Here is a 72089-nt window from a genome sequence, read left to right as displayed (position 1 = left end):
ACCACTAGGGGGCACTGAAAAGTTTACAAGGGCTTTCAAAAAAATGCTGATGAAATAGGTGGCTCTGTGACAAATTATTCCATGCACCCTCAGTTCATGACATTTACAAGTTGTGAAACATTCACCTATTCATACACTGTCAGCCATGCGAGAGCCATCCAGCTCATCAGGAGCAGTTGGGGTTCTCAATGATACCTCAACACTTGGTCAGGTGGAGCTGGGGTTTGAACCACCAACCTTCCGATTTGCAGACAACCTACACTAACCACTGAACCACTGGAAATACGCACATTAATATGCAAAACTTTTGCAAAGATATAGCCTCAAATCCATTCCGGCGTGCTCGCCATAATATTTGTTGATGCGCTATACAATAACTGATTGGTCTATCAAAATCTTTTTATGACTTTTTGTCTAGAGTCTAGATTGTGTGTACCAAATCCAAGCCAATCAAATGAACGCTGTAGGAGGAGTTTAAAAAAGTTGGTATGCTTTGTAATTGAAAATGGCCATCCGAAAACATTTTGGTATCGTTTGACTCGGCATGCCTCAAGGAATCTAACAATAGCAATTTCATGATTTTAGACTCAATTTTGCAGCATAAAAACAAAAACAGTCACTTTTCAAATCTCGTGACCACTAGGTGGCCTTGTGACAAACCGCTCCATGCACCCTCTGTTCATGACTTTGATGACATATAACAGTTGGGGTTAGATGTCTCACTCATGGACACCTCAACACTTGGTCAGGTGGAGCTGGGGTTTGAACCACCAACCTTCCGATTTGTAGACAACCTTCACTAACCACTGAACCACTGGCAATGCACACATTAATGTGCAAAACTTTTGCGAAGATATAGCCACAAATCCATAATTTTAATATCAAGCTAGCATTACATATAAGCAAAAATAGCAATTTTTCAAATCTCGTGAACACTATGTGGCACTGTGACGAAACTGTGCACGCACCCTCATGTCATGACTGCCATCAAAACTACTTTGGCAAAGATACAGCCTCAAATCCGTTTGTTTGCGCTCTACGTAAAATGTTATGAAGCGGTATACGGAAACGGATCGGCGAATAGACACGAATTCCATAACTTTTTGCCATGAGTGTCTCTAGATGCTAAACACCCATTCTTTACGCAAATTGGACAAAAGCTCTAGGACGAGTTCGAAAAAGTAGGTTTTACAAACAATTCAAAATATCAAAATAATTAGCATAACGGAAATGACGTCATATGGTGCAATCGAATTGGCATGAGCCAAGGAATCAGATGAAACAAGAATTGCGTTTCTATGACGTATGGGTCAGCAGTTATAACCAAAAATGCAAGTGAAAATTTGGACTGTTGGTGGCGCTATAGGGTTTGACAAAGACACTCCAAATTTGGTGTGGGGACTATTTGGAATGTCCTCTTTGAGTGTGCCAAATTTCATAACTTTCCGACAAAAAAAGTTAAAAATCAAAATGGCCGACCCCCAAAATGGCCGACTGAAAACCATTTGGTATCGTTTGACTCGGCATGCCTCAAGGAATCTAACAATAGCACTTGTATAATTTTAGACTCAAGTTTGCAGTAGTTATAAGCAAAAATAGCCATTTTTCAAATCTCGTGAACACTAGGTGGCGCTGTGATGAAACTGGGCACGAACCCTCAGGTTATGACTGCCATCAAAACTACCAAGTTTCGTGTGAATACGTTTAACTTTGGCGAAGATACAGCCTCAAATCCGTTTTTACGCACTCTACGTAAAATTCGTTGACGCGGTATACGGAAACGGATTGGCGAATCGACACGAATTCCATAACTTTTTGCCATGAGTGTCTCTAGATGATACACACCCATTTTTTACGCAAATTGGACAAAAGCTCTAGGACGAGTTCGAAAAAGTAGGTTTTACAAACAATTCAAAATATCAAAATAAATAGCATAACCGAAATGACATCATATGGTGCAATCGAATCGGCATGAGCCAAGGAATCAGAAGAAACAAGAATTGCGTTTCTATGACGTACGGGTCAGCAGTTATAACCAAAAATGTAAGTGAAAATTTGGACTGTTGGTGGCGCTATTGGGTTTGACATAGACACTCCAAATTTGGTGTGTTGACTATTTGGAATGTCCTCTTTGAGTGTGCCAAATTTCATAACTTTCCTACGTACGGTTCTATGGGCTGCCATAGACGCAATGGCGGAAGAAGAAGAATAATAGATAATAAATATAGCTGCAAGCAGCAATACCGGGGTCAAGCCGAAAAGGGCACAGAAGGGTGTAAAGTTGAGTTTGGATAAGAATACTAAAGAACCTATGTAAACCTTATGATTTCAGATGAAAAAAACGCAAAAGTAATCAACAAAAATAATCTATGTTATTGACAATCATGGAACATTAGAGCACAGAAGGACATGTGAGTGATGTTTGCAGTGGCATAATATGGGTCACAACATGTTACAACACGTTGAATCAGTCAAAAGAGACCATCCCCATGTCTCTACAATGTTCTGATGCAGAGAAAAAGCTCTTTCAAAAACGGTTCATAAGGTTTTCTCATTGGTTGCTAGAGAGTAAATTCACATCCACCAGTGATTATAGTCCAAGCCATGAAATGAAGAATCCATGATGACTCATGGTTTTAGATGTGCTGTTGCAGTAGTTTTAGGCAAAAATTGCTATTTTCTATCTCCAAACCACTAGGTGGCGCTATGACAGAATCGTGCATGCAACCTCAGGTCATGACTGCGTTACATCTAGCTAGTTTCATGACTATACACTTTAGTTCGGCAAAGAAATAGTTGTATGACCATAGGGCTTGCTTGATGTGAAAGATTTTGTTCAATTATAGGGCCACCTAGTGGTTCAGGCATACCAATTTTTTTGTGTGGCCTCAGACTCTGCTCATACATCAGCGTATCAAATCTGGTGAAAAAATATCTTTTCGTTGCAAAGTTATAACCATTTATGTGCAAAAACCACAAAATCTAAAGGTAATTTTTTGTTTTTTGCAATTTTCGGCCATTTCTGATCAAAATTTTAATATAACGCCAATAGAACTTTTTGTTCAGAAGGTAATGCAATGTTCTTCCTATGGTGTTTTCGAGTCGATCGGAATAACGCTTGCGGAGATATTCGCGCGTGTTTTTTAAGTGCTATTTTGCTGCGCAGGGCTAACCGTGAGGCGAATTCTGGCATGTTTGGTATCGTTGGACTCGGCGACTACTCAGGACTCCTAAAAAGCAAGTCCCTTCAAAATACGTCAATCGGAGCCAAAGTTATAGGCGTGTAAAGCATAAGTCTGACCACTAGGTGGCGCTGTGACGAAACTCTTCATGCACTCGTAGTTCCTGACCGGCATCACAAGTACCAAGTATCGTGTCAATAGGCTTAAGTTTGCCGAAGTTACAGCCTCATATCCGTTTTTTTGCGCTCTACGTAAAATTCGTTGACGCGGTTTACGAAAACAGATTGACGAATTGACATGAATTCCATAACTTTTTGCCGTGAGGGTCTGTAGATGCTACATACCGATTTTTGTGGAAATCGGGCAAAAGCTCTAGGACGAGTTCGCAAAAGTAGGTTTTACGAATAATTCAAAATGGCGGAAAAATTTTCATGACGGAAAATGACGTCAGAGGGTCCAATCGAATCGTCTTGAGCCAAGGAATCAGATGAAGCAAGAATTTTGTTTCTAGGACTTACGGATCAGAAGTTTTAAGCAAAAACATAAGTGCAACTTTGGACTGTTGGTGGCGCTAGCGGGTTAGAGATAGAGACTCCAAATTTGCTATGGGGACACATTGGACTGTCCTTTATCAGTGTGCCAAATTTCATAACTTTCCTACGTACGGTTCTATGGGCTGCCATAGACCGCAATGGCGGAAGAAGAAGAATAACTAATAATAAATATAGCTGCAAGCAGCGATACCGGGGTCAAGCCAAACATGGCAAAAATGATTAATACGTGATGACGGTCATGATTCAAGATCTAAGTTTGCATTAGTTTTAGGGAAAAAATTGCAATTTTTTGTATCTTGAGACCACTAGGTGGCACTGTGCCGAAACAATAGATGGTGCCTCAGGCCATGACTGTGATGACACATACCAAATTTAGTGTAAATACGATAAAGCGATACTGAGATATAGCCTTAAATGACTTGACCACTAGGGGGCACTGACCAAAACAATAGATGGTGACTCAGGTCATGATTGTGATGACACCCACCAAATTTGGTGTAAATACGATAAAGAGATGCAGAGATATAGCTTCAAATCTCTTGACCACTAGGGGGCGCCAAAAAGTTTACAAGCCCTCTCAGAACATGTTGCTGATGAACCATACCAAGTTTCATAACAATACGCAATTGCGTTTCTGAAATGCTTGAACTTAAAAAAAACTCAAAATGGCCGACACACAAAATGGCCGACCAAAAACCATTTGGTATCGTTTGACTCGGCATGCCTCACGAAATCTAACAAGACTACTCTCATAATTTTACATTTAAGTTTGCAGTAGTTATAAGCAAAAATAGAAATTTTTATATCTCGTGACCACTAGGGGGCGCTGTGACGAAACGGTGCATGCACCCTTACGTCATCACTGTTATGACATATACCAGGTCTCATATCAATACGCAAAAGTTTTGCGAAGATACAGGCTCAAACACATTTTGGCGTGCTCGCCCTCGCATTCTTTGATGTGTTATACGACAACGAATAGGTCTACCGAAAAGCTTTTGATAACTTTTTGTCTAGAGTGTCTCTAGATGATGCGTACCAAAAATCAAGCCAATCAAACAAGCGCTCTAGGAGGAGTTCGAAAAAGTAGGTGTTCAATATAATTCAAAATGGCCGACAGGAAGTAGGTTTGACTCAGACATATTTGGTACCGTCGGACTTAGCACGAGCCAAGGAATCAATAGAGTGAAGTCTCATGTCAGTGTGGCAAATGAATCAAATGCTATAAAGATTTTAAACAATTTCTTTACATATCCTGACCACTAGGTGGCGCTGTCCTAAAGATTTATAGGTGCGCTCAGAACATGTCACTGATGAACCATGCCAAATTTCGTAGCGATACGCCATTTTGTTTGTGAAATACTGAACTTAATGAGAAAATTCAAAATGGCCGACACCCAAAATGGCCGACCGAAAACCGTTTGTTATCGTTTGACTCGGCATGCCTCAAGGAATCTAACAAAACCACCTTCATGATTTTAGACTCAAGTTTGAAGTAGTTATAAGCAAAAATAAGCATTTTTCGAATCTCGTGACCACTAGGTGGCGCTGAGACGAAACGTTGCAGGCACCCTCAGGTCATGACTGTAATGACATATACCAAGATTCGTGTCGATACACAAAAGTTTTGCGAAGATACGGCCTCACGTCCGTTTTGGCGTGCTCGCCGCCTTATATGTTGTCACTGTATACGAGAACGCATTGGTCTATCAAAAAGCTTTTGATAACTTTTTGTCTGGGGTGTCTCTAGATGCTACATACCAAATGACATGCAAATCGGACAAACGCTCTAGGAGGAGTTCGAAAAAGTAGGTTTTACGGAAAATTCAAAATGGCGGAAAGATGTGCATGACACAAATGACATCAATGTGTGCAATTGAATCATCATGAGCCAAGGATTCAGAGGAAACAAGAATTTATTGTCTAGGACTCACGGGTCAGAAGTTATGAGCATGAACATAAGTGGATTTTTGGACTGTTGGTGGCGCTAGAGGGTTTGAGTTAGACACACCAATGTTGCTATAGTAACTTCTAAGACTGTCCTCTACATGTGTGCCAAATTACACAACTTTCCTACGTACGGTTCTATGGGCTGCCATTGACTTCAATGGCGGAAGAACTAGGATGAATAATAATAAGAAAACTAACAATAACAATAGGTGTCTACGCCACTTCGTGGCTTGACCCCTAAATATAGCTGCAAGCAGCAATGCCGGGGTCAAGCCAAAAAGGGCACATAAGAAAGTAAAGTTGAATTCGGATGAGCAGTTTAAAGAACCTGGGAAAATCTCTTGATTTCAGACTAAATAATATAACAGTTATCAGCAAAAAAGCTGTGTTTTCATTCAGTGTCATCTCTCCCTCTCTTCTCGAGGAGCATTGACAACTAGAACACTGAAGAAAATGTGAGTGGTGCTTGCAGTGGCAATTCTCAGCTCACAAAATGTTACAGTGGTGTTAATGAGTCAAAAGAGACCACCCCCATGTCTCTACGATGTTCTGATGCAGAGATATAGCTCTTGTAAAAAGGGTTGATAAGGTATCCTAATTGGTTGCTAGGGAGTTAATTGGCATGCACCAATGATCTCCAAGCCATGAAAGAATAATACATGATGACCCAAGATTTTAGATGTACTGTTGGAGTAGTTTTAGGCAAAAATACCATATTTCTATCTCAAAACCAGTAGGTGGCGCAATGACAAAGTTGTGCATGCAACCTCAGTTCATAACTGTGTTACATCTAGCTAGTTTTATGACTATACACTTTAGTTTAGTGAAGAAATAGTTGTATGACCATAGGGTGGCTTGATTTCAAAGGTTTTGTTCAATTATAAGGCCAACTAGTGGTGCAACCATACAATTTTTTTTGTGTAGCCTCAGACTGTAGTCGTACATCAGCGTATCAAATATGGTGAAAAAATCTCTTTGCGTTACGAAGTTATAACCATTTATGTGTAAAAACACAAAATTTAAAGGTAATTTTTCGTTTTTTGCCATTTTCGGCCATTTCTGATGAAAATTTTAATATAGTGCCAATAGAACTTTTTGTTCAGAAGGTAATGCAATATTCTTCCTATGATGTTTTCGAGTCGATCAGAATTACGCTCGCGGAGATATTCGCGCGTGTTTTTTAAGTGCTGTTTTGCTGCTCAGGGCTAATCGTAAGGCGAAATCTGGCATGTTTGGTATCGTTGGACTCGGCGACTATTCAGGACTCCTAAAAATCAAGTCCCGTCAAAATACGTTGATCACAGCCAAAGTTATAGGTGTAAAAAACATCTGTCTGGCCACTAGGTGGCGCTGCGACGAAACTGTGCATGCACACTCAGTTCCTGACTGGCATCACAAGTACCAAGTGTCGTGTCAATAGGCCTAAGTTTGACGAAGATACAGCCTAAAATCTGTTTTTTTGCACTCTACGAAAATTTTGTTGACGCGCTATACGACAACGGATTGGTTTATCGAAATTCTTTTGATAACTTTTTGCCGTGAGGGTCTCTAGATGCTACATACCAATTTTCGCGGCAATCGGGTAAAAACTCTAGGACGAGTTCGCAAAAGTAGGTTTTACGAATAATTCAAAATGGCGGAAAAAATTTCATGACGGAAAATGACGTCATAGGGTCCAATCGAATCGGCTTGAGCCAAGGAATCAGAGGAAGCAAGAATTTTGTTTGTGGGACTTACGGATCAGAAGTTATAAGCAAAAACATAAGTGCAACTTTGGACTGTTGGTGGCGCTAGCGGGTTAGACATAGAGACTCCAAATTTGCTGTGGGGACACATTGGACTGTCCTTTATCAGTGTGCCAAATTTCATAACTTTCCTACGTACGGTTCTATGGGCTGCCATAGACCGCAATGGCGGAAGAAGAATAACTAATAATAAATATAGCTGCAAGCAGCGATACCGGGGTCAAGCCAAACATGGCAAAAAATGATTCATACGTGATGACTGCCATGATTTAACATCTAAGTTTGCATTAGTTTTATGAAAAAAGCAATTTATTCGTATCTTGAGACCACTAGGTGGCACTGTGCCGAAAGAATAGATGGTGCCTCAGGTCATGACTGTGATGACACAAACCAAATTTAGTGTAAATACAATAAAGCGATACGGAGATATAGCCTTAAATGACTTGACCACTAGGGGGCACTGACCAAAAAAAAAATTGTGACTCAGGTCTTGATTGTGATGACACCCACCAAATTTGGTGTGAATACTATAAAGAGATGCAGAGATATAGCCTTAAATGACTTGACCACTAGGGGGCACTGACCAAAAAATAAATTGTGACTCAGGTCTTGATTGTGATGACACCCACCAAATTTGGTGTAAATACGATAAAGAGATGCAGAGATATAGCTTCAAATCTCTTGACCACTAGGGGGCACCGAAAAGTTTACAAGTCCTCCCAGAACATGTTGCTGATGAACCATACCAAGTTTCATAACAATACGCAATTGCGTTTCTGAAATACTTAAACTTAAAGAAAAATTCAAAATGGCCGACACACAAAATGGCCGACCAAAAACCATTTGGTATCGTTTGACTCGGCATGCCTCATGAAATCTAGCAAGACCAGTCTCATAATTTTACATTCAAATTTGCAGTAGTTATAAGCAAAAATAGACATTTTTTTATATATCGTGACCAGTAGGGGGCAGTGTGGCGAAATGGTGCATGCACCCTCAGGTCATCACTGTTATGACATTTACCAAGTCTCATATTAATACGCATACGTTTTGCGAAGATACAGGCTCAAACACATTTTGGCGTGCTCGCTCTCGCATTCTTTGATGCGTTATACGACAACGGATAGGTCTACTGAAAATCTTTTGATAACTTTTTGTATAGAGTGTCTATAGACGATGCATACCAAAAATCAAGCCAATCACACGAGCGCTCTAGAAGGAGTTCGAAAAAGTAGCTGTTCAATATAATTCAAAATGGCCGACAGGAAGTAGGTTTGACTCAGACATATTTGGTACAGTCGGACTCAGCATGAGCCAAGGAATCAATAGAGTGAAGTCTTATGTCATAGTGGCAATTTAATCAAATGATATAAAGATTTTAAAAAATTGTTTTACATATCCTGACCACTAGGTGGCGCCGTCCTAAAGATTTATAGGTGCGCTCAGAACATGTCACTGATGAACCATGCCAAATTTCGTAGCGATACGCCATTCTGTTTGTGAAATACTGAACTTAATGAGAAAATTCAAAATGGCCGACACCCAAAATGGCCGACCGAAAACCGTTTGGTATCGTTTGACTCGGCATGCCTCAAGGAATCTAACAAGACCACCTTCATGATTTTAGACTCAAGTTTGAAGTAGTTATAAGCGAAAATAAGCATTTTTCGAATCTCGTAACCACTAGGTGGCGCTGTGACGAAACGTTGCAGGCACCCTCAGGTCATGACTGTTATGACATATACCAAGTTTCGTGTCGATACAATAAACTTTTGCGAAGATAAGGCCTCACGTCCGTTTTGGCGTGTTCGCCGCCATATATTTTGTCAATTTATATGAGAACGCATTGGTCTATCAAAAAGCTTTTGATAACTTTTTGTCTTGGGTGTCTCTAGATGCTACATACCAAAGGACATGCAAATCGGACAAACGGTCTAGGAGGAGTTCGAAAAAGTAGGTTTTTCAAAAAATTCAAAATGGCGGAAAGATGTGCATGACACAAATGACATCAATGTGTGCATTTGAATCATCATGAGCCAAGGATTCAGAGGAAACAAGAATTTAGTTTCTAGGACTCATGGGTCAGAAGTTATGAGCATGAACATAAGTGGATTTTTGGACTGTTGGTGGCGCTAGAGGGTTTGAGTCAGACACACCAATGTTGCTATAGTAACTTCTGAGACTGTCCTCTACATGTGTGCCAAAATTCATAACTTTCCTATGTACGGTTCTATGGGCTGCCATTGACTTTCGGCGGAAGAACGAGGAAGAAAAATAATAATAATAATAATAAGAAAACTAACAATAACAATAGGGTTCTACGCCCCTTCGGGGCTTGACCCCTAATAATAATAAGAAAACTAACAATAACAATAGGGTTCTACGCCCCTTCGGGGCTTGACCCCTAATAAATATAGCTGCAAGCAGCAATACCGGGGTCAAGCCGAAAAGGGCACAGAAGGGTGTAAAATTGAGTTTGGATAAGAATACTAAAGAACCTATGTAAACCTCATTATGTCAAATGAAAAAAACGCAAAAGTAATCAACAAAAATAATCTATGTTATTGTCTACTGCAATCATCCTTCTGTTATTGACAATCCTGGAACATTAGAGCACTGAAGGACATGTGAGTGATGTTTGCAGTGGCATAAAACACAACATGTTACAACAAGTTAAATCAGTCAAAAGAGACCATCCCCATGTCTCTATGATGTTCTGATGCAAAGAAAAAGCTCTTTCAAAAACGGTTGATAAGGTATTCTCATTGGTTGCTAGAGAGTAAATTCACATCCACCAGTGATTATAGTCCAAGCCATGAAATGAAGAATCCATGATGACTTATGATTTTAGATGTGTTGTTGCAGTAGTTTTAGGCAAATATAGCTATTTTTTATCTCCAAACCACTAGGTGGCACTATGACAGAATCGTGCATGCAACCTCAGGTCATGACTGCGTTACATCTAGCTAGTTTCATGAATATACACTTTAGTTCAGTAAAGAAATAGTTGTATGACCATAGGGCTTGCATGATATGAAAGATTATGTTCAATTATAGGGCCACCTAGTGGTTCAGGCATACCAATTTTTTTGTGTGGCCTCAGACTCTGCTCATACATCAGCGTATCAAATCTGGTGAAAAAATCTCTTTTCGTTGCGAAGTTATAACCATTTATGTGTAAAAACCACACATTTTAAAGGTAATTCTTCGTTTTTTGCAATTTTCGGCCATTTCTGATGAAAATTTTAATATAACGCCAATAGAACTTTTTGTTCAGAAGGTAATGCAATGTTCTTCCTATGGTGTTTTCGAGTCGATCGGAATAACGCTCGCGGAGTTATTCGCGCGTGTTTTTTAAGCGCTATTTTAATGCACAGGGCTAACCGTAAGACGAAATCTGGCATGTTTAGTATCGTTGGACTCGGCGTCTACTCAGGACTCCTAAAAATCAAGTCCCGTAAAAATACGTTGATCGCAGCCAAAGTTATAGGTGTATAAAACATCTGTCTGGCCACTAGGTGGCGCTGCGACGAAACTGTGCATGCACACTCAGTTCCTGACTGGCATCACAAGTACCAAGTGTCGTGTCAATAGGCCTAAGTTTGACAAAGATACAGCCTAAAATCTGTTTTTTTGTGCTCTACGTAACATTTGTTGACGCACTATACGACAACGGATTGGTTTATCAAAATTCTTTTAATAACTTTTTGCCGTGAGGGTCTCTAGATGGTACATACCAATTTTCGCGGCAATCGGGTAAAAACTCTAGGACGAGTTCGCAAAAGTAGGTTTTACGAATAATTCAAAATGGCGGAAAAATTTTCATGACGGAAAATGACGTCATAGGGTCCAATCGAATCGTCTTGAGCCAAGGAATCAGAGGAAACAAAAATTTTATTTCTGGGACTTATGGTTCAGAAGTTATAAGCAAAAACGTAAGTGCAACTTTGGACTGTTGGTGGCGCTAGCGGGTTTGAGATAGAGACTCCAAATTTGCTGTGGATAATATTTGGACTGTCCTTTATCAGTGTGCAAAATTTCATAACTTTCCTACGTACGGTTCTATGGGCTGCCATAGACCGCAATGGCGGAAGAAGAAAAATTTACTAACAGAAACAATTGCCAATATAGCTGCAAGCAGCGATACCGGGGTCAAGCCAAACATGGCAAAAAATGATTCATATGTGATGACTGTCATGGTTTAAGATCTAAGTTTGCATTATTTTTATGAAAAAAAGCATTTTTTTCGTATCTTGAGACCACTAGGTGGCACTGTGCCGAAAGAATAGATGGTGCCTCAGGTCATGACTGTGATGACACATACCAAATTTAGTGTAAATACAATAAAGCGATACGGAGATATAGCCTTAAATGACTTGACCACTAGGGGGCACTGACCAAAAAATAAATTGTGACTCAGGTCTTGATTGTGATGACACCCACCAAATTTGGTGTAAATACAATAAAGATATGGAGAGATATAGCCTTAAATGACTTGACCACTAGGGGGCACTGACCAAAAAATAAATTGTGACTCAGGTCTTGATTGTGATGACACCCACCAAATTTGGTGTAAATACGATAAAGAGATGCAGAGATATAGCTTCAAATCTCTTGACCACTAGGGGGCACCGGAAAGTTTACAAGTCCTCCCAGAACATGTTGCTGATGAACCATACCAAGTTTCATAACAATACGCAATTGCGTTTCTGAAATACTTGAACTTAAAGGAAAATTCTAAGTGGCCGACACACAAAATGGCCGACCAAAAACCATTTGATATCGTTTGACTCGCCATGCCTCACGAAATCTAACAAGACCAGTCTCATAATTTTACATTCAAATTTGCAGTAGTTATAAGCAAAAATAGACATTTTTTATGTCTCGTGACCAGTAGGGGGCAGTGTGACGAAATGGTGCATGCACCCTCAGGTCATCACTGTTATGACATATACCAAGTCTCATATTAATACGCAAAAGTTTTGCGAAGATACAGGCTCAAACACATTTTGGCGTGCTCGCCCTCGCATTCTTTGATGCGTTATACGACAACGGATAGGTCTCCCGAAAATCTTTTGATAACTTTTTGTCTAGAGTGTCTCTAGATGATGCATACCAAAAATCAAGCCAATCACACAAGCGCTCTAGGAGGAGTTCGAAAAAGTAGGTGTTCAATATAATTCAAAATGGCCGACAGGAAGTAGGTTTGACTCAGACGTATTTGGTACAGTCGGACTCAGCATGAGCCAAGGAATCAATAGAGTGAAGTCTTATGTCATAGTGGCAATTTAATCAAATGATATAAAGATTAAAAAAAATGTTTTACATATCCTGACCACTAGGTGGCGCCGTCCTAAAGATTTATAGGTGCGCTCAGAACATGTCACTGATGAACCATGCCAAATTTCGTAGCGATACGCCATTCTGTTTGTGAAATACTGAACTTAATGAGAAAATTCAAAATGGCCGACACCCAAAATGGCCGACCGAAAACCGTTTGGTATCGTTTGACTCGGCATGCTTCAAGGAATCTAACAAGACCACCTCCATGATTTTAGACTCAAGTTTGAAGTAGTTATAAGCGAAAATAGGCATTTTTCGAATCTCGTGACCACTAGGTGGCGCTGTGACGAAACGTTGCAGGCACCCTCAGGTCATGACTGTTATGACATATACCAAGTTTCGTGTCGATACAATAAAGTTTTGCGAAGATAAGGCCTCACGTCCGTTTTGGCGTTCTCGCCGCCATATATGTTGTCAATTTATACGAGAACGCATTGGTCTATCAAAAAGCTTTTGATAACTTTTTGTCTTGGGTGTCTCTAGATGCTACATACCAAAGGACATGCAAATCAGACAAACGGTCTAGGAGGAGTTCGAAAAAGTAGGTTTTATGAAAAATTCAAAATGGCGGAAAGATGTGCATGACACAAATGACATCAATGTGTGCATTTGAATCATCATGAGCCAAGGATTCAGAGGAAACAAGAATTTAGTTTCTAGGACTCACGGGTCAGAAGTTATGAGCATGAACATAAGTGGATTTTTGGACTGTTGGTGGCGCTAGAGGGTTTGAGTCAGATACACCAATGTTGCTATAGTAACTTCTAAGACCGTCCTCTACATGTGTGCCAAATTTCATAACTTTCCTATGTACGGTTCTATGGGCTGCCATTGACTTCAATGGCGGAAGAACAAGAAGAAGAATAATATATAATAATAATAATAATAATAATAAGAAAACTAACAATAACAATAGGTGTCTACGCCACTTCGTGGCTTGACCCCTAAATATAGCTGCAAGCAGCGATACCGGGGTCAAGCCAAACATGGCAAAAAATGATTCATACGTGATGATTGTCATGATTTAAGATCTAAGTTTGCATTAGTTTTATGAAAAAAAGCAATTTTTTCGTATCTGGAGACCACTAGGTGGACGCAACGTCATCAGAGAGAGACGCTGAGAGAAAGACGAAGAGAGGAGTCGCAAGCCCGAAGCTCCGTTGAGCTTATCAGCTAAATCCTATTTTTTCACTATCTTATTCCTATCTATATAATATAACTTATTAGTTTATCTTAGGAATACTTTACCTTGACGATTACTGAATTGTATTACTAAGCGAAACGATTTTATCACTTGTAACACCCAGTTTTAGCATATAGCCCTCTAGCATTTCTTACCGTCTGTTTACTTAAACCTGCCTTCTTTGGCGATCTAATGGCGGATTCATCCGAGGTATGCTTTTCTGATCTGTCCACACCAGATCGGGAAGCTGTGAAGGAGGTGCTGCCCGGCCTTCGCAGAGTCAGCGTGCCTCACATCACCCTGACCACAGACACTTGTAGGCGGCCGAGGCGTACTGCGAGCCAGCACCCGTCTCGATGCAGCTTCACGGACCGCGTTCAGGCGAACGGAGACGCCATCGCCCAGCATGAACACGGTAAGACTCCGCTTGTCATTGTAACCTGCACTACTTGCCACATGTACAGTTTAGCTTCTTCCGTCAGCATAGAGGGGTTTACATGTGCTAAGTGTATTGAAGTAGTAAGGCTGACGGAGAAGGTTGCTGAACTAGAAGCGCGCATCCGAACGCTAGTTGAGGACAGTAAGACCGCTAATGTTATTGTTACAAACACTGTTTCGGGTGCGCCTAGTGTTAAGCGTAATACACATGGCTCGGTTCCGACTTCAGAGTCAAGGCGGCTGACTAACTGGGTGACTGTCAGGCGGCATAGTCACATTCGTCACCCAAATCACGCTCCTGTTTTAATATCAAACAGATTTTCTCCACTCAGCAATACACCGGCTGAGACGTCTGTTAAAAGTGCCCTGGTTATTGGAGATTCTATACTCAGGAACGTTGACATTGAGGCACCAGCCACCATAGTCGATTGTATACCGGGAGCCAGAGCGTCTGACATTAGATCCAAATTAAAAGTGCTGGCTAATGCTAAACGTAAGTTTTCTAAGATTGTTATTCACGCCGGCACGAATGACACCAGACTCCGCCAGTCGGAGATCACCAAAGATACTATTAAAGAGGTGTGTGAAATTGCAAAAACAATGTCAGACAATGTAATTTGCTCTGGTCCCCTCCCCGCCTACCGGGGAGATGAAACTTACAGTAGATTAGTGTCTCTTCATGGCTGGATGTCAAAGTGGTGCCCTCAGCATAACGTAGGGTTTATAGACAATTGGAAGCATTTCCGGGGAAGACCTGACCTGCTGAAGAGAGATGGCCTCCATCCGTCTCCGGAAGGTAGTGCTATACTCTCTAGAAATCTGACCAATAGTCTTACTTTTGATATAGTCTGACTATCCAGGGCCCAGGTCAGGAAACAGACAGATCGGCTTACCCATCAGTCTGTTAGCTGCCTTGACATGTCAAGATCACATATATCCCAGCACATAGAGCCTTTTTTACCAGAGTACCAACACAGCTCGACTGTGTCTGTTCCTCGAACAAATAAATACAGAGCACCGTCTACCTCGTCTCGTACAAATCTTATTAACATAAAATTAGAACACAATACACTAAAAGATGAAACTCAAATGTTAAAATTCGGCCTTCTTAACATTAGATCGCTTACCAATAAAGAACCTATTATCAATGAAATAATTACTGACCAAAACTTAGATGCACTCTGTTTAACAGAGACTTGGCTTAAAGCAGACGATTACATCAGTTTAAACGAATCCACCCCACAAGACTATTATTATAAACACGTTCCTCGCCTAAAAGGGAGAGGGGGTGGTGTAGCTACAATATACAACAAAATGTTCAAAGTAAACCATAAATCAGAACTAAAATTTAATTCGTTTGAAATAATACTGTTAAACATGGAAATAACTGATCGTAACAACAAACAGCTTTCGTTCATTTTAGCTACCATATATAGGCCTCCGGGCCACCACACAGATTTTCTTAAAGAAATAGCAGACTTCCTATCTGAGCTTACAGTCACTGTAGACAAAGCTCTTATCGTTGGTGATTTTAACATCCATGTGGATAACTCAAAAGATGCATTAGGACGTGCGTTTATGGATGTTCTAAATTCTCTCGGTATTAAACAAAACGTGTCTGGACCCACGCATACTCGTAAGCACACATTAGACTTAATTCTGTCACTCTGACTCAATATTAATGACATCGAAATATCACCCCAGAGCGATGCCGTTTCAGACCATTGCCTTGTGTCATACACAATACTTCTAGATAGGACCGCTCAGTCTACAACATGCTACAGATTAGCCAGAACAATAATTTCCACCACTAAAGATAGCTTTATTAGCACTCTTCCAGACCTGTCTCAAATGAAACATGTAGCAGATAACCGTGAAGATCTGGATATTATAATAGAAAACCTGAACAACGTTTGCTCTAGCACGATGGATGCCGTTGCTCCCATACGAAAAAAGAGAATCAAAGGAAAAACGCCAGCTCCATGGTATGACCATCATACTGCAGCCCTTAAAAAAGTAGCTAGAAAAATGGAAAGAAACTACCGAAACACAAAGTTAGAAGTATGGCGTTCAGCATGGAAAGAGAGTGTTCAACACTACAGACAGGCTATTAAAACCGCCAGATCTACCTATCTCAGTACGCTTATTAAAGAAAATCATAACAACCCTCGTTTCCTCTTTAGCACAGTTGCGAAACTGACTAGAAACAAAGAACAAACAGAAACCAATAGTAAATTCCAACACAATAGTAACGACTTCATGAACTTCTTTACTAACAAAATTATTTCTATTAGGGAAAACATAGAAACTACGCAAGCAGCCACCACTCAACCCAATAGTACATTTACCACTAGATTATCATACGAACATCTTGAGTCATTTAAACCTACTACAATAGAAGAGCTCTCTAAATTAGTAACGTCATCTAAATCATCGTCCTGTATATTAGACCCCATTCCCACAAAATTACTAAAAGAGGTATTTCATGTAGTGTCCGACTCGGTACTAAATATCTTTAACTCATCGCTAGAATTAGGATACGTTCCAACAGCTTTCAAACTAGCAGTTATTAGACCGCTCATTAAAAAACCAAACCTTGACCAGGGAGATCTTAATAACTTTAGACCAATCTCAAATCTACCTTTTCTTTCTAAAATATTAGAAAAAATAGTGGCAAGCCAGCTACGCACATTCATAGCGAATAATAATACATATGAAAAGTTCCAATCAGGATTCAGGCCCCACCATAGCACAGAGACAGCGCTGCTTAGAGTTACAAATGACCTCCTATTAACATCCGATCGTGGTGAAATCTCAATCCTTATATTACTAGACCTTAGTGCAGCCTTTGACACAATAGATCACAGAATCCTACTCAATAGACTAGAAAACTATGTTGGCATCAGTGGTCAGGCGTTAGCCTGGTTTAGATCGTATCTAACCAATTGATATCACTTTGTTTATGTAAATGAGGAAGAGTCACATCACTCCCCCGTTAAATACGGCGTACCTCAGGGATCAGTTCTAGGCCCTATCCTATTCTCGTTATATATGTTACCTCTAGGAGACATTATCAGGAAACATAACATAAGTTTTCACTGCTATGCGGATGATACCCAGCTTTACATCTCGTCACATTCTAGCGAAACCCACCAGTTTGCTAAGCTAACAGACTGCATTAGTGATATTAGGGACTGGATGGCACATAACTTTCTTATGCTAAACTCCAATAAGACAGAGATACTTATTATTGAACCAAATCGCTCCAAACATAATATGTCAGATTACAAGTTGCCCATAGATGGCTGCACGGTGGTGCCATCTTCCACGGTTAAGAATTTAGGCGTAATGTTTGACAGCAATCTATCTTTCGATAGTCATATCTCCAACGTCTGCCGCACAGCATTTTTCCATCTTAGAAATATCTCAAAAATACGCCATATGCTGTCTGCATCAGATGCAGAAAAGCTTATCCATGCTTTTATGACCTCTAGATTAGACTATTGTAACTCGTTACTCGGGGGATGCCATGCAAATCAGGTAAACAAGCTACAGCTGGTTCAAAACGCCGCCGCAAGAGTGCTTACTCGATCTAAAAAGTATGACCACATTAGTCCAATTCTGGCATCTTTACACTGGCCACCAGTTAAATATCGCATACATTTTAAAATATTACTAATCACCTACAAAGCCTTAAATGGCCTAGCGCCCTCGTATAAAAAAGAACTACTATCAGAATACAATCCACCACGTAAACTGCGATCACAAAATTCGGGTTACTTAATTATCCCTAGAATATCAAAAGTGTCTAAAGGTGGTAGATCCTTTTCCTACTTAGCCCCTAAGCTCTGGAATGATTTACCAAATAATGTTCGAGTATCAGACACAGTCGATCAATTTAAATCTAAACTTAAGACATTCTTCTTTAACAAAGCATTCACATAGAATGTCCAGTAAATGTACTTTTCCCGCAGTAGTTATTTTGTCTAGAACAAAGCACTCACATACCTCATACGGGTAATTTACTCTTGCCGCAATAGTTAGCCTGTCTGGAACCGAGCTGAATTAAACCACTATAATGTATGACACTTGCATTACATGCGAACGGCCCCTACGCTAATAGAATTCTGTTTTTGTCTCCCTGTCTCGTCCTCGACTCTGAGGACAATGAGACAAACAGACCCAGTTCCTGTTGCTGTGAAGGTCATCGCACCACTAATCAACTGGCTGTCCTTCAACGTGACGCCCAACCGATGCGCGACCAACGGCCACCGGCTGAACCAGTTTAATCCGCTTACACGCTTCCTATCCCTACCGTGTCTATATATTATAAATATAAATATTAATCTCTCCCTAGGGTTTTTTGTCCTTCTAGGATTTTTTCCCATTGGGTTTTCTCCTAGGGGGTTTTTTAGTCCCAGGGAGAGTCAGCCAACTTTGGCTTAACTTAGCACTTTACTGTATACGTTACATTATTAATATGCTCGCTTACACGGTTTTTATCCTTAGCCGCTATATTCTACTTCTTATACTATGTATTGATTTTCAATGTTCTCCTCTACATCTACTCATGTAAAGCTGCTTTGCAACAATTAACAATTGTGAAAAGCGCTATATAAATAAAATTGAATTGAATTGAATTGAAAAATTGAACTGTGCCGAAACAATAAAAGGTGCCTCAGGTCATGACTGTGAGGACACATACCAAATTTAGTGTAAATACAATAAAGCGATACAGAGATATAGCCTTAAATGACTTGACCACTAGGGGGCACTGACCAAAAAATAAATTGTGACTCAGGTCTTGATTGTAATGACACCCACCAAATTTGGTGTAAATACGATAAAGAGATGCAGAGATATAGCTTCAAATCTCTTGACCACTAGGGGGCGCCGAAAAGTTAACAAGTCCTCCCAGAACATGTTGCTGATGAACCATACCAAGTTTCATAACAATACGCAATAGCATTTCTGAAATACTCGAACTTAAAGAAAAATTCAAAATGGCCGACACACAAAATGGCTGACCAAAAACCATTTGGTATCGTTTGACTCGGCATGCCTCACGAAATCTAACAAGACCAGTCTCATAATTTTACATTCAAATTTGCAGTAGTTATAAGCAAAAATGGACATTTTTTATATCTCGTGACCAGTAGGGGGCAGTGTGACGAAATGTTGCATGCACCCTCAGGTCATCACTGTTATGACATATACCAAGTCTCATATTAATACGCAAAAGTTTTGCGAAGATACAGGCTCAAAGACATTTTGGCGTGCTCGCCCTCGCATTCTTTGATGCGTTATACGACAACGGATAGGTCTACCGAAAATCTTTTGATAAATTTTTGTCTAGAGTGTCTCTAGATGATGCATACCAAAAATCAAGCCAATCACACAAGCGCTCTAGGAGGAGTTCGAAAAAGTAGCTGATCAATATAATTCAAAATGGCCGACAGGAAGTAAGTTTGACTCAGACATATTTGGTACAGTCGGACTCAGCATGAGCCAAGGAATCAATAGAGTGTTATGTCTTATGTCATAGTAGCAATTTAATCAAATGATATAAAGATTTAAATTTTTTTTTTACATATCCTGACCACTAGGTGGCGCCGTCCTAAAGATTTATAGGTGCGCTCAGAACATGTCACTGATGAACCATGCCAAATTTCGTAGCGATACGCCATTCTGTTTGTGAAATACTGAACTTAATGAGAAAATTCAAAATGGCCGACACCCAAAATGGCCGAACAAAAACCGTTTGGTATCGTTTGACTCGGCATGCCTCAAGGAATCTAACAAGACCACCTTCATGATTTTAGACTCAAGTTTGAAGTAGTTATAAGCGAAAATAGGCATTTTTCGAATCTCGTGACCACTAGGTGGCGCTGTGACGAAACTTGCAGGCACCCTCAGGTCATGACTGTAATGACATATACCAAGTTTCGTGTCGATACAATAAAGTTTTGCGAAGATAAGGCCTCACGTCCGTTTTGGCGTGCTCGCCGCCATATATGTTGTCAATTTATATGAGAACGCATTGGTCTATCAAAAAGCTTTTGATAACTTTTTGTCTTGGGTGTCTCTAGATGCTACATACCAAAGGACATGCAAATCGGACAAACGGTCTAGGAGGAGTTCGAAAAAGTAGGTTTTACGAAAAATTCAAAATGGCGGAAAGATGTGCATGACACAAATGACATCAATGTGTGCATTTGAATCATCATGAGCCAAGGATTCAGAGGAAACAAGAATTTAGTTTCTAGGACTCACGGGTCAGAAGTTATGAGCATGAACATAAGTGGATTTTTGGACTGTTGGTGGCGCTAGAGGGTTTGAGTCAGATACACCAATGTTGCTATAGTAACTTCTAAGACCGTCCTCTACATGTGTGCCAAATTTCATAACTTTCCTATGTATGGTTCTATGGGCTGCCATTGACTTCAATGGCGGAAGAACAAGAAGAAGAATAATATATAATAATAATAATAATAAATATAGCTGCAAGCAGCGATACCGGGGTCAAGCCAAACATGGCAAAAAATGATTCATATGTGATGACTGTCATGGTTTAAGATCTAAGTTTGCATTATTTTTATGAAAAAAAGCATTTTTTTCGTATCTTGAGACCACTAGGTGGCACTGTGCCGAAAGAATAGATGGTGCCTCAGGTCATGACTGTGATGACACATACCAAATTTAGTGTAAATACAATAAAGCGATACGGAGATATAGCCTTAAATGACTTGACCACTAGGGGGCACTGACCAAAAAATAAATTGTGACTCAGGTCTTGATTGTGATGACACCCACCAAATTTGGTGTAAATACAATAAAGATATGGAGAGATATAGCCTTAAATGACTTGACCACTAGGGGGCACTGACCAAAAAATAAATTGTGACTCAGGTCTTGATTGTGATGACACCCACCAAATTTGGTGTAAATACGATAAAGAGATGCAGAGATATAGCTTCAAATCTCTTGACCACTAGGGGGCACCGGAAAGTTTACAAGTCCTCCCAGAACATGTTGCTGATGAACCATACCAAGTTTCATAACAATACGCAATTGCGTTTCTGAAATACTTGAACTTAAAGAAAAATTCTAAGTGGCCGACACACAAAATGGCCGACCAAAAACCATTTGATATCGTTTGACTCGCCATGCCTCACGAAATCTAACAAGACCAGTCTCATAATTTTACATTCAAATTTGCAGTAGTTATAAGCAAAAATAGACATTTTTTATGTCTCGTGACCAGTAGGGGGCAGTGTGACGAAATGGTGCATGCACCCTCAGGTCATCACTGTTATGACATATACCAAGTCTCATATTAATACGCAAAAGTTTTGCGAAGATACAGGCTCAAACACATTTTGGCGTGCTCGCCCTCGCATTCTTTGATGCGTTATACGACAACGGATAGGTCTCCCGAAAATCTTTTGATAACTTTTTGTCTAGAGTGTCTCTAGATGATGCATACCAAAAATCAAGCCAATCACACAAGCGCTCTAGGAGGAGTTCGAAAAAGTAGGTGTTCAATATAATTCAAAATGGCCGACAGGAAGTAGGTTTGACTCAGACGTATTTGGTACAGTCGGACTCAGCATGAGCCAAGGAATCAATAGAGTGAAGTCTTATGTCATAGTGGCAATTTAATCAAATGATATAAAGATTAAAAAAAATGTTTTACATATCCTGACCACTAGGTGGCGCCGTCCTAAAGATTTATAGGTGCGCTCAGAACATGTCACTGATGAACCATGCCAAATTTCGTAGCGATACGCCATTCTGTTTGTGAAATACTGAACTTAATGAGAAAATTCAAAATGGCCGACACCCAAAATGGCCGACCGAAAACCGTTTGGTATCGTTTGACTCGGCATGCTTCAAGGAATCTAACAAGACCACCTCTATGATTTTAGACTCAAGTTTGAAGTAGTTATAAGCGAAAATAGGCATTTTTCGAATCTCGTGACCACTAGGTGGCGCTGTGACGAAACGTTGCAGGCACCCTCAGGTCATGACTGTTATGACATATACCAAGTTTCGTGTCGATACAATAAAGTTTTGCGAAGATAAGGCCTCACGTCCGTTTTGGCGTTCTCGCCGCCATATATGTTGTCAATTTATACGAGAACGCATTGGTCTATCAAAAAGCTTTTGATAACTTTTTGTCTTGGGTGTCTCTAGATGCTACATACCAAAGGACATGCAAATCAGACAAACGGTCTAGGAGGAGTTCGAAAAAGTAGGTTTTATGAAAAATTCAAAATGGCGGAAAGATGTGCATGACACAAATGACATCAATGTGTGCATTTGAATCATCATGAGCCAAGGATTCAGAGGAAACAAGAATTTAGTTTCTAGGACTCACGGGTCAGAAGTTATGAGCATGAACATAAGTGGATTTTTGGACTGTTGGTGGCGCTAGAGGGTTTGAGTCAGATACACCAATGTTGCTATAGTAACTTCTAAGACCGTCCTCTACATGTGTGCCAAATTTCATAACTTTCCTATGTACGGTTCTATGGGCTGCCATTGACTTCAATGGCGGAAGAACAAGAAGAAGAATAATATATAATAATAATAATAATAATAATAAGAAAACTAACAATAACAATAGGTGTCTACGCCACTTCGTGGCTTGACCCCTAATAATAAGAAAACTAACAATAACAATAGGTGTCTACGCCACTTCGTGGCTTGACCCCTAATAATAATTATTATAATAAAAAGAAAACTAACGGATACAATAGGGGTCTTCGCCCCTTCGGGGCTTGACCCCTAATTATAAGAAAACTAACGGATACAATAGGGGTCTTCGCCCCTTCGGGGCTTGACCCCTAAATATAGCTGCAAAGCAGCGATGCCGGGGTCAAGCCAAAAAGGGCACAGAATGAAGTATCAATAATGATTGTCTTGATTTTAAATCTAAGTTTTCAGTAGATTAAGGCAAAAATTGCAATTTTTCAAATCTTCTTTATCTTGGTGGCGCTGCACCGAAACAATAGATGGTGCCGCGGGTCATGATTGTGATGACACCCACCAAATTGTATATACATATGATTAAGCAATGTTGAGATATAGCCTCAAATGACTTGACCACTGGGGGCACTGCACCAAAACAATAGATGGTGCCTCAGGTCATAATTGTGATGACACCCACCAAATATGGTGTACACACAATAAAGCGATCTGGAGATAAACCCTCAAAACTCTTAACCACTAGGGGGCACTGAAAAGTTTACAAGGGCTTTCAAAAAATGTCACTGATGAAATAGGTGGCTCTGTGACAAAACATTCCATGCACCCTCAGTTCATGACATATACAAGTTGTGAAACATTCACCTATTCATACACTGTCAGCCATGCGAGAGCCATCCAGCTCATCAGGAGCAGTTGGGGTTCTCAATGATACCTCAACACTTGGTCAGGTGGAGCTGTGGTTTGAACCACCAACCTTCCGATTTGTAGACAACCTACACTAACCACTGAACCACTGGAAATACGCACATTAATATGCAAAACTTTTGCAAAGATATAGCCTCAAATCCATTCCGGCGTGCTCGCCATAATATTTGTTGATGCGCTATACAATAACTGATTTGTCTATCAAAATCTTTTTATGACTTTTTGTATAGAGTCTAGATTTTGTGTACCAAATCCAAGCCAATCAAATGAACGCTGTAGGAGGAGTTTGAAAAAGTTGGTATGCTTTGTAATTGAAAATGGCCATCCAAAAACATTTTGGTATCGTTTGACTCGGCATGCCTCAAGGAATCTAGCAATAGCAATTTCATGATTTTAGACTCAATTTTGCAGTATAAAAACAAAAACAGTCACTTTTCAAATCTCGTGACCACTATGTGGCCTTGTGACAAACCGCTCCATGCACCCTCTGTTCATGACTTTGATGACATATAACAGTTGGGGTTAGATGTCTCACTCATGAACACCTCAACACTTGGTCAGGTGGAGCTGGGGTTTGAACTTCCAACCTTCCGATTTGTAGACAACCTACACTAACCACTGAACCACTGGCAATGCACACATTAATGTGCAAAACTTTTGCGAAGATATAGCCACAAATCCATAATTTTAATATCAAGCTAGCATTAGATATAAGCAAAAATAGCAATTTTTCAAATCTCGTGAACACTATGTGGCACTGTGACGAAACTGTGCATGCACCCTCATGTCATGACTGCCATCAAAACTACTTTGGCAAAGATACAGCCTCAAATCCGTTTGTTCGCGCTCTACATAAAATGTTATGACGCGGTATACGGAAACGGATTGGCGAATAGACACGAATTCCATAACTTTTTGCCATGAGTGTCTCTAGATGCTAAACACCCATTCTTTACGCAAATTGGACAAAAGCTCTAGGACGAGTTCGAAAAAGTAGGTTTTACAAACAATTCAAAATATCAAAATAATTAGCATAACGGAAATGACGTCATATGGTGCAATCGAATTGGCATGAGCCAAGGAATCAGATGAAACAAGAATTGCGTTTCTATGACGTATGGGTCAGCAGTTATAACCAAAAATGCAAGTGAAAATTTGGACTGTTGGTGGCGCTATAGGGTTTGACAAAGACACTCCAAATTTGGTGTGGGGACTATTTGGAATGTCCTCTTTGAGTGTGCCAAAATTCATAACTTTCCGACAAAAAAAGTTAAAAATCAAAATGGCCGACCCCCAAAATGGCCGACTGAAAACCATTTGGTATCGTTTGACTCGGCATGCCTCAAGGAATCTAACAACAGCACTTGTATAATTTTAGACTCAAGTTTGCAGTAGTTATAAGCAAAAATAGCCATTTTTCAAATCTCGTAAACACTAGGTGGCGCTGTGACGAAACTGGGCACGAACCCTCAGGTCATGACTGCCATCAAAACTACCAAGTGTCGTGTGAATACGTTTAACTTTGGCAAAGATACAGCCTCAAATCCATTTTTACGCACTCTACGTAAAATTCGTTGACGCGGTATACGGAAACGGATTGGCGAATCGATATGAATTCCATAACTTTTTGCCATGAGTGTCTCTAGATGCTACACACCCATTATTTACGCAAATTGGACAAAAGCTCTAGGACGAGTTCGAAAAAGTAGGTTTTACAAACAATTCAAAATATCAAAATAAATAGCATAACCGAAATGACGTCATATGGTGCAATCGAATCGGCATGAGCCAAGGAATCAGAAGAAACAAGAATTGCGTTTCTATGACGTTTGGGTCAGCAGTTATAACCAAAAATGTAAGTGAAAATTTGGACTGTTGGTGGCGCTATTGGATTTGACATAGACACTCCAAATTTGGTGTGTTGACTATTTGGAATGGCCTCTTTGAGTATGCCAAATTTCATAACTTTCCCAAGTACGGTTCTATGGGCTGCCATAGACGCAATGGCGGAAGAAGAAGAATAATAGATAATAAATATAGCTGCAAGCAGCAATGCCGGGGTCAAGCCAAAAAGGGCACATAAGAAAGTAAAGTTGAATTCGGATGAGCAGTTTAAAGAACCTGGGAAAATCTCTTGATTTCAGACTAAATAATATAACAGTTATCAGCAAAAAAGCTGTGTTTTCATTCAGTGTCATCTCTCCCTCTCTTCTCGAGGAGCATTGACAACTAGAACACTGAAGAAAATGTGAGTGGTGCTTGCAGTGGCAATTCTCAGCTCACAAAATGTTACAGTGGTGTTAATGAGTCAAAAGAGACCACCCCCATGTCTCTACGATGTTCTGATGCAGAGATATAGCTCTTGTAAAAAGGATTGATAAGGAATCCTAATTGGTTGCTAAGGAGTTAATTGGCATGCACCAATGATCTCCAAACCATGAAAGGAATAATACATGATGACCCAAGATTTTAGATGTACTGTTGGAGTAGTTTTAGGGTAAAATACCATATTTCTATCTCAAAACCACTAGGTGGCACAATGACAAAGTTGTGCATGCAACCTCAGTTCATAACTGTGTTACATCTAGCTAGTTTTATGACTATGCACTTTAGTTTAGTGAAGAAATAGTTGTATGACCATAGGGCTTGCTTGATATGCAAGATTTTGTTCAATTATAGGGCCACCTAGTGGTTCAGGCATACCTATTTTTTTGCGTGGCCTCAGACTCTGCTCATACATCAGCGTATCAAATCTGGTGAAAAAATTTCTTTTCGTTGCAAAGTTATAACCATTTATGTATAAAAACACAAATTGTAAAAGGAAATTTTTCGTTTTTTGCAATTTTCGGCCATTTCTGATGAAAATTTTAATATAACGCCAATAGAACTTTTTGTTCAGAAGGTAATGCAATGTTCTTCTTATGGTGTTTTCGAGTCGATCGGAATAACGCTCGCGGAGATATTCGCGCATGTTTTTTAATTGCTGTTTTGCTGCGCAGGGCTAACCGTAAGGCGAAATCTGGCATGTTTGGTATCGTTGGACTCGGCGACTATTCAGGACTCCTAAAAATCAAGTCCCGTCAAAATACATTGATCACAGCCAAAGTTATAGGTGTAAAAAACATCTGTCTGGCCACTAGGTGGCGCTGCGACGAAACTGTGCATGCACACTCAGTTCCTGACTGGCATCACAAGTACCAAGTGTCGTGTCAATAGGCCTAAGTTTGACGAAGATACAGCCTAAAATCTGTTTTTTTGCGCTATATGTAAAATTTGTTGATGCGCTATACGACAACGGATTGGTTTATCGAAATTCTTTTGATAACTTTTTGCCGTGAGGGTCTCTAGATGATACATACCAATTTTCGTGGCAATCGGACAAAAGCTCTAGGACGAGTTCGAAAAAGTAGGTTTTACGAATAATTCAAAATGGCGGAAAAATTTTCATGACGGAAAATGACGTCATAGGGTCCAGTCGAATCGTCTTGAGCCAAGGAATCAGAGGAAACAAGAATTTCGTTTCTAGGACCTACGGATCAGAAGTTATAAGCAAAAACATAAGTGCAACTTTGGACTGTTGGTGGCGCTAGAGGGTTAGAGATAGAGACTCCAAATTTGCTGTGAGGACACATCCTTTATCAGTGTGCCAAATTTCATAACTTTCCTACGTACGGTTCTATGGGCTGCCATAGACCGCAATGGCGGAAGAAGAAGAATAATTATTTTTATAAATATAGCTGCAAGCAGCGATACCGGGGTCAAGCCAAACATGGCAAAAAATGATTCATACGTGATGACTGCCAAGATTTAACATCTAAGTTTGCATTAGTTTTATGAAATAAAGCACTTTTTTCGTATCTTGAGACCACTAGGTGGCACTGTGCCGAAAGAATAGTTGGTGCCTCAGGTCATGACTGTGATGACACATACCAAATTTAGTGTAAATACAATAAAGCGATACGGAGATATAGCCTTAAATGACTTGACCACTAGGGGGCACTGACCAAAAAATAAATTGTGACTCAGGTCTTGATTGTGATGACACCCACCAAATTTGGTGTGAATACAATAAAGAGATGCAGAGATATAGCCTTAAATGACTTGACCACTAGGGGGCACTGACCAAAAAATTAATTGTGACTCAGGTCTTGATTGTGATGACACCCACCAAATTTGGTGTAAATACGATAAAGAGATGCAGAGATATAGCTTCAAATCTCTTGACCACTAGGGGGCACCGAAAAGTTTACAAGTCCTCCCAGAACATGTTGCTGATGAACCATGCCAAGTTTCATAACAATACGCAATTGCGTTTCTGAAATACTTGAACTTAAAGAAAAATTCAAAATGGCCGACACACAAAATGGCCGACCAAAAACCATTTGGTATCGTTTGACTCGACATGCCTCACGAATTCTAACAAGACCAGTCTCATAATTTTACATTCAAATTTGCAGTAGTTATAAGCAAAAATAGAATTTTTTTATATCTCGTGACCAGTAGGGGGCAGTGTGACGAAATAGTGCATGCACCCTCAGGTCATCACTGTTATGACATATACCAAGTCTCATATTAATACACAAAAGTTTTGCGAAGATACAGGCTCAAAGACATTTTGGCGTGCTCGCATTCTTTGATGCGTTATACGACAACGGATAGGTCTACCGAAAATCTTTTGATAACTTTTTGTCTAGAGTGTCTCTAGATGATGCATACCAAAAATCAAGCCAATCACACAAGCGCTCTAGGAGGAGTTCGAAAAAGTAGGTGTTCAATATAATTCAAAATGGCCGACAGGAAGTAGGTTTGACTCAGACATATTTGGTACAGTCGGACTCAGCATGAGCCAAGGAATCAATAGAGTGAAGTCTTATGTCATAGTGGCAATTTAATCAAATGACATAAAGATTTAAAAACATTTTTTTACATATCCTGACCACTAGGTGGCGCCATCCTAAAGATTTATAGGTGCGCTCAGAACATGTCACTGATGAACCATGGCAAATTTCGTAGCGATACGCCATTCTGTTTGTGAAATACTGAACTTAATGAGAAAATTCAAAATGGCCGACACCCAAAATGGCCGAACGAAAACCGTTTGGTATCGTTTGACTCGGCATGCCTCAAGGAATCTAACAAGACCACCTTCATGATTTTAGACTCAAGTTTGAAGTAGTTATAAGCGAAAATAGGCATTTTTCGAATCTCGTGACCACTAGGTGGCGCTGTGACGAAACGTTGCAGGCACCCTCAGGTCATGACTGTAATGACATATACCAAGTTTCGTGTCGATACAATAAAGTTTTGCGAAGATAAGGCCTCACGTCCGTTTTGGCGTGCTCGCCGCCATATATGTTGTCAATTTATATGAGAACGCATTGGTCTATCAAAAAGCTTTTGATAACTTTTTGTCTTGGGTGTCTCTAGATGCTACATACCAAAGGACATGCAAATCGGACAAACGGTCTAGGAGGAGTTCGAAAAAGTAGGTTTTACGAAAAATTCAAAATGGCGGAAAGATGTGCATGACACAAATGACATCAATGTGTGCATTTGAATCATCATGAGCCAAGGATTCAGAGGAAACAAGAATTTAGTTTCTAGGACTCACGGGTCAGAAGTTATGAGCATGAACATAAGTGGATTTTTGGACTGTTGGTGGCGCTAGAGGGTTTGAGTCAGATACACCAATGTTGCTATAGTAACTTCTAAGACCGTCCTCTACATGTGTGCCAAATTTCATAACTTTCCTATGTACGGTTCTATGGGCTGCCATTGACTTCAATGGCGGAAGAACAAGAAGAAGATTAATAATAAATATAGCTGCAAGCAGCGATACCGGGGTCAAGCCAAACATGGCAAAAATGATTAATACGTGATGACGGTCATGATTCAAGATCTAAGTTTGCATTAGTTTTAGGGAAAAAATTGCAATTTTTTGTATCTTGAGACCACTAGGTGGCACTGTGCCGAAACAATAGATGGTGCCTCAGGCCATGACTGTGATGACACATACCAAATTTATTGTAAATACGATAAAGCGATACGGAGATATAGCCTTAAATGACTTGACCACTAGGGGGCACTGACCAAAACAATAGATGGTGACTCAGGTCATGATTGTGATGACACCCACCAAATTTGGTGTAAATACGATAAAGAGATGCAGAGATATAGCTTCAAATCTCTTGACCACTAGGGGGCGCCAAAAAGTTTACAAGCCCTCTCAGAACATGTTGCTGATGAACCATACCAAGTTTCATAACAATACGCAATTGCGTTTCTGAAATGCTTGAACTTAAAAAAAACTGAAAATGGCCGACACACAAAATGGCCGACCAAAAACCATTTGGTATCGTTTGACTCGGCATGCCTCACGAAATCTAACAAGACTACTCTCATAATTTTACATTTAAGTTTGCAGTAGTTATAAGCAAAAATAGAAATTTTTATATCTCGTGACCACTAGGGGGCGCTGTGACGAAACGGTGCATGCACCCTTACGTCATCACTGTTATGACATATACCAGGTCTCATATCAATACGCAAAAGTTTTGCGAAGATACAGGCTCAAACACATTTTGGCGTGCTCGCCCTCGCATTCTTTGATGTGTTATACGACAACGAATAGGTCTACCGAAAAGCTTTTGATAACTTTTTGTCTAGAGTGTCTCTAGATGATGCGTACCAAAAATCAAGCCAATCAAACAAGCGCTCTAGGAGGAGTTCGAAAAAGTAGGTGTTCAATATAATTCAAAATGGCCGACAGGAAGTAGGTTTGACTCAGACATATTTGGTACCGTCGGACTTAGCACGAGCCAAGGAATCAATAGAGTGAAGTCTCATGTCAGTGTGGCAAATGAATCAAATGCTATAAAGATTTTAAACAATTTCTTTACATATCCTGACCACTAGGTGGCGCTGTCCTAAAGATTTATAGGTGCGCTCAGAACATGTCACTGATGAACCATGCCAAATTTCGTAGCGATACGCCATTTTGTTTGTGAAATACTGAACTTAATGAGAAAATTCAAAATGGCCGACACCCAAAATGGCCGACCGAAAACCGTTTGTTATCGTTTGACTCGGCATGCCTCAAGGAATCTAACAAAACCACCTTCATGATTTTAGACTCAAGTTTGAAGTAGTTATAAGCAAAAATAAGCATTTTTCGAATCTCGTGACCACTAGGTGGCGCTGAGACGAAACGTTGCAGGCACCCTCAGGTCATGACTGTAATGACATATACCAAGATTCGTGTCGATACACAAAAGTTTTGCGAAGATACGGCCTCACGTCCGTTTTGGCGTGCTCGCCGCCTTATATGTTGTCACTGTATACGAGAACGCATTGGTCTATCAAAAAGCTTTTGATAACTTTTTGTCTGGGGTGTCTCTAGATGCTACATACCAAATGACATGCAAATCGGACAAACGCTCTAGGAGGAGTTCGAAAAAGTAGGTTTTACGGAAAATTCAAAATGGCGGAAAGATGTGCATGACACAAATGACATCAATGTGTGCAATTGAATCATCATGAGCCAAGGATTCAGAGGAAACAAGAATTTATTGTCTAGGACTCACGGGTCAGAAGTTATGAGCATGAACATAAGTGGATTTTTGGACTGTTGGTGGCGCTAGAGGGTTTGAGTTAGACACACCAATGTTGCTATAGTAACTTCTAAGACTGTCCTCTACATGTGTGCCAAATTACATAACTTTCCTACGTACGGTTCTATGGGCTGCCATTGACTTCAATGGCGGAAGAACTAGGATGAATAATAATAAGAAAACTAACAATAACAATAGGTGTCTACGCCACTTCGTGGCTTGACCCCTAATAATAATAAGAAAACTAACAATAACAATAGGTGTCTACGCCACTTCGTGGCTTGACCCCTAATAATAATAGGAAAACTAACAAATACAATAGGGGTCTTCGCCCCTTCGGGGCTTGACCCCTAATAATAATAAGAAAACTAACAATCCCAATAGGGGTCTCGCCCATTCTGGGCTTGACCCCTAATAACATTAGCCTACAGCTTTTTAAAAGACCCTACTTCTAAGTAGTCTAATGGCGTTTTTACACCTTATCTTTTTTAACATCTTTTTCTCTTAAATCGAATCGTGGATAGCTATCTGATCAATCTATCATTTACACTTTAAGATTCTAGTGACCAGATGTAAAAAGGACATTAAAGGTTCTTACCAAATATATGCAAGCTCCATTTAAACATTCACTCAAACTAATACAAATTGGCCAACAATTATTGCTTTGCTACTGGAATTTTTCAGCTGCTCTGTTCCACACATTAAAAGAATACACACAAAGTTGGATTTTATAGTAAACTCCCTTTCAATTGGTCCTGCGAACTGTGATGCAGGTCAGCCAGTAATTTCAGAGTAATGTGTGCATGCGTGTCTCTGTCTCTAGCTTGAGGTTTGGTGTTAAGGCTGCTCGATAATGGGAAAAATCATAATCCCGATTAATTAGTATGATTACAATTCAATGCATTTGTTTAGTGTTGTTGCCGGCTGCATATGTCAAGCAGTGGTGCCTTCTGAAGTGCTTTTTTAACACATTGGTCTAGCTAAACGCGATTCATAGTTTAAACACGGGGAATGGTTTTGGTACTGTACAACTCACTTGAAATGCATATAACTTTACAAACATAAACAGGATTACTACCTGGTGATCTGACTTTGGATAGATGCGACTCGAGCACAGCTCTCTGCACGTGCGAGAGACATAGAGGCGCCAAGATGCAGCTTTATATTTTACATATATTTTACATTTAATATTTAATATTTTAAACAAATCAAATCAAACACACCTGAGCAAAAAAGGTCATCATGATCACTAGAAAATCACAGGTGGGTAATTTGATTAGGGTTGGAGCTAAACTGTAGTGCTCCAGCCGTCCAGGGTAAGACTTGAGGAACCCTGCTCTAAGTCTTGTAAGCAAGGCCTGCAAGATTAATAAAAATGACCATTGCCTCACGCTTCCACATGAGTCACAGGACAGGTCGCAGCAAAAAACAAAAAAACATTTCTGGGCTGTTTAAAGCCTCCTTGATGTCTTTTTACTCGCATTCAGGTGTTTTCAGTGCACAAATCGTGATATGGTGTTGTGCTCTTCAGTTTCTGCTGTCTCTTGCTAAGTATTGAGTCATAACATTCTAACACCGCTTTGTTTCACCGCAATTCTGGGTTTACCCTGCAAAAGCTTTTGAACAGGGTTTCATAATCCTGGGTTAATTACAATTACAGCTTCTAAATTAAAAGTGTGAAATACTCCTTAATTCCTTAAAGGAATAGTCTACCCTTTTGCCATATTAAACTATGTTATTACCTCAACCTAGACAAATTAATACATACCTATCTTTTTTCAATGCGTGCACTGTACAGCACGTTGTGAATGTGTTAGCATTTAGCCTAGCCCCATTCATTCCTATGTTACCAAAAAAAGTTTTATTTTGTGGCACCATACTTACTGGTATAACTCCTCATGTAACAATCTTTAAATAGGGAAAACACGGAAGTGTTTGGTGGCTTTCCTATTTGGTACCATAGAAATGAATGGGGCTAGGCTAAATGCTAACACATTCACGACGCGCTGTACAGTGCACACATTGAAACAAGACAGATATGTATTAATTCGTCTAAGTTGAGGTAATAACATAGTTTAATATGGCAAAAGGGTAGACTATTCCTTTAAAGATGAGTTTAGAACAAACACATACCCCGGGGTACGGACAAACTGCAAAGCTTATTAGAGGGTTTTGCATCTGACCTCTTCATTTCATCTGAAAAATTCACAAAATACCTATAGTGTCAGATATGCTTGCTTTGTCTTTGTGTAATCTTTTCATTTCATAAAAGCGATTTCACAGGCTCGGCCAGTGTCCTCCAACAGTGACCATGGCCCACTTCCGTTCTGGCAACCCAGTTACATGGACTCTTCTCAATGTAAGTGAGATGAATCAGTGAAGATTTGGTGTATCTGAAAAAATTGCAGAAGGCGTCAGATGACAGACTTAATAGTCTAAATTATTGGTTATCTTTTATTTCATAACAGTGATTTCACAGGCTCGACCAGTGTCCTCCAACAGTGACCATGGCCCACATCCAATCTGGCAACCCAGTAATATGGACCCTTCTCAATGTAAGTGAGATGACAAAGTGAAGATTTGATGTATCTGAAAAATGTACATAAGGCTTCCGGTGACAAACATGATAGTCTACATTTTTGGTAATCTTTTCATTCCATAACAGTGATTTCACAGGCTCAACCTGTATCCTCCAACACCAACCATGGGCCTGTTTCAGTCTGGCAACCCAATAACATGGACTCTTCTCAACGTAAGAGAGATGACCTAGTAAAGATATGTTGTATTTAAAAAAGGTACAGAGGGCTTCTGGTTACAAACACAAGCTAGTCTAATTTTTGGTAATTTTCATTTCATAACAGTGATTTCACAGGCTCGACCAGTGTCCTCTAACAGTATCCATAGCCCTGTTACAGCCTGGCAACCTAGCTGTATAGACTCTTCTCAATGTAAGAGAACAGATATTGAATGTGTTAAAAACACAGAATTAGGTATTTCTGATTATATTTGTTGTATGTGTGACTATCATTAATAAATTATTTCTTATTTAAAGGCATGACATCAAATTTGAGTCTAGAATTGTCCAGCTCAGAGACAGAATGTCATCAAAGACCAACTTACACTGAATGTAAGCATCTTTCAGAAATTTCTTGTGCAGAGTTCATAGATTATGTTGGGTTCATTTAAAAATCACAAACATAAAGTAATGATTTTTAAAATTCCAAGTAACAACAGTTAGAAGGAGGCCAGGCGAGGTGGAGGCACGGCATCCAACTCCATTGTCCGATGCAGGGCTGGACTTTTCTGAGCGTAAGCAAGATTAATAATCCTATTAAATTTTTTTATTTTTAACCAATGCTGTATGATAAAGTTTTTGATGGTGGCCAAAATAGTCCAAACTGTTCTGGGGGAAAAATAAACGCCTTTTGAGGCTACTGATGTGATTTTGTAAGAGAAATATCCATATTTAACACTTTACAAACTAAAATAATTAGCTTTCGTTAGAGGCCAACATGCATTATGCATACCGTATGATGCGTAAGATCTATTGACAATATACTCTTGTGCATTATGAGTTGTTTTAGTTACAGATAGAGATAACTCAGTATCTCTTTTGTCTTATATTGAAATCCTCTGCCATTGTCTTTAAAATCCTTGTTTTAACTTGTGACTGGCATTGTTGTTTTACTTCCTGCTCTGTGCCTCCGCTCTCCGCATTCATCACTATAAATGGTGTGTAAACTACTAGAGGTTGACAGATATGTGTTTTTCAGGGCCGATGTCGATATCGAGTTTTGCAGGTCGAGTAGACAGATAACCAATATTTCAAACCAATATGTCTGGTGTAAAATGAAAATTAATGTCAAAGACACAGGCTCTGACAAAAACTGTCAGTGCTTTGAATTTTTTGAATTTTGACTTAACAAATGTTAATTATAACACTCATATTAATAATAACAAAAAAAGCAGGAAGCACCTATAAACTATAAGGAATAATTGACGACAGGGCATTGAATTATAAGAAAATAATGCACAGCCAAGGTGGTAAAGTGTTCCTGCAGGTTTGCATTATTTTTGAATAATTCATAGGACTGGAGTGAATTATTGCTCTTATACCACGGTTATGACAAACATTGAGCTTGTGTCTATTTTTAAGACATTTGACAAGTTAGGTGTGCGGTTTACAAAAGAAATAATCAATACCCATGGAACATTTCTTAAGAAATCAGAATAAAGGTTTTAACAGCCCCGTGGTATATAATCATTTATTATAATACATAAATATTTAATTGCTTTATAGCTTTGTTGTGTATGTTGTTGAAAAGACCACAAATGTTTTCATGAAACTATAACATTAATACCATATAGAGGCATGTAGTTGGTTCAATATAGCCTATTCTTTAAGTATATATGTCAATGTAGTAGAATAAAAAGCCTTACATAGTCAATTTCACATCAACTACAACAGTGATGAATTTCTGAGGTAATTTTATGTTATAGACCTCAGCAATGACCTTCTTCACATAGTCATCTGTTATTTCAAATCTGCATTCACTTGAAGTTCAAATTGATTTGATTGGCTGTCAATGGTTTATCTTTCATCAGTTGGAAAAAATGCTCAAAGTGATCTCAAAGATATTGTTCATTGTATCTTCATTGCTATAGTTGTTGTGTGAACTCCGCCATTCTCTTTAAAATAAAACGATCTTTAAACCTATATTTTTATAGTTATCATTATAATGTGAACACCCTTTAGCGTAAAAGTTTCACAACATCTAGATCTACTGCATGCAAAAGACTTAACTACACAGCTTGTAATGATTTGTCAATGGTAAGCGTATCTTAATAGACCCCTTCAAGGTTTGTAAATATTGAATGACTATCGGGTGCGCGCGCAGCATGGGGTCAAACTGTTCATACCATTTAGGCTTTCTAGTTTAATCTAACAGGGCTGAAAAATGATGACTTACCTGAAATGAAGTGAGCACTACAAACACAAGCCTCTTGGATCTTTGCATTGTCCCAGTCTGCACGTTTAATTGCTTGCAAGCAGAGATGTTGTATTTTTTGTTTTTGAGATTCTGCAGGAATCCCGAAAAACCTAACGGCAGACCTGGTGCGATTTTCAAAGCCCACTACGCAAGTAGGCATTTTTGATAAAACCGAATAATACGCAACTCAATCTGCTGTAATGACTTTTCTGACACCGACATGCGTAGTGGGAACCGCCTGTGACGTGAACCGTGAAGGGGTCTGTCACAGGTGACGGTTTGTAAGGGCGGAACCATCGTCTTCCCGGACGCTTTACTCTGAACACCGGAATTCCGGGGTTTCCCCGAAGACGAAATCAAGCCTGATTTCGCCCAGGTGGGGATAATTTACACAGCGGTTGCTGATAGGCTAATGAGGAGAAGAGGTAGAGAATATAAAGACCTTTGAAGACATCAAACGGGGTGCTTGGTATGTACTTTGTGTGCGTTGTGTTGCTGCTTTGCAGACGCTTGTGCTGACTTAATCGTGCCTTCGGGGAAGTAAAGGAAGGAGAGACAGCTAGCGAAGGAAGATTGGGAGAGTTTTACACTCGTGAGTGAGCAAGATACAGAGCCAACGGGATTATAGATACAGGAGGCAACTGACAACAAAGAGTGAGTAACTACCTTTGGGTTCATCGTGTGATATTCCGAAGAGGAGTTGCTTGGTGTGTGTCTTTCTTGTGTTTGAGGTCCCTGGCCCCACCGGAGAGGGAAGAGTGGGCGAGCCGTTGGTTGACAGAAACACGGACGAAACATTTTTATAGGAAGCGCCGTCTACGCATCGATCAGTGGCCCTGCGGGACAAGAAAGCGCGGGTGAGCCAGAGAAATAACAGACAACACATCGGGGCTGTGAGTATTATAAGCCTACTCTCATCCGGCGACCAAAACATTGCCCAGCTATCCTCTCGAGGGAATCGAAGCCTGGTGGCTAAGTCCATATTTAATATTCACGTGAAGTGTGTACAAGAGTGTCGTGGGTGAGTTACACTTATTACTTGGTGCTGTGCCGTGCTTGCTGTGTGTATGCTGTGCTTGTAGCGACCAAACCACCCGGCCTCGGACGAATCGTGAGAGGTTTACATCTGTTGTGGCCCGAGTCCTACGGAGAGAGTGAAATTCAGCCTTGGCCCCGGGTGCTTGAGAGAGCTTCACTCTTCAACAGAGCGGCAGTGGTGAAACCCAGTGGTGGATAGGAGTGAGTATTTTTGGAAGTACACTGTGTGGACTGAGGGTCATAGTTGTGTGTGTGTTCGACCTATCCAACAGAAGCTCGTGGTGGCGGAGCCTCAACGAAAGTTCGCCCCAACTCGGGACCCCGGTCGTGGAACCAAGAGGGGGAGTTCGGGAAGCGTTCGGCTCCGTGCCACTGGACCCATCAGTCCCTACGACGCCCGAGAAGTTGAGTGGACGGGTGAAGGAACACGGTGCACCGACGTTGTAGCGAAAGCCCACTGTTTCAACCACTTACCTGTGTCTCCAGGAAAGCTCTGTGTGAACGAAGATCCCCAGTGTTGTGAGTAACTTACCTCTGTGAAGTATTATTGACCTGTGCTTACAGCAACCACTTACCTGTGTCTCAAGGAAAGCTCTGTGTGAACGAAGATCCCCAGTGTTGTGAGTAACTTACCTCTGTGAAGTATTATTGACCTGTGCTTACAGCAACCACTTACCTGTGTCTCAAGGAAAGCTCTGTGTGAACGAAGATCCCCAGTGTTGTGAGTAACTTACCTCTGTGAAGTATTATTGACCTGTGCTTACAGCAACCACTTACCTGTGTCTCAAGGAAAGCTCTGTGTGAACGAAGATCCCCAGTGTTGTGAATAACTTACCTCTGTGAAGTATTATTGACCTGTGCTTACAGCAACCACTTACCTGTGTCATAAGGAAAGTTCTGTGCGAACGAAGATCCCCAGTGTTGTGAGTAACTTACCTCTGTGAAGTATTATTGACCTGTGCTTACAGCAACCATTTACCTGTGTCTCAAGGAAAGCCCTGTGTGAACGAAGATCCCCAGTGTTGTGAGTAACCTACCTCTGTGAAAGTATTATTGACCTGTGCTTACAGCAACCACTTACCTGTGCCTCAAGGAAAGCTCTGTGTGAACGAAGATCCCCAGTGTTGTGAGTAACTTACCTCTGTGAAGTATTATTGACCTGTGCTTACAGCAACCACTTACCTGTGTCATGAGGAAAGCTCTGGGCGAACGAAGATCCCCAGTGTTGTGAGTAACTTACCTCTGTGAAGTATTATTGACCTGTGCTTACAGCAACCATTTATCTGTGTCTCAAGGAAAGCCCTGTGTGAACGAAGATCCCCAGTGTTGTGAGTAACCTACCTCTGTGAAAGTATTATTGACCTGTGCTTACAGCAACCACTTACCTGTGCCTCAAGGAAAGCTCTGTGTGAACGAAGATCCCCGGTGTTGTGAGGAACTTACCTGTGTGAAGTACTATTGACCTGTGCTGGCAGCAATCACTTACCTGTGCCACAAGGAATGTTTTGTGTGAACGAAGACCTCCAGTGTTGTGAGTAACCTACCTTTGTGGAGTGTTATTGACCTGTGTCTACAGCAACCACGTACCTGTGTCCCGACGAATGCCCTTGTGAATGAGAAACCCCAGTGTTGTGAGTTGTTTCCTTGCACGGTCCACTAACGATCTCTGCTTCAGTAGCGTCCGCAGAACAACGAACCTAAGGCAGAGGAGAGAGAGAGAAGACGGGGGATTAGAGCAGCAGTAAAATTCGCATCGAAGCACATTGTGATAACCTTTCTGTTCTTGATTCTGCCTCCAGGAAGAAGCGGAGTGCGCCACGGGTTCTAGGACCAGTGCCATAAGGAGCCCCTGTCCCCGGTCCTTGGCACGAGTGGCCCTGGAGGGCAGAAGAAGTCATATTAGTTTTTAACCTTGCCCTTTCCCTTTTTCCCTTTTTAATTATTTTAATAAAGTTTATTTTAAACGTAGTATACTCGTCTGTCTGGTCATTGGGGTGGTCTTGGGAAACTCCTCGAGGTGGAAGAGTTGAGAGGGGTGTGACCTTTAGTATATTTGGGTCCGCCCCTGGCCGTGACAGATTTATATATTAATAAGAAAATTAGCTACCTTTACATACTGCACTGAATGTTAACTACATGTGACACATTTGAAACATCCTTCTTATCCTAGAATCAAGACACCGCCTTCCTAATACCCATCAACTCATCCCAACTAATTGCACTGGTATGTTTGGTCACATCTTCTCCTTGATGTTGATAACCTCCTCTTTTAAAGATAAGTGTAAAAAAGAAATTTTACTGTATTTCTAACAGCGGTTGAAAGGCTTGTACTGGAGCAACTTGGGGAACTTCACCTCAAGGTGGACCATTTAACTGCAACTGTACAGTCACTCTGTCATAACAGGGCTCAAAATCAACAACACCAAAGCAGTGACTATGACCACTTACTTCCCATTTCCACTTTGGAAGAGCTGAACCGCTTTGATGAGAAACTTCGGCAAGATATTGATTTTAAGAAACATGTGGTATGTCTTCTAATACATCAAACATGAAAATCTAAAACATCAAAATGGGGAGTTGATTAGTTGAGTCAATTGTTTGTGTAGGCCTGGACAAATCTAAGCAGGAGGGTTGAACTCTGTGTTCCAAACGAAATAGACATGTGACAGAAAATAGCATTTTGATTGTCTGTAGTAACATTTGCTTTAATTCTGTTTTTCATTACAGATTGCAAAGCTGTTGTTGGACTTTAAGGCGTCCATTGCGTGTTCATAATTTAGAGGAAAGGCACAAGATACAAATATCTAAGTTCAAATATTTATTGATCAGATTGAAAAAGTTTAACAGCGCTGGGTCCTCTCAAGTAGCGAACAACCAGCTCAGGAAGTAACATGCTTATTTATAAAATATGTGACGTCGATCTTTCTTCAGAAAATCTCCACCCACAAAGGCCGTTCCCCTCGTCCATCTGACTCCATCACCACACCCAATTTTAGCCTGTAGGCAAAGATGGACACACATAGACAAAGAAAAACAAACTGTTCTCCTCTCATCCCTGGGAGCCCTGCAGTTCCTCTCCAGTACTCCTCCACTTTGAATAGCATGTTATAATGCTTTCTTAAAAACAAATCATTAATAAAACATTAATTTATAAAAAACATAAGCTGTAAGATGAAAGTGATTATTATGTAAAACATATTTCAATATCATGACATCATTTCATTATTTGTAAAATTGGTTATATGAATAAGGCACACATTAACTTCTTTAGATAGATAAACACATATTAAATCTTTTACTGCAATACTACTTCTAAGCAAACACTTTAATCATTATTAAAAACCATCTGTTAGGAAAGAAAACACACACACACACACACACACACACACACACACACACACACACACACACACATACACACAGGAGATTCTGTTTCTTCAAGGTTGAGCTGCCCTGCCCCCATTAGGTTATTCTATATGCAACCTTCATTTCATTGGTTAATACACATTTATCAAAGACAACATCTTATATTTATTACATCAATTATTCAATGATTAATACTGATTAAGTAAGAAATACATTGCACATTTTATCCTGTGAACATTAAAGCATTAGTTAATGACATATTTGCCTGTTTGCTTTCCCCCTCAGGCCTCTCTCTTATCTTGATCTATACCAGGCGTAAATTCCTCACTAATCCTCCTTACAGCACACACACAAAAACTGGTAACTCTCCACTCTCAAACATAAACACCTCATTTCTACATAATAGCTCAGTGCATATATGAAACACACAATGTTTATAGAATAAAATGATCAATTAAAGAAATATAAAAATGGAACAAAATCAATTTCCACAGTCCTTATTTGGACATCTTTGTAACTTTAACACTTTTAGCAATCAGCATGAAATGTAGGCAGTAAATATGTAAAACATAATTATTCAACAACACAACAGTACTCCATTGTTCATGAATTGGTTAAATGCATTCATTAGTTAAACATACTAATTTTCACTTTCTCTAAATATAACATAGTTATAAAGCAAACAACTTGTTTATTGAAACCATCTGTTCTGCGTGTTTTCTCTTCAGGGCTTTGTTCCTACCCCCAACTGAAACAGCCTTTCCACTCACACAAACAATCTCTCACGTATCTCAGCACAAAAAGCATAATGGCACATATGGATTATAACATAACATACTGATTAATAAAACAACATAAAAATCCCACAATTCCCTCTCTTGACCTCTGAAAGAGGTCACACATTTTCTTCTTCCTCCTCATCCAGGTTCTGTAGGCCTAATAGCGGCATGCTGTATTTGGGTGGATTTTCTTTTTTCTCTATTGCAGACACTATCAGTCTGTTACACAGGGATCTCCATTGTTTATGCCAAATATTATGGTGACTATAATTGCAGTTATAACTCCTACGGCCCACAGAACCTTCCAATTTGCATATAGCTTCATCTCTGTGGAAAAAATACACTTATGCCTATTGGCTAATACTCAAATAACAATCGTAAATTCAAAAAGGAAAAGAAAAATTAAATATGAAATTAATACTGTAGAATTGTATAAGAAACTTAAGAAATTCAAAGATCAAAATTCAAAGGTGAATATGATATGTAGTTACCCAGGTTATAATGAATATATGGTAATTGTGATATTCAGGTCTCTAAACACTTCTGTCAGGATTTCCAGCACTTTGTGGAAATCCAATTTATCTAAGCCACACCCCAGCCGGGGAGTGGATACACTTGTTATGTTTTCTTTCTCACACCACTCTCTCATACGTCTGAGGCTGTGGGTAAAATTCTCATATGTTGGTAAATCAGTACAATTTTGTTTTGTTATTAAATGAAAAATCAATCTGCCGTCGTCCTCGTGGGTAACTGCACATTCACCTGTGTGTTTGTTCTGTCTTACAACCTTTTATGTACCGTACTTCGCTTTGAATTGTACGGCTATACCTGCTCCGTAGGCACAATCTGCACTCACACAGTGTGCTAGGGGTTCTGTTGCTGGGCTAGAAAAAATGTCACCTTTTTTATGCACAATTTTACAGAGTGTTTGTTGACTTTGTTGTTGGTGTTGTGTGAGTGTTACCACTGATGTGTTACCACTTCCTGTTTGTCCTCTCTGTATTCCAGCTGATTCACTTTCACTTTCAACACTTTCCCTCTCTTGGACCTGAGTCCTCAGGTCCACACCTGTGTCTGTTAGAAACCCAATCATCATTTTTAACAGCTGGGTCGTTCTCACAATTTCGTTGTGTGGTAGCCTGTCAGGAAAAATGTTCAATCATAGCAGTTAGTTTGTCAGATGAAACGTCATGTGTTAGAGGCAGGATGGGATCCTGCACCACGTCATGCCTTGGACCTGGAAACTGTCGACCTGTAAGCAATTCAAAGGGTGTGAAACCAGAAATCCTGTTAACAGAAGAGCGAATAGACATTAATGCAATTGGTAATGCGTCAAGCCATGTTATTTTTGTCTGTGCACATAGTTTGTCAAGTCAAGTTTTAATGTCAAAGTCAGGTTCATTATTTCATCTTTGCTCTAACATTGGGGTGATAAGCAGCCCCGAAACTATATGTCAATTCCAGTGCGTGTTTGTCAATTTTGTCAGATCTAACTTTGTCTTGGGAAACCATGGTTGGGGATATAAGTGGTTTATTAGGCAGTTGACAACAGCCACGTCATTAGGTACCTTCACAGCCTGTAGTATGTGTCAGGCTTTGCTAGCATTTACTATAGGCCGGCCTTTCCTGGTTTCAAACCCACCTATCTGCCATATGGCAGTTCCATATATACTGCACCAATCACATATGCAGATTCACTATAAACAATCACCCTCTCTTCACCAGTGTAGTGCAAGGCTTTGATAACAGCTGTCATTTCAGCTCTCTGTGCTGACCGTGTACCTTTCAATCTACCACTCAGTCGTGTTACAAAATCACCCACAACTTGCTCAACCACAGCAAAGCCTGCCTTCAATGTGTCATCTGCTGCTCTGAAACAACAACCATCTGTAAACAGTGTGATTAACGGTGGGGTAGTTGTCAGTGGTACCGCGAACAAACCATCTCTCAATTTATTTGCTTTTTCAGTCAATGGTATAACAATTATAATGAATTACAATAATAATTAAAGCTGCAAGCAGCATTTACCGGGTTTCGAGCATTAAAGCACATCAGAGACGTCAGACGTCGTCGACCAGGCTGATACACCACATCGCATCCAGAAAAACGAAAGAGATGGTCAGAAACGGTTCATACAGACTATGTATGCTTACACACAGGTGCACCTATAAGACAAACATGTAATGTCCTTAATGTTAAGTCATTCAGATAATTTGTTAACGAGAAAAAGTTTTTCAGATTCATACCGTAACATACAATTCAGAAATGGCCGTGTTTAGTTGAACTACAAGGCCATTGAGTCGTGGTATGGTGCAATGGTGTAAACAGACTGCCGACGTGCACATAAGGCACACACACAGCAACGCAACAAACCGCAAGGACCTACAGTGGACAGCAAACACAGCTGGAAAGATAATGCTTGACTTATTTAATGTCCTCCTTGAATGTGTTCTGATAACTCCAGGACTAAGCATAAGGCAAAACCTGGCATGTTTGGTATCGTTGGACTCTGCAACAATTCAGGACTCCTGTGAAAAAAGTCCCATGAAAATACGGTAACTGCAGACAAAGTTCTAGGCGTGTAAAATATGCGTCCGACCACTAGGTGGCGGTGCAACAAAACTGCAGGCTCCCTCAGGCCCTGACTGCCATCAGAATTACCAAGTACCGTGTCATTACGCATACGTTTGGCGAAGATACAACCTTAAATACATTAGTTATCAGCAAAAAACGGCTCTCATTCAATGAAATCTCTCCGCTCTCTACTCACTTTTAAGTGAAAATAACAAATAACCACAGGATGGCGCTATGACAAAATTGTGCATGCAACGTCAGGTCATGACTTTGTTACATCTAGCTAGTATCATGGCTGCACACTTTAGTTTAGTAAAAAACAGTTGTAAGACCATTGGGCTCGATCAACGTCAAAGGTTTTGTTCAATTATGAGGCCAACTAGTGGTGCAGGCATACCATTTTTTTTGTATTGCCCCAGACTCTTCTCAAACATCAGCGTATCAAATCTGGTGAAAAAAGTCATTTCGTTGCAGAGGTATAACCATTTATGTGTAAAAAACGACACATTTTGAGGTAATTTTTCGTTTTTTGTAATTTTCGGCCATTTCTGATGGAAATTTTAACATAATGCCAATAGACTTTTTTGTTCAGAAGGTAATGCAATGTTCTTGCTATGGTCGTTTCGAGTCGATCAGAATAACCCTCGCGGAGTTATTCGCGCGTGTTTTTTAAGCGCTATTTTCCTGTGCAGAACTAACTGTAAGGCGAAACCTGGCATGCTTGGTATCGTTGGACTCGGCAACAATTCAGGATGCTAAAAAAACAACTCCCATGAAAATCTCTTGACCACAGATAAAGTTATAGGCGTAAAAGTTGTAACCATTGCATAATCACAGTATTTAGTGCCATTTTCCCCGTTATAGCGCCATCTAGTGTCCGATCGGCGAGCTTTTTATATCACGACCTTAGACCGATGGCCTACACATATTATTCAAGCCCCATGATGATATCTCAAACCCCTCTCAAGTTATGGCCGTTTAAATGTTGTAAGCTCCGCCCAGTTCGGTTTTTGGCCACTCCTTGCGTGTATGAATACAAATTTCAACTTTTTTTTGATAATTATTCATATTCACACTCCACAGAGTCAATTAGCCTTGGTTAGGTTCAGATCGGACGAAAAACCTAGGACTAGTTCGCAAAAGTAGGTTTGAACGTTATCGCCAATAACTAACGAACCGTTTGATTGACAGCAATGCTTCAAAAGGCAAAGTTTTTCGTCATGAGCCGATCTATCAAATGATGTCATGTTTGTGTGTGTATGTCAAACGTCACGTGATACAGGCACCGAAATACGGTATTACGCCCCCTAGTGGCCAAATGACACTGTAATTCTTACAGGCCTTCAAGAGCAGTACACGAACAAGCACAGTGAGTGTCGTTCCGATCGACCTTCGTTAACCCTGTCAAATCAGCCCTCACACTTCATTGGCCGATGACGGCCATGTTTTTGCAGATACGCCAATGTCCTTCTAGACCCTCATGGTACATTGCACAAAGACACACCATACCAAATATGAAGTGTATCGGGCTTACGGTTGTGTAGTGATAGCCATTTTCGACCTCAAGCTTATTATAGCGCCACCTAGTGGCCAAATTCCGCGTATTTTTTCCTGTGACCCCGGAGTGAGCCGCGTTAAGATATCTCTAACCGTTCACGAGTTATAGCCATTTTCCTGGAGATAGTCTACTTCCGGTATTGAATTTTGGCGCCCCTTAGTGACACTGAAGCGAAATTACACATTCTGTTCGATAATTATTTACCTACTCACTCCACAGATTTCTCCTGCGTTGGAACGATTCCGATCGGGCGAAAAACCTAGGACTAGTTCATTTTGGCTTGAAATGCATATTATGCAAATTAGCGAAAAAATTTGCATACCGGAAATGAAATCGGAGATATACATTTTTTAAGTTTGGAGCCAGGGACTACAATGATATCAAACACTTGAGTGTAGGATGTCCGGTTTAGGAGTTATGAGCCCCAACGCGTCGGGCATTGCTATAGCGCCACCTATGGGCCGATTTGGCTGATTCACTGTATCTGAGTAGCCTGCTAATATACAACCAGTTGACCAAGTGGCAAGTTTCTACGACTTACGGTTTGTGCTGGGCGACACGTTTTATGGCGGAAAAATAATAATAATAATAATAAATATAGCTGCAAGCAGCAATTGTCGGGTTTCGAGCTTTAAGGCAACGTCAAAAACCTCACACGTCGCTTACCAGGCGGAGCAGTTACACCCAAACACAGCCACAATGAATGATAGACCACCTCGCTCCAGAAAAATGAAAGAGATGGTCAAAAAAAGATCATACAGACTATGTATGCTTACACACAGGTGCACCTACAAGACAAACATGTGATGTCCTTAATGTGACGGTATGAGGATAATTTGTTAACTAGAATTAGTTTTTCAGATTTATAATGTAACACACAATTCAGAAATGGCCCTGTTTAGTTGAACTACAAGGCCATTGAGTCGTGGTATGGTGCAATGTTGCAAACAGACTGCACACGTGTACATAAGACACAAACACAGCAGCGCAGCAGACCGCAAGGACCTACAGTGAACAGTAACCCCAGGACTAAGCATAAGGCAAAACTGGGCATGTTTGGTATCGTTGGACTCTACAACAATTCAGGACTCCTGTGAAAAAAGTCCCATGAAAATACGGTGACTGCAGCCAAAGTTGTAGGCGTGTAAAATATGCTTCCGAAACTGAAGGCTCCCTCAGGTCCTGACTGCCATCAGAATTACCAAGTACCATGTCATTATGCATACGTTTGGTGAAGATACAACCTTAAATACATTAGTTATCAGCAAAAAACGGCTCTCATTCAGTGAAATCTCTCCATATAACCATTTATGTGTAAAAAACGACAAATTTTGAGGTAATTTTTCGTTTTTTGCAATTTTCGGCCATTTCTGATGGAAATTTTAACATAACGCCAATAGACTTTTTTGTTCAGAAGGTAATGCAATGTTCTTGATATGGTCGTTTCGAGTCGATCGGAATAACCCTCGCGGAGTTATTCGCGCGTGTTTTTTAAGCGCTATTTTCCTGTGCAGAACTAACTGTAAGGCGAAATCTGGCATGCTTGGTGTCGTAGGACTCGGAAACAATTCAAGATGCTAAAAAAGCAACTCCCATGAAAATCTCTTGACCACATATAAAGTTATAGGCGTGAAAGTTGCAACCATTGCATAATCACAGTATTTAGTGCTATTTTCCCCGTTATAGCGCCATCTAGTGTCCAATCGGCGAGCTTTTTATATCACGACCTTAGACCGATGGCCTACACATATGATTCAAGCCCCATGATGATATCTCAAACGCCTCTCGAGTTATGGCCGTTTAAATGTTTTAAGCTCCGCCCAGTTCGGTTTTTGGCCACTCCTTGCGTGTTTGAATACAAATTTCAACTTTTTTTCGATAATTATTCATATTCCCACTCCACAGAATCAATCAGCTTTCGTTAGGTTCAGATCGGATGAAAAACCTAGGACTAGTTCGCAAAAGTAGGTTTGAACGTTATCGCCAATAACTAACGAACCGTTTGATTGACAGCAACGCTTCAAGAGGCAAAGTTTTTCGTCATGAACCGATCTATCATATGATGTCATGTTTGTGTGTGTATGTCAAACGTCACGTGATACAGGCACCGAAATACGGTATTACGCCCCCTAGTGGCTAAATGACACCATAATTCTTACAGACCTTCTGGAGCAGTACACGAACAACCACAGTGAATGTCGTTCTGATCGACCTTTGTTAACCCTGTCAAATCAGCCCTCACACTTCATTGGCCGATGACGGCCATGTTTTTGCAGATACGCCAATGTCCTTCTAGACCCTCATGGTACATTGCACAAAGACACACCATACCAAATATGAAGTGTATCGGGCTTACGGTTATGTAGTGATAGCCATTTTCGACCTCAAGCTTATTATAGCGCCACCTAGTGGCCAAAATCCGCGTATTTTTTCCTGTGACCCGGGAGTGAGCTGATACACATGTGTACCAAACCGCGTTAAGATATCTCTAACCGTTCACGAGTTATAGCCATTTCCCTGGAGATAGTCTACTTCCGGTATTGAATTTTGGCGCCCCTTAGTGACACTGAAGCGAAATTACACATTCTGTTCGATAATTATTTACCTACTCACTCCACAGATTTCTCCTGCGTTGGAACGATTCCGATCGGGCGAAAAACCTAGGACTAGTTCATTTTGGCTTGAAATGCATATTATGCAAATTAGAGAAAAAATTTGCATACCGGAAATGAAATCGGAGATATACATTTTTTAAGTTTTGAGCCAGGGATTACAATGATACCAAACACTTGAGTGTAGGATGTCCGGTTTAGGAGATATGAGCCCCAACGCGTCGGGCATTGCTATAGCGCCACCTATGGGCCGATTTGGCTGATTCACTGTATCTGAGTAGCCTGCTAATATACAACCAGTTGACCAAGTGGCAAGTTTCTACGACTTACGGTTTGTGCTGGGCGACGCGTTTTATGGCGGAAAAATAATAATAATAATAATAAATATAGCTGCAAGCAGCAATTGCCGGGTTTCGAGCTTTAAGGCAACGTCAAAAACCTCACACTTCGCTTACCAGGCTGAGCAGTTAAACCCGAACACAGCCACAATGAATGTTAGACCACCTCGCTTCAGAAAATGAAAGAGATGGTCAAAAAAGGATCATACAGACTATGTATGCTTACACACAGGTGCACCTATAAGAAAAACATGTAATGTCCTTAATGTGACGTTATGAGGATAATTTGTTAAGGAGAATTAGTTTTTCAGATTTATAACGTAACATACAATTCAGAAATGGCCGTGTTTAGTTGAACTACAAGGCCATTGAGTCGTGGTATGGTGCAATGGTGCAAACAGACTGCACAAGTGTACATAAGAAACAAACACAGCAGCGCAGCAGACCGCAAGGACCTACAGTGAACATCAAACACAGCTGGAAAGATAATGCTTGACTTATTTAATGTCCTCCTGAATTGTGTTATGATAACCCCAGGCAGGGCCGCCTTAACCTAATGTGAGGCCCCGGGGCTAAGAGGTTTTGTAGGCCCCCCTTCCCCTCGATTTATAGTCTAATTTTTTTTAAGTGTAATATCTAGGTACATCACAAAATGCATTAGTTTCTTTCGAGACATACAACAGTGAGTTTTCCCTCTTTGAGCCAGAAAACACCATAATATTGTTATTAACATATCACTGAGCCCACTTGAGCATAAACACAAGACACTTTATTTAACAACCACACACAGCAACATGTGGTGATAATAAAACCAAAATGTGTGAAAGTATATATGTTTATAAGCTTTATATTTATATAGTTTTTGGAAAATACAAATTTGCAGAAAATTGCCACTCACAACTAAATGCTCACCACAGTTTTAAAAATATAATAAGTTAAAGTTAGTTTTAAAGTGAAAATGCATTAATGATAACAAAAGATAAGTCTTTATAGACAGAATCTTGTTAAATGCATTAATGATAACAAAAGATAAGTCTTTAGACAGAATCTTGTTTTTTAATCAGTTATTTATTTTGTAGGCTATTGAAGATATAGTATGCATTGTATTTAGTATTTATGCATACATAAGCATGTAAAACGACCAAGTATGAATATGCACAAGACAGACAGGGAACATACCTGTATATAAGATCTTAAGATAATGAGATTATAATGGTGCTATCAGGGGATGATCATTTGAGATGGTCTAGTCGCTCTTTACTTTCTTAGACTTGCACCTTTACCGTTGCGTCTCTTTCTCGTCTTTCTAAACCAACAGATGTGTGTACTGTGAGCTAACGTCGCGTCAAACATCGCTCCAGCTGCGCACACGTCACTGATATAAACACGAGTAAACTTAAACTTTATAACAATTAACAGCATTATGTGCGGGAACTCCTTTCTTAATTTAGCGGCACAGTTTCTTGTGCACGTTTGGAGAGACTTCTGCATGCCAGAGACTCAGACAGCTGCACGAGCACAGAGAGAGCAAACAAGCGAGCGCGCGCGCGAAAGAGAGAGAGACCTGCACCTCAGTGCTTATTATGAAATTTCAGAAATTACTCTTTCATTTGTTGGTGGATTATTTCCCGTTTCTCTGTCACACTCAGTCTAACATGCAGGAATGTCAAGTTGACAACGCGCACATAATTACATCACGCGGAATAAAAAAATTTGTTACGTCTAACATTTTATTTCACGTTAAGTTACAACGGACCAATCAGCAGCCATGTAACGTGCAATTAGAGTGATTGACAGAAAACCTGACAAGTTACAAAACAATATGACCTTTTCAGCTCATCATGAACGCAAACTTGGGAGGCCCTTGAACTTGGGAGGCCCCTGGGCTTCAGCCCAGGTAAGCCCGTGCATTAAGGCGGCCTTGACCCCAGGACTAAGCACAAGGCAAAACCGGGCATGTTTGGTATCGTTGGACTCTGCAACAATTCAGGACTCCTGTGAAAAAAGTCCCATGAAAATACGGTGACTGCAGCCAAAGTTGTAGGCATGTAAAATATGCGTCCGAAACTGCAGGCTCCCTCAGGTCCTGACTGCCATCAGAATTACCGAGTACAATGTCATTACGCATACGTTTGGTGAAGATACAACCTTAAATACATTAGTTATCAGCAAGAAAACGGCTCTCATTCAGTGAAATCTCTCCGCTCTCTACTCACTTCTAAGTGAAAATAACAAATAAGCACAGGGTGGCGCTACGACAAAATTGTGCATGCAACGTCAGGTCAAACCTTTGTTACATCTAGCTAGTATCATGGCTAAACACTTCAGTTTAGTGAAAAAACTGTTGTAAGACCATTGGGCTCGCTCAATGTCAAAGGTTTTGTTCAATTATGAGGCCAACTAGTGGTGCAGGCATATTATTTTTTGGGTATTGCCTCAGACTCTGCTCAGACATCAGTGTATCAAATCTGGTGAAAAAATGTCATTTCGTTGCGGAGGTATAACCATTTATGTGTAAAAACGACAAATTTTGGGGTAATTTTTCGTTTTTTGTAATTTTCGGCCATTTCTGATAAAAATTTTAACATAACGCCAATAGACTTTTTTGTTCAGAAGGTAATGCAATGTTCTTCCTATGGTCGTTTCGAGTCGATCGGAATAACCCTCGCGGAGTTATTCACGCGTGTTTTTTAAGCGCTATTTTCCTGTGCAGAACTAACTGTAAGGCGAAACCTGGCATGCTTGGTATCGTAGGACTCGGAAACAATTCAGGATGCTAAAAAAAACAACTCCCATGAAAATCTCTTGACCACAGATAAAGTTATAGGCGTGAAAGTTGGAACCATTGCATAATCACAGTATTTAGTGCCATTTTCCCCGTTATAGCGCCATCTAGTGTCCGATCGGCGAGATTTTTATATCACGACCTTAGACCGATGGCCTACACATATGATTCAAGCCCTATGATGATATCTCAAACGCCTCTCGAGTTATGGCCGTTTAAATGTTTTAAGCTCCGCCCAGTTCGGTTTTTGGCCACTCCTTGCATGTTTGAATACAAATTTCAACTTTTTTTCGATAATTATTCATATTCACACTCCACAGAATCAATCAGCCTTGGTTAGGTTCGGATCGGGCAAAAAACCTAGGACTAGTTCGCAAAAGTATATTTGAATGTTATCGTCAATAACTAACGAACCGTTTGATTGACAGCAATGCTTCAAGAGGCAAAGTTTTTCGTCATGAGCCGATCTATTATATGATGTCATGTTTGTGTGTGTATGTCAAACGTCACGTGATACAGGCACCGAAATACGGTATTACGCCCCCTAGTGGCCAAATTACACCACAAATCTTACAGGCCTTCAGGAGCAGTACACGAAGAAGCACAGTGCATTTCTTTCCGATCGACCTCCGTTAACCCTGTCAAATCAGTCCTCAACATTCATTGGCTGATGACGGCCATGTTTTTGGAGAAACACCAATGTCCTTCTAGACCCTCATGGTACATTGCACAAAGACACACCATACAAAATATTAAGTGTATCGGGCTAACGGTTGTGTAGTAATAGCCATTCCCGAGCTCAAGCCTGTTATAGCGCCACCTAGTGGCCAAAATCTGCATCTTTTTTACTGTGACCCCGGACTGAGCTAGTACACATGTGTACCAAACCTCGTTAAGATATCTCAAACCGTTCACCAGTTATAGCCATTTCATTGATGGTAGGCTACTTCCTGTATGGAGTTTTGGCGCCCCTTAGTGACCCTAAAGCGTAATTTCAAATTCTGTTCGATAATTATTTACCTACTCACTCCACAGATTTCTCCTGCATTGGAACGGTTCCGATCGGGCGAAAAACCTAGGACTAGTTCATTTTGGCTTGAAATGTATATTATGCAAATTAGCGGAAAAATTTGCATACCGGAAATGAAATCGGAGATATACATTTTTTAAGTTTGGAGCCAGGGATTACAATGAGACCAAACACTTGAGTGTATGATGTCCGGTTTAGGAGTTATGAGCCCCAACACGTCGAGCATTGCTATAGCGCCACCTATGGGCCGATTTGGCTGATTCACTGTATCTGAGTAGCCTGCTAATATACAACCAGTTGACCAAGTGGCAAGTTTCTACGACTTACGGTTTGGCCTGGGCAACGCGTTTTACGGTGGAAAAATAATAAATAATAATAATAATAAAACAGACAAATACAATAGGTTTTTAAGCACTTCGTGCTCAAAACCCTAATAATAATAATAATAATAAAACAGACAAATACAATAGGTTTTCAGCACTTCGTGCTCGAAACCCTAATTAAAGCTGCAAGCAGCATTTACCGGGTTTCGAGCATTAAAGCACGTCAGAGACGTCAGACGTCGTCGACCAGGCTGATACACCACATCGCATGCAGAAAAACGAAAGAGATGGTCAGAAACGGTTCATACAGACTATGTATGCTTACACACAGGTGCACCTATAGGACAAATATGTCACATCCTTAATGTTAAGTCATTCCGATAATTTGTTAACGAGAATTAGTTTTTCAGATTTATACCGTAACATACAATTCAGAAATGGCCGTGTTTAGTTGAACTACAAGGCCATTGAGTCGTGGTATGGTGCAATGGTGTAAACAGACTGCAGACGTGCACATAAGGCACACACACAGCAGTGCAGCAAACCACAAGGACCTACAGTGGACAGCAAACACAGCTGGAAAGATAATGCTTGACTTATTTAATGTCCTCCTTAATTGTGTTCTGATAACTCCAGGACTAAGCATAAGGCAAAACCTGGCATGTTTGGTATCGTTGGACTCTGCAACAATTCAGGACTCCTGTGAAAAAAGTCCCATGAAAATACGGTGACTGCAGCCAAAGATTTAGGTTTCTAAAATATGCTTCCGACCACTAGGTGTTGGTGCAACAAAACTGCAGGCTCCCTCAGGTCCTGACTGCCATCAGAATTACCAAGTACTGTGTCATTACGCATACGTTTGGCGAAGATACAACCTTAAATACATTAGCTATCAGCAAAAAAACAGCTCTCATTCAGTGAAATTTCTCTTCTCTCTACTCACTTTTAAGTGAAAATAACAAATAACCACAGGGTGGCACTACGACAAAATTGTGCATGCAACGTCAGGTCATGACTTTGTTACATCTAGCTAGTATCATGGCTGAACACTTTAGTTTAGTGAAAAAAACAGTTGTAAGACCATTGGGCTCACTCAATGTCAAAGGTTTTGTTCAATTTTGAGGCCAACTAGTGGTGCAGGCATATTATTTTTTGGGTATTGCCTCAGACTCTGCTCAGACATCAGTGTATCAAATCTGGTGAAAAAATGTCATTTCGTTGCGGAGGTATAACCATTTATGTGTAAAAACGACAAATTTTGGGGTAATTTTTCGTTTTTTGTAATTTTCTGCCATTTCTGATGAAAATTTTAACATAACGCCAATAGACTTTTTTGTTCAGAAGGTAATGCAATGTTCTTCCTATGGTCGTTTCGAGTCGATCGGAATAACCCTCGCGGAGTTATTCGCACGTGTTTTTTAAGCGCTATTTTCCTGTGCAGAACTAACTGTAAGGCGAAACCTGGCATGCTTGGTATAGTAGGACTCGGAAACAATTCAGGATGCTAAAAAACACAACTCCCATGAAAATCTCTTGACCACAGATAAAGTTATAGGCGTGAAAGTTGGAACCATTGCATAATCACAGTATTAAGTGCCATTTTCTCCGTTATAGCGCCATCTAGTGTCCGATCGGCGAGATTTTTATATCACGACCTTAGACCGATGGCCTACACATATGATTCAAGCCCCATGATGATATCTCAAACCGTTCTCGAGTTATGGCCGTTTAAATGTTCTAAGCTCCGCCCAGTTCGGTTTTTGGCCACTCCTCCCGTGTATGAATACAAATTTCAACTTTTTTTCGATAATTATTCATATTCACACTCCACAGAATCAATCAGCCTTGGTTAGGTTCGGATCGGGCAAAAAACCTAGGACTAGTTCGCAAAAGTATATTTGAATGTTATCGTCAATAACTAACGAACCGTTTGATTGACAGCAATGCTTCAAGAGGCAAAGTTTTTCGTCATGAGCCGATCTATTATATGATGTCATGTTTGTGTGTGTATGTCAAACGTCACGTGATACAGGCACCGAAATACGGTATTACGCCCCCTAGTGGCCAAATTACACCACAAATCTTACAGGCCTTCAGGAGCAGTACACGAAGAAGCACAGTGCATTTCTTTCCGATCGACCTCCGTTAACCCTGTCAAATCAGTCCTCAACATTCATTGGCTGATGACGGCCATGTTTTTGGAGAAACACCAATGTCCTTCTAGACCCTCATGGTACATTGCACAAAGACACACCATACAAAATATTAAGTGTATCGGGCTAACGGTTGTGTAGTAATAGCCATTCCCGAGCTCAAGCCTGTTATAGCGCCACCTAGTGGCCAAAATCTGCATCTTTTTTACTGTGACCCCGGACTGAGCTAGTACACATGTGTACCAAACCTCGTTAAGATATCTCAAACCGTTCACCAGTTATAGCCATTTCATTGATGGTAGGCTACTTCCTGTATGGAGTTTTGGCGCCCCTTAGTGACCCTAAAGCGTAATTTCAAATTCTGTTCGATAATTATTTACCTACTCACTCCACAGATTTCTCCTGCATTGGAACGGTTCCGATCGGGCGAAAAACCTAGGACTAGTTCATTTTGGCTTGAAATGTATATTATGCAAATTAGCGGAAAAATTTGCATACCGGAAATGAAATCGGAGATATACATTTTTTAAGTTTGGAGCCAGGGATTACAATGAGACCAAACACTTGAGTGTATGATGTCCGGTTTAGGAGTTATGAGCCCCAACACGTCGAGCATTGCTATAGCGCCACCTATGGGCCGATTTGGCTGATTCACTGTATCTGAGTAGCCTGCTAATATACAACCAGTTGACCAAGTGGCAAGTTTCTACGACTTACGGTTTGGCCTGGGCAACGCGTTTTACGGTGGAAAAATAATAAATAATAATAATAATAAAACAGACAAATACAATAGGTTTTTAAGCACTTCGTGCTCAAAACCCTAATAATAATAATAATAATAAAACAGACAAATACAATAGGTTTTCAGCACTTCGTGCTCGAAACCCTAATTAAAGCTGCAAGCAGCATTTACCGGGTTTCGAGCATTAAAGCACGTCAGAGACGTCAGACGTCGTCGACCAGGCTGATACACCACATCGCATGCAGAAAAACGAAAGAGATGGTCAGAAACGGTTCATACAGACTATGTATGCTTACACACAGGTGCACCTATAGGACAAATATGTCACATCCTTAATGTTAAGTCATTCCGATAATTTGTTAACGAGAATTAGTTTTTCAGATTTATACCGTAACATACAATTCAGAAATGGCCGTGTTTAGTTGAACTACAAGGCCATTGAGTCGTGGTATGGTGCAATGGTGTAAACAGACTGCAGACGTGCACATAAGGCACACACACAGCAGTGCAGCAAACCACAAGGACCTACAGTGGACAGCAAACACAGCTGGAAAGATAATGCTTGACTTATTTAATGTCCTCCTTAATTGTGTTCTGATAACTCCAGGACTAAGCATAAGGCAAAACCTGGCATGTTTGGTATCGTTGGACTCTGCAACAATTCAGGACTCCTGTGAAAAAAGTCCCATGAAAATACGGTGACTGCAGCCAAAGATTTAGGTTTCTAAAATATGCTTCCGACCACTAGGTGTTGGTGCAACAAAACTGCAGGCTCCCTCAGGTCCTGACTGCCATCAGAATTACCAAGTACTGTGTCATTACGCATACGTTTGGCGAAGATACAACCTTAAATACATTAGCTATCAGCAAAAAAACAGCTCTCATTCAGTGAAATTTCTCTTCTCTCTACTCACTTTTAAGTGAAAATAACAAATAACCACAGGGTGGCACTACGACAAAATTGTGCATGCAACGTCAGGTCATGACTTTGTTACATCTAGCTAGTATCATGGCTGAACACTTTAGTTTAGTGAAAAAAACAGTTGTAAGACCATTGGGCTCACTCAATGTCAAAGGTTTTGTTCAATTTTGAGGCCAACTAGTGGTGCAGGCATATTATTTTTTGGGTATTGCCTCAGACTCTGCTCAGACATCAGTGTATCAAATCTGGTGAAAAAATGTCATTTCGTTGCGGAGGTATAACCATTTATGTGTAAAAACGACAAATTTTGGGGTAATTTTTCGTTTTTTGTAATTTTCTGCCATTTCTGATGAAAATTTTAACATAACGCCAATAGACTTTTTTGTTCAGAAGGTAATGCAATGTTCTTCCTATGGTCGTTTCGAGTCGATCGGAATAACCCTCGCGGAGTTATTCGCACGTGTTTTTTAAGCGCTATTTTCCTGTGCAGAACTAACTGTAAGGCGAAACCTGGCATGCTTGGTATAGTAGGACTCGGAAACAATTCAGGATGCTAAAAAACACAACTCCCATGAAAATCTCTTGACCACAGATAAAGTTATAGGCGTGAAAGTTGGAACCATTGCATAATCACAGTATTAAGTGCCATTTTCTCCGTTATAGCGCCATCTAGTGTCCGATCGGCGAGATTTTTATATCACGACCTTAGACCGATGGCCTACACATATGATTCAAGCCCCATGATGATATCTCAAACCGTTCTCGAGTTATGGCCGTTTAAATGTTCTAAGCTCCGCCCAGTTCGGTTTTTGGCCACTCCTCCCGTGTATGAATACAAATTTCAACTTTTTTTCGATAATTATTCATGTTCACACTCCACAGAGTCAATCAGCCTTGGTTAGGTTCAGATCGGACGAAAAACCTAGGACTAGTTCGCAAAAGTAGGTTTGAACGTTATCGCCAATAACTAACGAACCGTTTGATTGACAGCAACGCTTCAAGAGGCAAAGTTTTTCGTCATGAACCGATCTATCATATGATGTCATGTTTGTGTGTGTATGTCAAACGTCACGTGATACAGGCACCGAACAACGGTATTACGCCCCCTAGTGGCCAAATGACACCATAATTCTTACAGACCTTCTGGAGCAGTACACGAACAAGCACAGTGAGTGTCGTTCCGATCGACCTTCGTTAACCCTGTCAAATCAGCCCTCACACTTCATTGGCCGATGACGGCCATGTTTTTGCAGATACGCCAATGTCCTTCTATACCCTCATGGTACATTGCACAAAGACACACTATACCAAATATGAAGTGTATCGGGCTTACGGTTGTGTAGTGATAGCCATTTTCGACCTCAAGCTTATTATAGCGCCACCTAGTGGCCAAAATCCGCGTATTTTTTCCTATGACCCCGGAGTGAGCTGATACACATGTGTACCAAACCGTGTTAAGATATCTCTAACCGTTCACGAGTTATAGCCATTTTCCTGGAGATAGTATACTTCCGGTATTGAATTTTGGCGCCCCTTAGTGACACTGAAGCGAAATTACACATTCTGTTCGATAATTATTTACCTACTCACTCCACAGATTTCTCCTGCGTTGGAACGATTCCGATCGGGCGAAAAACCTAGGACTAGTTCATTTTGGCTTGAAATGCATATTATGCAAATTAGCGAAAAAATTTGCATACCGGAAATGAAATCGGAGATATACATTTTTTAAGTTTGGAGCCAGGGATTACAATGATACCAAACACTTGAGTGTAGGATGTCCGGTTTAGGAGTTATGAGCCCCAACGCGTCGGGCATTGCTATAGCGCCACCTATGGGCCGATTTGGCTGATTCACTGTATCTGAGTAGCCTGCTAATATACAACCAGTTGACCAAGTGGCAAGTTTCTACGACTTACGGTTTGTGCTGGGCGACGCGTTTTATGGCGGAAAAATAATAATAATAAATATAGCTGCAAGCAGCGATTACCGGGGTTCAAGCTATTTGGGATCACAAGACGTTTAAGGACATGGCCATATAGATATTCTGCATTGTATATTGTACACACACACATTTACCTGAGAAAGGAGAAACAAGACTGTTAAAAAACAAGACTTAAAATTGACATGGTTACACACTCATTTGGTATGTAGTTTTTTAAAATAAAAAAAGTCTTACTGCAAATGTCATGTAAGTGCCTCCAAAATTATGTTCACGTTTCACAGCTATCATAAAGTGACATGAGTGTTAAAACTGATAACTGAGAACAATTGAAGTGGTAGTCTTTCACTAAATGTGATTTTAATATTATAACAGTAAAATCATGAAGTTAAAGGTGCAGTGTGTAAATTTTAGCGGCATCTAGTGGTGATGTCACGAAATGCAACCAATGCCTTATTACACTGCTCACCCCTCGCTTTTGAAACACATAGAGAAGCTACGGAGCCGCCACCAGACAAACATTTCATCTTCGGAGACAACTTAGTAAAAAAAATGTCCGTTAAGGGCTTCTGTAGAAAAATGGCAGAACAAAATGGTGACTTCCATGTAAGGGGACCCTAGGTGTATGTAGATAAAAAGGTCTCGTTCTAAGGTAATAAAGGATTTTAAGAATTCTAAGACAACATTTGAAGCTTTATAACTTTATTGGGTTGTTTCCCACAGGTTTAAATTGATGCATGACTAGCCATTAGTTATGTAAAAACATTTAGGTACTTTTTACAAACAAACCTTATAAAAACATTACTGGTGTACATCTTAAGACAAAACTATGGCCCTGATATATTTAAAGGTAGGCCAGTGTAAGCTATTTTCAAGTAAGACAACTAAAACTTAAGCCTAAATTTTAGTCTGGAACTACACTTAAACCAATGGTCATTAACATTAATCTCTAAGACTAGTATTCAAAGTTAGTAATACATTTTTACCTTTTTGATTGAAAATAACTGTTTTAATTATCATGTGAAAAAATATTTAAATTATTTAAATTATATTTAAATCCAAATAGTAAGACTGATTAGCCCTAACTAACTACTAGTTATTCAGACTAGTCCTTAAAGTCTTAATTATATTTTTTATATTATATAGTTTTTTAAATAACATTACTAAAATAGTATGTATCATTTTTTATTACGAGTTGAATTTGAATCCTGAGCAGTTTTAACCTAACAGACATGTTACTATAACAACAACTCTAGGATGAGCTTCGAAGAACCAAATAATTCAACATGAAGCTAAATTGTCAACAATGAAATCCAGCTAACCGAGTAATCTACGTATGAACAACGGACCCAGCAGTGAAAGCTTTTAACAACTATAGTGTATACAGCTCTTGCTTTAGAAGTCCCACAATCAGTTATAAAAGAGGTGGATATTATTTTGTTTAATTTCATATGGAAGAACAGACCGCACTACATTAAAAAGTCAATTCTATGCAATCCAGTTGAGGAAGGAGTTTAAAATGTACTAGATTTTAATACTGCTAACTGTGTTTTTTTTAAATAAGTGGATAAAAAGTTACTGAAGTTGCAAAGGTAGTATATGGAACATCATACCAGAAATGATTTTTAAGAAATTGGGTGGTTTGGAATTTTTTTGCGATACAATTTTGATATAAACTTTTCTCCACATAGATCTGTTATTTGGAATAACAAGAATATTCTATACAAAAACAAATCCTTATTTTATAGAAATTGGTATGATAATAAAATAATATTAGTGAGGCAGTTATTTAAAGATGATGGTCACCTATTTAATAATTGTGAATTCCTCAATCACTATAAGATTCCAGTAACTGCTAAGGAATTTGCAGTTGTATTTGATGCCATACCTAGTGGACTTATTCAACTATTTCAAGGTTATACATCTTATGATTGTAACTCCTTACATAATACTCAGTTATGTATCAAAGAAGTAAATATTCCAGAAAAAAAAATTAATAACTTTTTTATAAGAACACTATGTAGAAATGAATATTTGCCTAGATGTAAACCATACTGGAACTCCTTATATAGTCAACGTGTATGGAAAGAGGTTTGTAGTTTATCACATAAATACTGTCTCATGAATAAGGTTAGAGAAATTACTTATAAATTGGTTCATTTAATTTATCCAGTGAAACAAGTAGTCTTTAGATTCTAAAGAGATATAGAATTTACTTGCATTTTTTGCAATTTGGAAGTAGAATCCATAAAATATTTTTTTATCCATGTATATTTACTTAATCTTTTTGGATTGATGTGGAATACTTGATATTTAAACTCACAAAATATTAATTCAGTTGGCGGGTAAGGATATATTTTTGTATTATAAAAGTAACTGTGTGGAGAAAGACTTGTTAATCAACTTATTGATTATATATGGAAAATTTCACATCCATAAACAAAAATGGGCAAATAATAAACCCAATAGCATTTTATTTAGAACGGAATTAAGAAATTATTTTGAAACTATTAAAAGTCTAAAAAATAAAAAAGCAAAGCAAATATATAACATTTTTTAAACCTTTTCTTTTATTGAATTATTGTAGAATATCCCCATGTTGTTGTTAATTTATTTATTATTTTTTTGATCCATTGTTATGTTGAATGTTAAATAAGCACATTATAAACCTCTTGTATGTATGCAATGTTTTTGATCTTGAAATGAATAATAAAAAAAGCTTTTAACAACTACCCAATTATTAATCCTCTACTGCCATCTAGTGGATAAAATGTCAAAGTTTGGATTTTAATGTTGGTTTAACTCTAATCTGCAGTTCAACCTTTAAACAAGTTTTAATTTAAACTATTTGATTTTAATATTATAGTAGTGAGTTTGTAAAATTAATATATATATATAGAAATTATTCATATTTTAATTTGATAACAGAAGTGGAGATAATTAGATTTTATTTCAAGTTAATAGACACATTTGTCATTTAATACTATTGTTGTTTTTTTAAAAACAGTTTTAATACATTTTGATGATTTGATTATAAAATAAAACAAATATAAGATAGGTTATAAAAGTCAGATGATAAAACATGTAAAGTCAGTCTAGAGTAAGATTTCTACTTCTTAGTTTTCATATTTCTATTCAGAAAGAAACCACCCTGCTGAAAAAAACAATAAAACCATTACAGAAAATTGTAATTGTTTCTGTTAAAATACCAATAGGAACCATTAGCTTTTACCATTAAAACCACTACACTATAGTGTATTTTGGGCCATATTCTATTAGAAACAATACATAGAACCAACAAAACCAATACATAGAACCAATAAAACCAATACATACCATTAGAGACCAACAAAGACAAAACAAGGTTTTTTAGCAGGGCAAAGGTCAATTCCTACACAAGCATTATGTCAATACATCACCTTAATTACATACATTTGTTTGCTTGTTTAAATATTTGAGACTATTTTTAACAAAAGTAATTGTTCTTATAGAACATATATATTCTTTGACATAGATATTGTGTGCAAACTTACAAGTATTTCAGATGACAGAGTCTCTGTCATATTATAGTAGGCCTAAAATTAGTACTAAAGTACATATTTTTATATTTAACCACTGGCTATGCCCATACATAACTGATCCAGATGTGTTGTTTATATCAAATGGAGTTAATAACAAATATGGTGTCATTAAGCAGATGTCAGTCAGATTTGCTATCAAGCACTAATTTGTGTTCACACATGTGCTGTGCTAGAGTAAGTTTTCAGTAAATCATTTACATTTAAAACAACCACTTGTATCATAACATTACAATTTCATTGCAATAATTATATAAACAATTATTAAAAACTTTATAAGACACATCATGACATGTTTATGTCATGGAAAATAGATTAGAATACTAAAGCTACTGATAACCAAATATATATTCTCTTTATGTATGATTATTAGTTATTATTTCTAATGTTGGCCTGTTCTTTAAGGATCCACATATTTACAGCAATCTTTTTCATACCTTTAGGATTTGAAGAATTCTAAGACAACATTTGAAGCTTTATAACTTTATTGGGTTGTTTTCCACAGGTTTAAATTGTAAGACTGATTAGCCCTAACTAACTACTAGTTCTTCAGACTAGTCCTTAAAACACAGTCTTAACTGAATGGCTACTTTATGTTTATTCAACCAGCCCTAGTCTTGGAAAGACATATATTGTCTGATCTTAATAAAACTATTAATATTTTGTCATAAGCTTCACATTACTAGTTAATTAGTTATATATACTTAGTCTGGTCCATTTTGAAAATGTCATATTTCAAAATGCTTGAATTGATTACCTCAAGTCTTTGAGGTAAATGACTGCAAATCATTGAATCTTATAATAATTTTTATACAGATGCAAACCCATGGACAAAAGGAACATAACAGCAGCTACAAATGAAATAATGAATACAGATTACAAATGGTGCCCACATCACTATGTGACATCACATCAAATCTAGGAATACAACGGCAAAAGTTTATCTTATGTTTCATATTGATATTTGCCCAGATAGTACAGCAAATTCACAAAATTGTTTTTCATATAAACATAGAGCAGTACTTTCAACTCAGCGAAATGCAGTGGTTTCTCGAGACCCAATGCTCGGCACATTTTGTATGATTATCTCATCTGACACAATCAGTTCAGTTCATACAAATCTCTACTAATGATTAAAGTAGATTTGTTTAAAATAGAAGACTTTTGTATATGTGCAGATCAGTGGGCCTCCAGGAATAGGACAGTTAACGTAACACCCGTTGTTCTAGATGCAAATATTTCCGGAATGATGAGCCAAAAATCCTCACAGACACTTGAGAACATAAGACACACAGGCCCATCAGTTTAGTTGTAATCGCACACCATTACGCTGGACTCGTACATGGTCAATGCTGGCTGACTGTTGGTCGGCATGTTTTCTAAGATATGTAATTATCCTAATAGACCCTTATAAGAATCTGAAAGCAGATGTTAAGTGCAAAATAACAAGTAGGTCATACAAATATTTATGTGTCGTATACATATGCCATAGTCATCGTTCTTTGTTCTTAGGTTATAGCGCCACCTAGTGGACAATCTCTGGAATTTTTTGCATGTGACCTCAGCCTAGGTCTATACATATGTGTACCAAGTTTCGTGTTGATATCTCATTCCTATCATAAATGATAACCATTGTAGTATTTGTGGCCCCGCCTCTTCTTACTTTTGACCGTGGTGTTGCTACCAGGAGTGCAAAGTTCAACTTTTTTTTGATAATTATTGATATTCAGTGTCTAAGGAATGTTCTAGCACTTGATTGGTTCAGATCGCTCAAAAAACCTAGGACTAGTTCGCAAAAGTAGGTTTCAAAGAAAATGATGAATATCTAATAAACGATTCGACTGAGACAAGTGCTTCTTGAGGAAAAGTTATTCATTGTAAGTACCTCTATTAAATGATATGAAGATCTTGTTGATATCTGAAACACTGCATAATACAGAATCACTTAAACACCGCAAAAACGTGATAGCGCCTCCCGGAGGCCGAATTTTTTCTTACTCTGCACAGACCTTCATGGCCAAGAGACAAACAGGCCCACCGCGTTTCGTTTCGATCGGGCTCCGTTAACCCTGTCTAATAGCTGCTTTTTATTGATTGGCCGATGGCGGCCATGTATTTTTGACCTACGCGAAATTCCTTTCTCACACAGATAGTACCCTAGACCAAGAGTACCCGTGCCAAATCTCAAGTTGATCGGTCCCATATTTCTCTAGTTACAGCCCTTCAAAGTTGAGGTAGTGTTATAGCGCCAACTAGTGGTCAAGCAATGTAATTTTTTTCACGTGACCCCAGAATAGCCCGCTGTATATGTGTACCAAATTTGGTTTCGATACCTCTTTCCAATCCCAAGTTATAGCCATTTAAGTCAAAGAGGCTCCGCCCATTGGGGGCGTCTGGGCGTGGCTTGACGACGACGAACATAAAGTTCAACTTTTTTTTGATAACTTTTTATATTCACACTCCAAGGAATATTACAGCACTGGAACGGTTCCGATCGGACAAAAAACCTAGGACTAGTTCGTTTTTATTTTTTTCGACAAAATCGAAAATAGCGGAAAATTTTTAATGACGGAAATGAAATCGGAGATATACGTTTTATTCGACTTGACGCAAGGAATCCAGGGATATAAGACACTTGACATTTGGACCAGAATTGTGGAAGTTATGAGCATCAACGCGTTTGCCATCGCTGTAGCGCCCCCCATAGGCCGATTGGGGTGACACTCTGTCAACTTCGCGCACGAATGAGACCTACCATTTGGCCAAGTCTCAAGTCTCTAGGCCTTACGGTTTGGTCTGCACGATCCGTTTTACGGCAGAAGAAAAATAATAAAAAGAATAATAAATATAGCTGCTAGCAGCGATTACCGGGGTTCAAGCCATTTAGATCACAAGACGTTTAAGGACATGGCCATATAGATATTCTGCATTGTATATTGTACACACACACGTTTATCTGAGAAAGGAGAAACAAGACTGTTAAAGAACAAGACTTAATATTGACATGGTTACACACTCATTTGGTATGTTTTTTTTATAAAAAACTAAAAATATATAATTCTTACTGCAAATGTCGTGTAAGTGCCTCCAAAATTATGTTCACGTTTCACAGCTTTCATAAAATGACATGAGTGTTAAAACTGATAACTCAGAACAATTGAAGTGGTAGTCTTTAACTAAATGTGATTTTAATATTATAACAGTAAAATCATGAAGTTAAAAGTGCAGTGTGTACATTTTAGCGGCGTCTAGTGGTGAGGTCACGAATTGCAACCAATGGCTTAGTCCACTGCTCACCCCTCGCTTTTGAAACACATAGAGAAGCTACGGTAGCCGCCACCAGACAAACATGTCATCGTCGGAGACAACTTAGTAAAAAAAATGTCCGTTAGGGGCTTCTGTAGAAAAATGGCGCCACAAAATGGTGACTTCCATGTAAGGGGACACTCGGTGTATGTAGATAAAAAGGTCTCGTTCTAAGGTAATAAACACATACCGGTTCATTATGAAAGGTCTTTATACACCCCTGATAATATAGTTTTTTATATCATTTTGCATTTCTGTCAAGAGATCCTTCTAAAATTTACACACTGCACCTTTAAATGTGAACAGATTTCTATTAATAGTAAACTTAGTTAAAGAGTAATCATCATCTGTGTTTTCTGTGAGTGCAAATGTCAGCCAGTGATTGATCCTCTTCTACCATCTAGTGGACATAACGGAAAATTGCACCTAAAAACCACAATAAGGAATTTGAGTATATTGCCTGATCTCAATAATACATTGTATGCTTTGTCATAAGCTTTAGGGGCCGTTCGTCAGAGCCGTTTTCAAAATGACTGTGTGATAGCTATACTTCTGCAAAGTTGTTTTTGTATTTGATATATATATATATTTATACAGTGTAGAGACAATTGTACTGCACTGGCTTTACTGTTGTTGAGTGTAAGAACTGAAACAATTTAATAAAACATAACCAGATACTTTATCTGAATGGTGGATGATGTTATTAAATCGTGTCAATAACAAATATCATTTCATTTAGCAGATTCATGTTCATGTCCTTTAATCGAGTACCATGAAGGCTTTCTTTTTTTTAATTAGGTAAATAAAGTGAGGTATGCAAGTTATTAAACCGTATATATTTTTATGGACAAAAGGAACATATACACAAACATGCTCTGCACATTTTGTATGTTTCTCTCATCTGAAACAGTCATTTTAGTTCATAGAGATATATTCTGTAGGTCTTACTAAATGGTTGCTTGTTTAAATCTTTTAGACTATTTTTTTTATTAACAAACGTAATTGTTCTTATAGAACATATATATTCTTTGACATAAATATTATGTGCAAACATACAAGTATTTCAGATGACAGCCTCTGTCATATTATAGTAGGCCTAAAGATAACAAATCCAGATGTGTTGTTTATATCAAATGGAGTTAATAACAAATATGATGTCATTAAGCAAATGTCAGTCAGATTTGCTATTAAGCACTTATTTGTGTTCACACATGTGCTGTGCTAGAGTAAGTTTTCAGTAAATCATTTACATTTAAAACAACCAATTGTATCATTACATTACAATTTCATTGCAATAATTCTTTAAACAATTATTAAAAACTTTATAAGACACATCATGACATGTTTATGTCATGGAAAATAGATTAGAATACTAAAGCTACTGATAACCAAATATATATTCTCTTTATGTATGATTATTAGTTATTATTTCTAATGTTGGCCTGTTCTTTAAGGATCCACATATTTACAGCAATCTTTTTCATACCTTTAGGATTTGAAGAATTCTAAGACAACATTTGAAGCTTTATAACTTTATTGGGTTGTTTCCCACAGGTTTAAATTGATGCATGACTAGCCATTAGTTATGTATTGACATTAAAAAGTCAATTATAAGCAATCCAGTTGAGGAAGGAGGTTAAAATGTACTAGATTTTAAAAACTGTTTTTAAAAATAAGTGGATAAAAAGTAACTGAAGTTGGAAAGGTAGTATATGGAACATCATACTAGAAATGATTTTTAAGAAATTGGGTGGTTTGGAATTTTTTTTGCGATTCAATTTTGATATAAACAAGGTTCCCATAAAACTGTCAGGTTTCCATAAACAGGTTTGTTTATCTTGGATGCTCATATATAAACATAACTTTTCTCCACATAGATCTGTTATTTGGAATAACAAGAATATTCTATACAAAAACAAATCCTTATTTTATAGAAATTGGTATGATAATAATATAATATTAGTGAGGCAGTTATTTAAAGATGATGGTCACCTCTTTAATTATTGTGAAATTCCTCAATCACTATAAGATTCCAGTAACTGCTAAGGAATTTGCAGTTGTATTTGATGTCATACCTAGTGGACTTATTCAACTCTTTCAAGGTTATACATCTTATGATTGTAACTCCTTACATAATGCTCAGTTATGTATTAATGGAGTAAATATTCTAGAAAAAAAATGTAATAACTTATAAGAACACTATGTAGAAATGAATATTTGCCTAGATGTAAACCATACTGGAACTCCTTATATAGTCAACTTGTATGGAAAGAGGTTTGGAGTTTATTAAATATATACTGTCTCACGAATAAGGTTAAAGAAATTATGTCACGACCGGGAACATGAGATCAGGAAGTAGGACGCATGTGCAGAGTTCGAGATGAATAAATAACATTTAATAATAACCAAGAAACAAAACACTAGAATCAAACAACAGGCAGGTAAATAAACACAGGAACACCTAAACGTAGAACACAGGAACAGACAGGGAATCAGCGACAATCATCCGGCAAGTGAACATACAACAGGCAGGGGTATATATACAAACAGACTAACGATACACAGGTGTGATGAGGCAGGTAATTAATTAACAAGAGTCCAGGTGACGACAATCGGAACAGACACAAAACATGACACGGATTCCACCGTGACAAATTACTTATAAATTGGTTCATTTAATGTATCCAGTTAAACAAGTAGTCTCCAGATTTTTAAGAGATATGGAGGTTACTTGTATTTGCAATTTGGAAGTAGAATCCATAAAACATTTATTTTATCAATGTATATTTACTCAATCTTTTTGGATTGATGTGGAATGCTTGATATTTAAACTCACAAAATAATAATTCGGTTATCTGGTAAGGATATATTTTTGTATTATAAAAGTAAATGTGTGGAGAAAGACTTGTTAATCAACTTATTGATTATATATGGAAAATTTCACATCCATAAACAAAAATGGGCAAATAATAAACCCAATAGCATTTTATTTAGAACGGAATTAAGAAATTATTTTGAAACTGTTAAAAGTCAAAAAAAGCAAAGCAAATATATAACATTTTTGAAACCTTTTGTTTTATTGAATTATTGTAGAATATCCCCATGTTATTGTTAATTTATTTTTTTATTTTTATTTTATTTGATCCATTGTTATGTTAAATGTTAAATAAGCACATTGTAATCCTCTTGTATGTATGCAATGTTCTTGTTCTTGAAATGAATAATGAAAAAAGCTAAATAGTACTAAAGCTCTACATATTTTTATATTTAACTCTTTCCCCGCCATTGACGAGATATCTCGTCAATTAAGAGAAAACGCTTCCCCGCCAATGACGAGATCCGTCTTTCCGCAATACCGCTATTATCCACCAGTTGGCGCCCTTCCGCAACTTTTTAAAACCGGAAGTATTGCCCTATGCCAAGCTGCTGCATGTCCGTGTCTGTTTTAAAGATCGCTCTGAATGGGATCTCTATGAAAAGTCCGTCAAAAAAATGAAATTGTCTCTGCTTTTTGCTCAAAATATGGTGTTTTTGCAAAAACCTACCCATATTCAAAAGCTGATTGCAAAAGAACCACTAAAGGTAAGATGAAACGTTTTTATCTGTTTGAAAGCAGAGGGTCTGTTCTTTCATTTGGTATATTATATGTTTATATATTTAAAGAAGAACATTTTCTGGAAGGCAATAAACTTTGGTGAAAATCATGAAAAACGCTGGCGCTGGCTGGCAACTTTTTTTAAAAACGCTGGCGGTGAAAGAGTTAACCACTGGCTATGCCCATACATAACTGATCCAGATGTGTTGTTTATATCCAATGGAGTTAATAACAAATATGATGTCATTAAGCAAATGTCAGTCAGATTTGCTATTAAGCACTTATTTGTGTTCACACATGTGCTGTGCTTGAGTAAGTTTTCAGTAAATCATTTACATTTAAAACAACCAATTATATCATAACATTACAATTTCATTGCAATAATTCTATAAACAATTATTAAAAACTTTATAAGACACATCATGACATGTTTATGTCATGGAAAATAGATTAAAATACTAAAGCTACTGATAACCAAATATATATTCTCTTTATGTGTGATTATTAGTAATTATTTCTAATGTTGGCCTGTTCTTTAAGGATCCACATATTTACAGCAATCTTTTTCATACCTTTAGGATTTGAAGAATTCTAAGACAACATTTGAAGCTTTATAACTTTATTGGGTTGTTTCCCACAGGTTTAAATTGATGCATGACTAGCCATTAGTTATTTAAAAACATTTAGGTACTTTTTACAAACAAACCTTTTAAAAACATTACTGGTGTACATCTTAAGACAAAACTATGGCCCTGATATATTTAAAGATAGGCCATTGTAAGCTATTTTCAAGTAAGACAACTAAAACATAAACCTAAATTTTAGTCTGTAACTACACTTAAACCAATGGTCAGTAACATTAATCTCTAAGACTAGTCTTAAAAGTTAGTCATACATTTTTGTCTTCATGACTGAACATAACTGCTTTAAGTATCATGTGAAAAAATATTTAAATTATTTAAATTATATTTAAATCCAAATAGTAAGACTGATTAGCCCTAACTAACTACTAGTTCTTCAGACTAGTCCTTAAAACACAGTTTTAACTTAATTATTCAACCAGCCCTAGTCTTGGAAAGACATATATTGTCTGATCTTAATAAAACTATTAATATTTTGTCATAAGCTTCACATTACTAGTTAATTGGTTAGATATACTTAGTCTGGCCCATTTTGAAAATGTCACATTTCAAAATGCTTGAATTGATAACCTCAAGTCTTTTAGTTTTAATGAGGTAAATGACTGCAGATCATTGAATCTTATAATAATTTTCATGCAGATGCAAACCCATGGACAAAAGGAACATAACAGCAGTTACAAATGAAATAACGAATACAGGTTAGAAATGGTTCCCACATCACTGTGAGACATCATATCAAATCTAGGAATACAACGGCAAAAGTTTATTTTATGTTTCATATTGATATTTGCCCAGATAGTACAGCAAATTCACAAAATTGTTTTTCATATAAACATAAACATCTAGAGCAGTACTTTCAACTAAGTGAAACACAGTGGTTTCTCCAGACCCAATGCTCAGCACATTTTGTATGATTCCCTCATCTGACACAATCAGTTCAGTTCATACAAATCTCTACTGATGATTAAAGTGGATTTGTTTAAAATAGAAGACTTTTGTATATGTGCAGAGCAGTGGGCTTCCAGGAATACTTTTGAAAACCACTGATCTAGGGGACAGTTAACGTTACACCCATTGTTCTAGATGCAAATATTTCCGGAATGATGAGCCAAAAATCCTCACAGACACTTGAGAACATAAGACAAAAAAGCCCATCAGTTTAGTTGTAATCGCTGGACTCGTACATGGTTAATGCTGGCTGGCTGTTGGTCGGCATGTTTTCTAAGATATGTAATTATCCTAATAGACCCTTATAAGAATCTGAAAGCAGATGTTATGTGCAAAATAGTAGGTGAGACAAATATTTATGTGTCGTATACATATGCTATAGTCATCGTTTTTGTTCTTAGGTTATTGCGCCACCTAGTGGACAATCTCTGCTATTTTTTGCATGTGAACTCAGTCTAGGTCTATACATATGTGTACCAAGTTTCGTGTTGATATCTCATTCCTATCATAAATGATAGCCATTTAAGTATTTGTGGCACCGCCTCTTCGTACTTTTGACCGTGGTGTTGCGACGACGAGTGCAAAGTTCAACTTTTTTTTGATAATTATTGATATTCAATGTCTAAGGAATATTCCAGCACTGGATTGGTTCAGATTGGTCAAAAAACCTAGGACTAGTTCGCAAAAGTAGGTTTAAAAGAAAATGATGAATATCTAACAAACGATTCTACTGAGACAGTTGCTTCTTGAGGGAAAGTTGTTCATTGTAAGTACCTCTATTAAATGATATGAGGATCTTGTGGATATCTAAAACACTACATAATACACGATAATTTAAACACTAAAAAAACGTGATAGCGCCCCCCGGAGGCCGAATTTTTTCTTACTCTGCACAGACCTTCATGGCCAAGAGACAAACAGGCCCACCGCGTTTCGTTTCGATCGGCCTTCGTTAACCCTGTCTAATAGCTGCTTTTTCTTGATTGGCCGATGGCGGCCATGTTTCTTGAGCCATGCAAAATTCCTTTTAGACATTAATAGTACCCTAGACCAAGAGCAACCGTGCCAAATTTCAAGTTGATCGGTCCCACACTTTTGTAGCTACAGCCCTTCAAAGGTTGAGGTGGTGTTATAACGCCAACTAGTGGTCAAGCGGCGCAATTATTTGAACGTGAGCCCAGAATAGTCCCCTGTATATATACACCAAATTTGGTGTCGATACCTCTTTCTAATCCCAAGTTATAGCCATTTAAGACCTAGAGGCTCCGCCCATAGGGGGCGTTTGGGCGTGGCTTTACGACGGTGAGTCGAAAGTTCAACTTTTTTTTGATAACTTTTGATATTCACGCTCCAAGGAATATTACAGCACTGGAATGGTTCCGATCGGTCGAAAAACCTAGGACTAGTTCGTTTTTATTTTTTTCGACAAAATCGAAAATAGCGAAA

At 38.9% G+C, this 72089-nt stretch overlaps 1 protein-coding gene across 1 annotated transcript; it reads left to right on the top strand.

Annotated features, from left to right (window-relative positions):
- Positions 1–33961: 33961 nt before the first annotated feature.
- Positions 33962–41569, top strand: LOC135774093 (uncharacterized). The gene is made up of 8 exons (XM_065283974.1): positions 33962–33977; positions 34088–34174; positions 34284–34370; positions 34475–34549; positions 34648–34731; positions 39622–39675; positions 39765–39976; positions 41546–41569. The coding sequence occupies exons 1-8, from the start codon at positions 33962–33964 to the stop codon at positions 41567–41569; spliced, it is 639 nt and encodes a 212-aa protein (XP_065140046.1).
- The last annotated feature ends 30520 nt before the right edge of the window (positions 41570–72089 follow it).

Source organism: Paramisgurnus dabryanus, chromosome 5 (genome assembly GCF_030506205.2).
Source record: "Paramisgurnus dabryanus chromosome 5, PD_genome_1.1, whole genome shotgun sequence".
NCBI lineage: Eukaryota > Metazoa > Chordata > Actinopteri > Cypriniformes > Cobitidae > Paramisgurnus > Paramisgurnus dabryanus.
The sequence above is the reverse complement of the archived record's forward strand: the minus strand, read 5'-3'. Positions and strand labels throughout refer to the sequence as shown.

Coding starts and splice junctions, on each gene's coding strand:
- LOC135774093 (XM_065283974.1), top strand. Junction 39,676..39,764: donor CATCCCAACTAATTGCACTG/GTATGTTTGGTC, acceptor TATTTCTAACAG/CGGTTGAAAGGCTTGTACTG. Junction 39,977..41,545: donor TTGATTTTAAGAAACATGTG/GTATGTCTTCTA, acceptor TTTTCTCTTCAG/GGCTTTGTTCCTACCCCCAA.